Here is a 70540-nt window from a genome sequence, read left to right as displayed (position 1 = left end):
TTAAGCTTCAGCCTCCGGTGGCTTTCCAAGCGCAGAGGCAAAGGGGGGTACAAGGGCGGGGGGCACGAGGAGGGGGTGAGCAGGGGTGCCCCCACTGCCCAGGCCATTGTGGGGACGGGGGCTCCAGCAGGCGGCCCCCGCCTCCCAGGCTGCACCCCACCCAACGAGGACTTGCAAGGCAAGCAGTTCCCACACCCATTCCTGGCGGCTGCCAGGCAAGTTCCTTACAAGGCCAGGCGCTGAGCTGGCGCGGTCGCCGCCCGGGCGGGGCCCATACACCTGGCCGGGCCCAGCCCAGACTCACCCAGTGGGTGAGGAATGTGGGCCCCGCCTGCCGCCTGCCCGGGCTGGCCTGGGAAAGCTGCCACCCCGCTGGCTCCCGCCCGCCTGACTCAGCCTGGGTGGGCCGCGAAGCTGCAGCCTCAGCAAGACCAGCCTCCCCGGGCCCCGCCCGCCCACTGGGGAGGGAAGCAGGGGACAGGCCTGACCGAGGGGCCTCAGGACTGGGGGGAACAGCAGGGAAGCCGGGGAACTTGACCTTCTCCTGCACTGCAGGGTCTGCTCACAGCGGATCGCCTCAAATATCAGGAGAACTGGGTGCTCTGAACACGGTGACCTGGCCCGCAGGACCCGACCAGGGGTCCTCAGACTTTTTAAACAGGGGGCCAATTCACTGTCCCTCAGACCGTCGGAGGGCCGGACTATAGTTTTAAAAAAAAACTATGAACAAATTCCTATGCACACGGCACATATCTTATTTTGAAGTAAAAAAACAAAACAGGAACAAATACAATATTTGTATTTGCAGGTGGCCCGCGGGCCGTAGTTTGAGGACCCCTGGCCTGAGCCTCCAGCACAGACCACCTCTCCACTCTGGCCTCAGTGTCCTCGTCTGTAAAAGGGACCGGTGGCAGGTCCATCTCGCAGTGCAGGGCTGAGTGGTGGGCAGTTACTGCTTAACTGGGAAGCACTGGGCAAGCAGTGACCAGGCCTGGGCACTTGGGGGAGGGTCTGCCAGCTCTGGGAAGGTAGCTCCATGCAGGGAGGAGGCAGAAAGACCCAGGGTCCCACCTTTCCCAGGGCCACAGAGGCACTGCCCCCCCTAGTGCTCCCCACAGAGCTCAGTGCCCCCGTGGGCTCTGTCGCCCAGCACGGATGTATGTCTCCAAGTCCCAGGACAGGGGCTGTGTCTTGCCACTCAGACTAGGAGCTCTCAGAAAGCTGGGGCCACCATTCTCCCTCAGCCTGGGGGCTCCCCAGGGGCTGAGCCCCCACCTGCCTTTCTCTATTTCCCATAATCCTGAGCCCAGGATCACGGAAACCAAAGGCTGGTGAAGACCAGGAAAACCGTCCTCCTCCTCCCCAGTGCCACCTCACCCCCCAGGCCCGGCCAGCCCCCTGCTCACCCACCTGGCCAGCCCCCACACCCGATCCTGGGGCCGCCCCGTGGTGCCCCGACCCTGACCCTGGGAGCGAGGAGTCCTGCTGTCCCAGCCGGAGCAGGCGTGTCCTCTGACACCCACCCTCCCTGGGCCCAGGGTCTGGGGCTGGGGATCACTCAGGGCAAGGTGGCTGGACAGCAGGCTGGCTGGCCTGAGCTTGGGAGCGGGGGGGCCCTGCTGCCCCCTGCCTGCCTCCCCCCACCCGCAGCCAGGCTTCCCCACGGCGGGCAGGCAGGCAGGCAGGGCGTCGTGCAGGCCCAGGTTGGGGTGCGGCGTTGGCAGGACACCCCGTCTCTAGTGTTGGGTGTTGTGACTCGGTTACCCAGGAGGGAGGCTGGGGACTGGCTTCCTGCCCTGTTTGGGCCCCAGGCGGAGTGAGTGGGTGGGGAGGGAAAGCAGGGGATTTGGGGCGTGGACACTCACTTCCCGCTCCCAGGCCCTGTGGGCAGGGAGGGCCCGCTGGGGCTTGAAGCTCCCAGGCCCATCCAGACTTGCCCCGTTCCCCACCCCACACCCTCCCGCCCGCCTTTCTGCTGGCTCCGCAACACACCAGGTGCAGGGAGTGTGCTGGGGGCAGGGCGGACTCCTAGCTGCTCTGATGGGGGGCTGGAGAGCTGGGACCCCGACCAGACAGCCACTGCAAAGTCCTAGCCCCCAGGACCGACTCTGCACCACAGCCTGGCTCAGACCATGCGGGAGAGGGTCCCAGGAGACAGGCCACGTCACCGCCCCGCTCTGGGCCTCAGTTTCCCCAGCTGCACCGTGTCGGGAGCTGGCCTGGGTGGTCCCAGAGGGGCATCCCCAGGTCTCCTGTCCCATCATGAGCTGGGGGGCGGAGGAGGCGGGCCGTCGCAGGGAATCTCAGCTGGGAGCCCCTGGACATGGGCTCCTCACACATCTCCGCAGGCCTGGCCCGGGCCTGGCACCACGAGTGCCAATGAGCAGCTGAGTACAGGAGCCGGGGCTGCGGCCAGGGATGGTGAGGGAGGGGAGGGAGGTCTCCCTGCCAGCCCAGCAATGGCCAGGCCACAGCCCAAAGAACACGCCTGACCCCTGGTGACCTCCCAGCTCCCTTCCTCAGCCCCTGCCTCTCAGCCCCAAGTCAGCTTTCACTCATTAGATCATTTATTGAGCACCTACTGTATGCCTGGCTCAGTGCTGGAGGCAGAACCAAGGCCCTTTCGGGCATCAGGGACACACAGCGGGCACAGGAGGCCACCGGCAGCACTGAGAGGGCCCTGTGCTTGTGGCGGGGAGGGGAGAAGCTGAGTCTTAGGGGGGGATGGCAGGGGAAGACAGGAAGGGGACAGGCCACATCACAAAGGACACAAGGAGTGTGGGCATTTGGCACGGGGGGAGGCAAGGAGCTGGTCATTAAGGGCCTTGTCGCAGGTGTGACGGCGGGAATGGGGGTCATCGCAGCGGGAGGGGAGGGAGGTCATGGCAGGGAGGGACCCATCTCCCCACCAGCAAACACTCTCTCTCGTTCCCAACAGAGGCTCCGGACACTCTCAGAAATCCCAGATCCAGGCCACTGCTCTGGCTAAACACATGAGCTCATGCCAGTCGGATCCAGACCTGCCCTCCCAAGTCTTACGTTGGCAAAACAAGAGGCAAGATTCCTGCCCGCGCAAAGGTGCCAGCTGCTGGGCCCCGGGGCCGCCGGGCCGCTGGGGTGGGGGGTAGGCAGGGGCTGGCCTGCCCGGAGGCCCCTTCCCCGAGCCGCTGCCCCAGTTTGCTGCCTGGAAGCGTGGGATCCACATGGCCAGATCTCGCTCGTCCTCAGGAAACTGGACTCTGCCTTTAGCTGGGGAGACTCCCATCTCTGAGATGTAGAAACTGAGTCCAAAGCAACACCCCCTGCAGGTCAAACAGCGCAAGGACGTGAGAAGCTTCGGAGCCTGAGGCCTGAGGGGCAATGGAACCCAATGACCCCTGGACAGAAGGGGAAAGGGAGCCCTGGCCGGGCAGCTCAGCGGTTAGAGCATCATCCCGATACACCAAGGTGGTGGGTTCCGTCCCCAGTCAGGGCACATGCAAGAAGCAACCGGTGAATTCATAAATAAGTGAAACAACAGATCAATGTCTCTCTCTCTCTCTCTCTCTCTCTCTCTCTCTCTCTCTCTCTCCCTCTCCCTTCTTCCCCCCCCCCCCCCAATCAATAAATGTCTTAAAAATGGGGGAAAAAGATAAATTGACGGGTGGGGGTAGTAAAGGGCAAAGGGGGTCAGCTATATGGTGGTGGCAGATGATCTAAGTCGGGGAGGTGGGCACACAATGAATTTACAGCTCGTGTTTCACAGAAACGGACACTTGACACCTGTATAATCTTATTAACCAATTCACAAAAACAAACTTAATTTTTAAAAATCAGTAAACTGAGGCCCAGAGGGGGAACAGCCTGCAGGCAGCATCAAGGCGAGCCTAAACCCAGCCCTGGCTCCCCCGTGCTCCCAGTACCCCTCCTTCCTCCCTGGGAAACACCTCCCCTCACCTGCCCCCAGTGCAGGCCCCCGCCCCGCTGAAGGGGACGGGCTGGGTGGCCCCTCTCTAGCTGCCCACCCCCCCAAGCAGGCCTTTGCCCCCCACACTCCTGGGTCCCAAGGTCTCCCACACCCTCCCACTGTCTGACCTCACAACAGCCAAAATTATCCTCCCTCTCTACAGAGCATGGACACTGAGGCCAGAGCGATAAGTCAAGTCCCCGTCAGTGGGGGAGTGGGGGTGGGGGGTCTGGGCCTGCAGGTCCCTGTCACTCGGATGGGCGTCAGGGAGCACTGGGTGAGGGAGGCTCAGGGCGGGGAGGCCCAGAGTAGCCGGGCACAGGGCCGAGTCCCGAGAGCCAGGCTGCGGCCTCCCGTCCCTGCGTCTGCAGTGAGGATTCGGCAGAAACCCGGCAGCCTCAGGGTGGGGTGAATGCACAAGCCAAGAGGAGGTGCCCACCCGGGGAAGAGGCCAGGGTGCTGAGGTCCCGGGCTGTCCGCAGCCCCCCACACCCACCCAGGCACCCCTGAGTCCCACCTCTCTCTCTGGCACCTTCTGCCGCCCCCTCCCTTCGCCCACTTCTAGCCGTGGGCACAGCCGGTGTTTCAGCGCCAGCCTTCCGCGGGTGGGGGCACAGCTAACAGGCAGACACACTCCCATCTAGACTGCTCGGTGCCCTGGGCCTCGGGGCCACCCCAAGGTGTGCAGGAGCCACGCGTGTGTTCAGCTCTGGGCCCGGTCACGTGCCAGGGGACCCGGGATGACCAGGATGTGGGCCTGCCCCGCGGTAGGTAGCTCAGGGCCCAGTGGGAGAAGGGACTCGGAGCAGCCAGGACCTTTCCAGCCTCGAGGGCAGGAGAGACCCTGGGAGGGTCTCCTAGCCCTGGGATTCGCCTACGATTCTCTCCAAATTCTGGTCTGGTCTTTTTCAACTTTCTACTTGTAAACAGAAAAATACACAAATCATCCCCATACAACTGGATGGATTTCACAGCGAACCCACCAGTATCACCAGTACCCAGATCACAAAACGCTTTGGGCACCTCCCAAACCACCACCACCCCCCCCCCCCCCGCCCCACTCCCCCAGGCACCCCTCCCAGGGACTGAACTTCCTCCCTCCCTCCCCTTCCGCCGCCCCCCCCCCCCCGCCCCCACCCGCAGGAGTCACCACTACTCTGGCAACATGGATCCCTTTGGCACACTTTTGTGCTTTACAAAACTAGACTCATAACATAGCTTTTTTTCCCCCTTAATTGGAAGAAGTAGGGGTGTGTGTGTGTGTGTGTGTGTGTGTTTTAATCTTCACCCGAGAATATTTTTCCCTTGACTTTTAGAGTGGAAGGGAGAAGGAAAGACAGAAACACTGATGTGAGAGAAACACATTGATTGGTTGCCTCCTGCACGCCCCTGACCAGGGCCCAATCCAGGGAGGAGCCTGCAACCGAGGTACGTGCCCTTGACCAGAATCAAACCCAGGACCCTTCGGTTCACAGGCTGACACACTATCCACTGAGCCAAACCAGCCAGGGCTTCTTTGATGTCTTTTTGTTCAACGTCAAGATTCTCTCGCTGCCTGGAGAACCCTGCTCTGTGGAGAGGGGAGCCCAGCCCCAGCCTTGCCCACAGCAAGTGTCCAGAGCCTGGAGGATCTAACAGGCCCCTCCTCACCCAGGGGGCTCAGTGCTTCTCCCCAGGCCTGCTCCCAGGATGGACGTCAGGGAGGAGCCGGGCCTGGGTCTGCCGCCCAAGGCCTCCCCCAACACTCCTGCCCTCTGCCCTGTCCACCGGCTCCCCAAATCCGGGAAAGGCACCAGAGAGATATGCTGATGGCATGCAAATACAAAGTAATACAAAGGGGGAAACACAGTCCATAGTATTGTAATAACTACATATGGTGCCTGGCGGGTCCTGGAAATATTGAGGGAAACACTGTAAAATACAGATTGTCTCACCACTATGGTGGGCACCTAACACAAAATGATATTGAATGTGAAAAAATAATAATGATAAATTAAAAACAATTTTTAAAAATAATCCAAAATAATAAAAGTATAATATGCTAATTAGACCAGACAGCTGAACAACCTTCCAGATGAAGCCGCCGCAGCTGCAAGAGCCAGGCCCCTTGCACAAATGTCATGCTTCGGGCCTCTAGTCCTATATAATAAAACCCTAATATGCAAATCGACCAAACAGCAAAACAACCAGTCGCTATGACGCACACTGACCACCAGGGGGCAGGGGCTCAATACAGGAGCTGCCCCCTGGTGGTCAGTGTGCTCCCACAGGGGGAACACTGCTCAACCAGAAGCCGGGCTCATGGCAGCACTAAAGACCCCTCAGGGGATGTCCACCTGCCAGCTTAGGCCCGCTCCCCGAGAGGGCACAGGCTGGGCCGAGGGGACCCCCCCTGCAGTGCACGAATGTCATGCACTGGGCCTCTAGTAAATTAATAAATAAACGCAAATGGGCCCAGACTCCCTGAGTCAGCTTGGACAATGGCTACAGTGAGTGGAGCGTGAGACCTCCAAACTGCAAGTGGATAGACCCCTGCTGCCCGCTGGTCTCCGCCCTCCCCCCTCCCAAACCCTCCCCCTGACGCTGTGGCCTCCACTTCCCTCCACCTACTCTTCAGCTTTGATCCACTGGGGCTGCAGGTGGAGGCCCTGAGGCGGGTGCAGCCCCCGCCCTCCAGGAGCTCACAGTCTGCAGGGGAGGACACACAAACACACCGGACTTGGGGACTCCCTTGTCCTGGGTGTGGCCTGAGACTCTGCATTTTGGGCCAGCCCCGAGGGACGTCGACGCTGCCGACCCGGGTCCGCTGTGTGAGTAGCCAGGAGGTGTGTGCACAGCGCCTCCGGGGGCACAGAGGGCACTGGGGAAAGGCAGGCAGGAGGGTGGTTAGGGGGGCACCTGGGAGCCAGCAGGCCACGAGGTCAAGGGTAATGACCTTCTGACAAGTGATGCCCTTGCTGAAGCAAAAGCAACTTGGATCACCCAGTGGATGCCGCAGTAACACCAGCCAGTGAGCTCTGACCTCATGCAGGAAGCTGGCAGCTCTGAAGGGAATCCCTTCCCCTCTGCCCCCAGTGCAGCCGGAACAGTTCACAGTGGTTTGCCATTAGGGTATTCGTTTAGGTAATGTCTTCCTAGCAGGAAGGATAAACTTCACTTTAAGCCTTAAACACGTTTAAAAACAAATTAAAAGAGTGTGTTAACCCTGCATTTTTTGTTACTTAAAAAAAAAAAAAAGACCTTGCTGCCCTAGCTGGTTTGGCTCAGTGGATAGAGCAACAACCTGCGGACTGAAGGGTCCCGGGTTCGATTCATATGAGAAAGAACGAGGGTGTCACACAGCCTTCCATGCCCGCAGCGGCTGGGACCATCCTCACTCCCAGCGGGGGCTGACCCGCCTCCCCAGTCCAGCTGGCCAACCTGACCCACCTCCGGGCCGCCTGGCGGAGCAGCAGCGACCCCTGCCGGCCGTCGGGGACTGGCAGGCGCGTGCAGAGCCCTGATTCTGAGCTCCTGCCGCCACCTGGTGGCCTTCTCCAGAGGCGCAGCCGGAGTCCCAAACAGGGGGAGTCTGTGAGCGCTCAGGGCCCGCATAGCCCGGTTTCAAAGGCCTAGACCAGTGGTTCTCAACCTTCCCAATGCCGCGACCCTTTAATGCAGTTCCTCATGTTGTGGTGACCCCCAGTTTCATTGTTACAAGTTGAACATAATGAAAACATAGTGATTAATCACAAAAACAATATGTAATTATGTATGTGTTTTCTGATGGTCTCAGGCGACCCCTGTGAAAGGGTCCTTCGACCCCCCAAAGGGGTCGCGACCCACAGGTTGAGAACCGCTGGCCTAGACAAACCTGCAAAGTATTCTGGGCAGGGATAGAAGCCTCCAAGCTGTTGTTCACGGAAAATATTCCATCTCGTCCCTGTTTGTTATTTGACGGGTGGGAATCCATGAGACATGCCCAGCTGGGTGCCTGGCACGTGTTAGATGCTCTGAATGCCCAGTTCCCGGGTCGTTGAGCAAAGATCATGAGCTGTGGCCAGAGGGTGCTAACAGGGGACCTGAAGGGCTGCTGACCCACCTCCTCCCACCCCTGCATTGGGCTTTGCAGGATTCCTTCCTCTTTTCGTACCTTCATTCACTGCGCACTCATCCTTTCCACAAATGCCAGCCCCAAGCACGCGCGGGGCCGCTGGAGAAATGCTGAGAGCACAGTGCGGTCCTGCCACGCGGGGCTGACGTCTGGTGGGGTAGACTGCTGCCCAGGAATCGCAGGAAGGTGTGCCAAGGCACCTACAGGGGGAACAGACCAGCACACGGGCGGCCTGACCTGCTTGGGCATCGGGAGGTTTCTAGCAGCCTGAAGAATGGGTGGTTTTAAAAAAAAAAGCCCTAGCCGGTATGGCTCAGTGGATAGCGTGTTGGCCCACAGTCTGGAGGGGTTTGATTCTGGTCAAGGGCACCTACCTCAGTTGCAGTCTCAATCTCTGGCCTCGGTCAGGGTGCATGTGGGAGGCAACCAATTGATGTGTCTCTCTCACATCGATGTCTCTCTCTCTCTCTGTCTCTCCCCCCTTCTGCTCTCTCTAAAAATAAACAGAAAATGGGAGACATCTGTAATACTGTCAACAATAAATATATATATATATATTTTATAAAAAAGAATGGGTGAGTTAGCCAGACCAAGAAGGGGCATGCAGATGCCAAGGCCTGGAGGTGGGGAGTGTGCCCAGCAAATTGCCAAAAGAAGGACTGGGAGGCAGGAGCACAGAGGGTACCAGGGAGGGGGCAGGACAAGGCTGGAGGGAGAGGCGCTGTGCCAGGCAGAGCCCCAGCGCCAGTGCGTGCGCCAGGTTCAGCATGGAGCCACCGCAGGTCTGGGAAGAGGCAGGCATGCCTGCTGCTTAGGGTCCCCCACCCTAGGACGGGGCAGCTCTTCCTCCTTCTGGGATGAAGTCAGCCTCTCCCCCCCCGCCCCACCCCCCTCAAACCGCAGGCTCCTGTTCCCCTGGGGCATTCACAGAGGGAGTCACCTCGCGTCCCCACTGGCTGTTCCCTGGCAGAGGCGTCTCGGGGCAGATGGCAGGTTGGTCTGGAACGAACCCCAGCGCATCCCCTTAATGGCTGTGTGGCCTTGGGCCCAGTACTCAACCTCTCGGAACCTCACTTCTCTCCACTGTAACAGGCATAACGTTGCTCACCTCGGACATGGTGCTCGTGAGCGGGCTGGTGAGAAGAGGGGCTCTACCCGTCTTCCTCCGTGCTCCCCAGAGCCCCGGGCTGACCCGGCATGCGGATCGTGGGTATTGGTTAGCAGGGGGAGCTCCTCCCAGCACAGTGCCTCCCGCTTGGCGGGTGTTGGTGGTATTAGTTGAATGAATGAATGATCACTGTGGTGGGTACAGGCAAATCCACCATGGCCACTAGGGACACAGGCCAACAATTGCAAGCGGTGACGACGCCCTCAGCCCCTCAACTTAGCCAGCAGCACCCAACCCCCACCCCATCTGTTCCCAGGGGAACGTGCAGACACCCACAGCTCAGTAAGAGAGGAAACCCAAGACGGGGCCCTGCGTGCTGCGGGCGCCCTCTGCTGGCCAGGCCCGGCGCAGCCCCCGCACGCCCCAACCCCCCAGAACCCAGAGAAGTCCTGCCGGGGAGAAAGGCTCAACTTCAGGGAGCAATCCCACCCCTCCCCCACACAACCCCTCTGCCTCGGGGACCCCAGGCCGCCCCTGACCCCCACACACATCTTTGTCCGTCCTCTCCCCTCTCGCCTGCTCCACTGGCAAACACAGTTCAGGCATCCCTGAGTCCCTGCTCTCTGTCTCAGGTTAGAATCGTCAAATGTAGGAGCAGGAAGGGACGTAGCAGTAGGGGTACAGCTGGCTGGGCACCTGTCTGCCAGGTCCTGTCACCTACAGCCTTTTACCACCTCCCGGAAGTGCAGCCAGACCGTGCAGGATCCTCAAGGTCACAGGGCAGGGATTTCAAGAAACCTAGCGTGGGTTTTGTTTGTTTGTTTTTAAATGTATTTTTATTGATTTCAGAGAGGAAGGGAGAGGGAGAGAGAGATAGAAACATCAACGATGAGAGAGAACCATTGATCGGCTGCCTCCTGCACGCCCCCTACTGGGGATTGAGCCCACAACCTGGGCATGTGCCCTTGACCAGAATCAAACCCAGGACCCTTCAGTCCCCAGGCTGATGCTCTATCCACTGAGCCAAACCAGCCAGGGCCTTAGTGTTTTTCATCTGCCTGGATGGGGCTCCTCCTGCCTCCATTAGGGCAGTAAGTGGGCCTTGAGATGAGGGCAGGGCCCTCTGTGGCCCCAGAAACCTCACTTCGACCCTCTTCTGGGCCACACAGAATCCCAGGAAGGTGGAGAGAGTGGTGCATGGCAGGTCCTTAGTGCGGCCATCGTTTCCCCTTCGGGAAAACTGCATGAGAGAGAACAGGAAGACGAATATTCACAGGCCTTGGGCACGAGCTGGACTCTGTGATGGTCCGTTCCTGGTACACCTAGGACACGAGCCCCAGCCCGCAGTGCAGAACCAGGACCCAAACCTGCCCAGTCCCCTGCCCAGCGCTCCCTCCACCCACCTGGGTCTCTCTTGGAAAGGGGACCGCAGAGACCTCGCGAGGGGGCAGCTCAGCAGGCACGCACACTCGCAGGACAGGCCTCCCGCTGGTGCCCGGACCCTAGAGAGAGGACCCTCCTCAGCCCACCTCTTCGGTTCAGGGTTTGGTCCCCGGGAAAGTGAACGGAACCAGCACCACCTGTCAGGAAGCTCAGTCTATGCTGCCATCTTGTGGTCATAGCGGGAAGTGCGTCTGTTCTGCATCTGCGTTGTAATATGTCAGAATTGCATTCCTTTTTTAATATATATGTATATATATATATATATATTGATGATTGATTGATTTCAGAGTGGGAGGGACAGGGAGAGAGAGAGAGAGAAATGATGAGCGAGAATCATGGGTCGGCAGCCTTCTGCATGCCCCACACTGGAGATAGAGCCTGCAACCCGGGCATGTGTCCTTGACCAGAATCGAACCAGGGACCCTTCAGTCCACAGGCCCACGCTCTATCCACCGAGTCTAACCAGCTAGGGCAGAACTTCATTCCTTTTTAAGGCTGAATGATATTCCATTACATGTGTGTGGATCACATGGTAACTTTATGATTAGTGTTTTGTGTGTTTTTTGGAGAAATGGCTGTACTGTTTCCCAACACTATAGCCAGGGGGAGACTGAGAATCAGACAGGTGAAGGTTCGTACAGGAGGTAGCAGAGCCCCGAGCCAAGCACCTGTGCCCCAGAGATGTTTCTAGTTCCCTGAGCCACCAGGATTCCGACTCCCACTCCAGAAGCACACGCGGAAATGGAAACCCGTGATTTGAACTGAACTGAGGTGTCAATGTAGGTGTCATCCTCACAGATGGGGAATGATTTTGCCACAGAAGAAGGAATATGAGGCCCAAGAGAGCAGGAGTCAGAAGTTTGGGACCTTGTCATGGTACCCTCGTTGGGGTTCTTCGTTTCTCCAAAATATAAATAGAGAGGAAACCCCAGAGGAATTTCCAGACAGATTTTATTAAGCTTGTGCTCAAGCACAAGGGAGACAGCACAGAGGAAGGAAGGTCCTCTGAGCCGGCTCGGGGGCTGGCTCTGCATGGCTGCTTTTGTAAGTGGGGACAGCCCGGCCAGCATGGCTTGAGCATCGACCTATGAAGCAGGAGGTCTCGGTTTGGGTCCCAGTCGGGGCACACGCCCAGGTTGCAGGCTCGATCCCCAGTGTGGGGTGTGCAGGAGGCAGCCGATCGATGATTCTCTCTCATCATTGATGTTTCTAGCTCTCTCTCCCTCCCCCTTCCTCTCTGAAATCAATAAAAATAGATTTTAATAAAATAGAACACCCAAGTGAAATTGGACGTCATTGCAATTGTTCCGGCAAGAATGATAAAGAGCCGTTCTAAGGCTTTAGAAAACAAAAGCAAAAGCAGACCGATGTGGGCGGGGAGGCTGGGGAGAGCCACGTGAGCGTGCGTTTGGCTCTGGAAGGGCCTAGAGCAGCGCTGTCCAATAGGAATTTAGTGTGTGCCACCTGCGTAACCTTACATTTCCCAGCAGCCACGCGTCCAAAACGTAAAAAGAAACAGGTCAGATTCATCTCAACACTCTGTTTTCCTTTACCCACTACGTCCCAAACATGATCACGTCAGCGTCTGCAGCCTCGCTGGGCCGTGAGCGTGAGGGCAGGTGACAGGCCTGGCCCGTCCCTGCTTCCTCCGTGAGCTGGGCTCACTTCACCCTCCGGACAGTGGCAACTGCCCAGGGGAGGGCAGACAGGCAAGGTGGCCTTTTCCTCCCACCTAAGCGAGGCGGCCTCCCCTCGTCCCATGGACAGGGGCTCCTGGTAGGACTTCCTGGAGGAGGAAGGAGAGGAGGGAAGGAGGGATGGAGGAGGCAGACGCTCTGGGCGGGAGTTCCCCCCTCGGCTGGCCTGGCGGGGTGAGTCCCTGGCACAGGAAGAAACGCAGAACAAGAAGAAAGCCTGGCTGGGGTGGGGAGGGAGGGGGAGGGGCAGAGTGTCACTGACACGCACAGGAAAGCGCTCCGGCATACAGGCTCCAGATCGGTGAATTTTCATCACCTGGACCCAGATCCAGATCATTTCCAGCACCACCACCCCCGCCCCCCAGGTCCCCTCCCGATGAAGGGGTCCGTGTTGCCAGTAGAACCCCACGGGGTCAGAACCAGCTGACAACTAACAGGCACATCTCTCGTTGAAGTGAGCTGAGCACCCAGGTGGCAAGAATAACGCCTTCAATCACTGGAAATGTGTGTGTTGGGGGGGGGGGGGGGGGAGGCAGACGTGTAGGCGGGGGAGGAGCATGCACTATTCCAGTCATTTACACCGTTTACACCAGCGGTTCTCAACCTGTGGGTCGCGACCCCTTTGGTGGTCGAACGACCCTTTCACAGGGGTCGCCTAAGACCATCCTGCATATCAGATATTTACATGACGATTCATAACAGTAGCGACATTACAGTTATGAAGTAGCATCGAAAATAATGTTATGGTTGGGTCACCACATGAGGAACTGTATTTAAGGGGCCAGAAGATTGAGAACCACTGGTTTACACACATGGGTGATAGCTCCCAAATAAAGAATGCAAGAAATAGTCCATTTATTTGACTTTAAAAAAAAAAAATCAAGTTAAATCCTGAGCCAGTTACCATCCCACCTGCCATCCCACCGGCTGCCCGGAGGTTGATCTGGGCTGTGACGGAGGCTCCGGGGCTCCCCAGGACTCCCTCTAGGTCACGGGGTTTCTGCAGCACCAGAGCTTTGGGGAGGCCCCTTGGACCACATCATCCGGCTGCCCTGGTTACCATGGAGACGCCTATTTCCACACAGGATGCAACCCTTTCCTGGCGGGAGAACCTGCTGCTTCTGGGCCAGGTTTGGGGCCCTGGGAAGTTTATCGAGGCTGAGGGTCCCTGGGTGTCCCACACAGCCATGCCCAGGAGACCCAGGGAGCTCCCACCCCTGTCCCATCCCCATTCTGAGGGGCTCGCCCCTGTTCCCTGCTCAGATTCTCTCTCTCTCTCTGTCTTTCTCTCTCTCTCTCTCCAACCCCCTCTTCTCCATCCCTCCCTTCCACCCTCCCTCCCTTCCCCTCTGGGAATTGATTTAGTGACTTGATCAAGTTACATTTTTATCCTGTCACATATAATCTCCTCTTCAAATCCTCTTTAAAAGCCTAAGGGGAAGGTATCATTATCCTTTTGTGCAGGTGAGAGAAATGGAGGCGGGAGAGACTGAGTCACGCAGGCAGGGAGAGGGGGCGGTGACCCTCAGGTTCAGGTGCCCCTGGCTGCTGGGGCCGGGACCTGGGAACCAGCAGCACATGCGGAAGACAGCGTTAACAGAGGGCACAGAGTCGCTTCCCGAGGAACCCACCCTCGTCCACGACCCCTCCCCAAGCTCCCAGGGCCAGAGCAGCCTCTGCACTCACTGGCGGTGAGTCCTGCAGACCCTCCTCCAACACGCTCCCAGCCGGGGAGCCCAGAGCGTTGGGCTTTCAACCTGGGACAGGTCTTAGAAATGACCCCGTCCTCCTTGTATGGGAAATCAAACCGAGCCCCGAGAGGTCAGCGGATCCCTGCAGGAGGGGCTGGGCAATGGGGGTCACCGAGGGCCACCTCCCTGTCCGGCGCCAAGAGGCCAGGTCCAGCAGCTCCTTTGGGAGCCGAGTCCGACCTTTTTAAAAAGGAGGGTGGCTGGGGTCAGAGCCCAGAGCCAGCCCTAGTAACTGAGCACCTGTAACGCATGTCCACATGGTCATTCACCCACCGTGTGCCGGTCCCCACCTCACACACACAGCAGAGCTGACAGCCTAGCAGGGAGACACGCAGAGAAAGAGGCAGGGCCAGGTTCGTGGGTGTTGAGGTGAGAACGTCCAAACCTGTAGAAAACTTTTTATAGGAGTTTGTTTGAGCCCTAGCTGGTTTGGCTCAGTAGATAGAGCATCCGCCTACGGACTCAAGGGTCCCAGGTTCCATTCTGGTCAAGGACTTGATCCCCAGTAGGGGACGTGCAGGAGGCAGCTGATCAATGATTTTCTCTCATCATTGATGTTTCTATCTCTTTCTCCCTCTCTCTTCATCTCTGAAATCAATACAAATACATATATATACATATATATTCTGTATATATTTAACAAAGAGTTTATTTGAGCCAAAGCAAATGCATTGTCAGGAAGCAAGACCTCAAATGCTCCAAAAAAAGACAGTCTGCCATTCTTTTATACATTTGGAGTGAAGGAGGGAACCTAAGTTGGGCCCAGCAAGTTAAGGAGGGAACAGAAGGACTGGCCCAGCCGGTCCAAGGAACAGGCAAGCAAAACGCAGCGTGATAAATGCCAAAACAGTGAGGGCCCCGAGAAGGGCTCCACACGGCCTTCTCAGAGCAGGTCACCCCAGCTGAGTCCGGAAGGTGAGTGGGAGACACCAAATGAAGATGTTAGCAAACATGTCACAGTAAATGCAAAGGGAGTAGTATTCATGCATGACTTGCCAATCGGGGACATGCCCTCCGTATGGACCAGGGACTGTTGGGGTCCAACCCCAGCAGGTCCAGGGGTTCCCAAAGGTATGGACGGAGTCGGCGGAGAAGGAATGACACGGAGATAGCGTTCAGTTGATCAGCATAGCGAGGTTCTCCCTTTATTCTCCTGTTACATCTGTATTTATACCATTTGATTTTAATCCTATCCATTCTATTCCAAAAGTTAGGGCATTTGTTATCTCCATTCCAAGGTCACTACTCCATTGTTCTGTTAAGCTACAAGGAAGTAACTGAAGGAGATTATCCTAAGTAAAGATTATGTAGTTTAAGCGTGATTGTTCATAGTTAAAGTGATTAACTACCTGCCTGCCATTTAGTTAAGGCGTTTTACTGATTCCCTTCCTTAGTCCTGTTAATCCCTAACTCCAGGGAAAAATCCTCACCTGGGGAAACAACCTAATAACAACATAATGCTAAGAAGGGGAGCAAACATATTAAGAACAGTATGCCTTGTACCCCAGGTCCCTTGAAACCTATGTGCCGATGTTTCTTCCCTGCAGCGACTGTGTCAAGCAGCAAGGATGGACCGGCTTCCAGCAAGGGACGTGTTCCCAAATGGAGAGGCCAGAGCCAGGTTTTTAGAGGCAACAGTTGCAAGGAGCTGATGATCAGAGAGCTGGGTTGCTAGGGGAAAGAAGACCACAAACTCACACCATGTGTTTTCTGAGTGCTCGGCTGACCCGGTGGCCAGCAAGAGGGGCTGGGAGACAGGGACACTGGTTAGCGTACGATTAGGCACTTGTCACAGCCCTGGTCCTGGTTCAGGCTTACAGAACAAAAGCTGTTGGGTTACGTATCAACAGAAATCAAACAGCTCAGAGGGGCTGGTGGTTCTGCGGGCAGTTTCCGGAGTCTTCCTCTGTAAGCAGTCTCAGGGCTCACACTGCAAAAGTCCGAATGCTGGGCTGCAAGTCATCATATTGAAAGTTCTTACATATCCTCAAAGCGGGGGAAAGCATGTGCCAGGGGAAGGGAGAGCATGAGAAAACTCGGGGTGTTTCCTAGAACTGCTGTGGTGTAGAATGTGCGTGGGGGCGGGGGGGGGAGGGATTGGGGGTAGAGGGGTGATATGCCATAAGCCTGACCGGAGAGCTAGGGCCAACAAGAGCCAAGATAATTCGGAAGAACAACATGGAGGGGCCCGTCCTGCTAACATTAAGACAGTGTGTAGAGCTCCTCTAAGTAAGGGCGTGTGGCCGAGAGATAAACGAACCAGGGGAACAGAGCCAAGACTCTAAAAGTGAACCCGCACACGTGCAGAAACACGATTGTGACAGAGAAGGCAGGATGAGTCAGTGGGGCCAAGGTGTATTACTAAGTAAATGATGCTGGAACGATTGGCTCCCCATACAGGGGAAAAAATTAGAACCCTTCTCACACCACACGTGTGAGAGAAACACATCGATGGGTTGCCTCCTGCACGAGCCCCGACCAGGGCCTGGGCCGGGGAGGACCCTGCAACCACAGGTCCCAACCGGCTGGGCCTGAGCACATTTTAATTAATAAATGGAAAGAGCAAGGAAAGTCGACCACTTTGAAGGAAGTAACGCATCCGCATCTGGGAAGGCTCTACCCCACACAACGGACAACACAAAGAACACCCTTGCAGATGCCTGGATTCTCCTCCGGCCGGAGTCAGGTCCTCTCCCGTGAACCCCGGGTGGGCAGTCTTTTCTTAGATTAGCTAAACGAGGAATTTAGAGATTAGCCCACATGTAGGTTAAGACATTTTTTTTTTTATTTAGAATATATATATATATATATATTTTATTGATTTCAGAGAGGAAAGATGAGAGATAGAAACATCCATGATGAGAGAGCATCGTGGATCGGATGCCTCTTGCAAGTCCCCACTGGGGATCGAGCCCACAACCCGGGCATGTGCCCTTGACCGGAATCGAACCTGGGACCTTTCAGTCCGCAGGCCGACGCTCTATCCACTGAGCCAAACCGGCGAGGGCAAACAAAGACATTTTAAAATCGAGCCATTTTAAAACCTGGCCGGTTTTTCTCTGTGGTTACAGCGTTGGCCCGCCTACCCAGGGTCTTGGGTCCCATTCCCCGTCAATTCCGGGTACCTCCCTGGTCTGGGCGGTGCAGGGGGGGGGGGGGGGGGCAGTTGATGTGTGTCTCTCACATGCATGTTTCTCTCTCTCCTCTCCTCTCGCTCCTCCTCCTCCCTCTTTCCCTAACGATCAATGGAAAAAAATGTCGTCGGGTGAGGATTAAATAATAACAATAAAATAATAAATAAATAAATAAATAAATAAATAAATAAATAAATAAATAAAACGGAGCCAGAGCTGCCACGCCAGAGGCACTGCCTTGCACGCTTCTACCTCAAACCTTGGTCTGTTAAAACGGGACCAAATAATCGTTGGACCGGGCCTCGGACAACACTGTCCCAAAGCACTGCTGACAGAGACACCAAGAAGCCGCCATTGGGGCTCCGAGACGGAAAACTAAACACAATGTGTGAAGCGATCACCGGCGCCCGGCCATCGGCACCAATGGGAACGCCTCCCCATCAGCACCCGTTGCCGTTGTCCCCGATGGGCAGCACCTGGGCTCCTGTCTGAATGGATGGTTCCCAAGCAGCTCTTCTGACGCCGCTCAAATCAGTCCCGCTGTCCCTCCCTCTGAAGGGCCTTGTTATCTTTAGGTTAATGAAGTCTGGGTCATGTTACTGGGTGTTGATTCAAGGGCCACCCTAATCCACGTCCTCTGGCTCCCCCGACAGAGGACGTGGGCAACGAGGTGGGTAGGAGACCGTGGCCATCTGTCCGGTTCCGGAGCCTCGGCATCCAGGTCCCCTCTGAAGACGGCCGGCCACTCCGCCCCACGAAAAACCCCTGGCGCAGGGAGGGCTGCACCAGGGACAAAAACACGGAACCGGAAGAGGGAACCGAGTGCGTGGGCGCGCCCGAAACCTCCGCCAGTTTGCCGCGCCGCCGCCGCCTTCCTGCCGCACTGCGCAGGCGCGCAGACCGACCCCCGCCTGCCCCCCTCCTCCCACCTCTCCCCGGAGCCAAGGACGCCCGCCCGTAGCACTGAGCTTCTGCGCACGCGCCGTCCCGCCCCCCGGCCCCGGACCAATTGGAAGCGGCAGCGCCTGGGCGCCGGGGGCACGACGCCGTGGGCGGGGCCAAGACGTGAGGGCAGCGTGCTGGCGACACAGGGCGGTATATAAGTGAATACAGGCACCGCCCCTCGCCCCAGTGACTGAGCCGCCGCCGAGGACTCAGCAACCTCCCCCTTGAGCCCCCCTCGCTTCCCGACGCTCCGTCCCCCCTGCCCGCCTTCTCCCGCCGCAGCCTTCCGCAGGCCGTTTCCACCGAGGAAAAGGAATCGTATCGTATGTCCGCTATCCAGAACCTCCACTCTTTCGGTGAGCGACGCGGAGGGCCCGCGGGGAAGGCCCGGGTGGGGCGGCGGGGCTGTCTAGGCCCAGAGACGGCCCCGGGAAGGCCGCTAGCGCTCGGGCCTTTGTAAGTGGGTGCGAAGGGAACCTGTCTGTCCTCGAGGGCAGTGGGGATCGGGCCTGGGCCCTGGGTCGGCCCCTGAGCGTGACCGGAAGCCTAGGACGAGGTCAGCCCTTGGGCGGGCCCAGCGTCTCGGGTGGCGCATTTACTAATGGCTCCGGCCCCACCGCGGGCCACACCCGCCCCTCCCGCCACCGCGGCGTCACATCCTTTACGTCACCGCCGTTGTCCCGGGCCCCGGAGAGGGAGGCGGCCCCAGCCCTAGAGTGACAAACGCGCGCGCCAATGGGGCGGCAAGTCGGCCCCGCCTCGGAGCTCGGGTTCCGGTCGGTTGCATCAGCCGACTGGGGCGGTGCCCGCCCGCCCTGGCTCCCCCGACACGTGATCGGGGGCGGGCCCGGAGGCCCAGGCTTTTGGCGGGGCTTGGGCAGGAAGCCGCCCGTCCCCGACTGACCTGTTCCGGGGAGAGCCCACACGAGACATCATCTGATCTGACCCAGTTCTTGGCGATTTCAGGATTCGTTTTCTGCGCTCACCAGCGACCCAGTAGGGAGGGTGACGGTGGCCCCTGAGCCACCAGGGCTCTAAACTTCAGCCTTTCTTCCCAGACCCCTTTGCTGATGCAAGTAAGGGTGATGACCTGCTTCCCGCTGGCACTGAGGATTATATCCATATAAGAATTCAACAGAGAAACGGCAGGAAGACCCTTACTACTGTCCAAGGGATCGCTGATGATTACGATAAAAAGAAACTAGTGAAGGCCTTTAAGAAGGTAGGTCTTCATTGGCGGGATGGACCTTGAGTGTGCTCACATGGGGGCGCTGTGCTATTTTTCTCCCCCGGAAAGGGATGATGAGGATGGCCTGGCCTGATCTGCCTTGCTTTCCCTTGCAGAAATTTGCCTGCAATGGTACTGTAATTGAGCATCCAGAATATGGAGAAGTAATTCAGCTGCAGGGTGACCAGCGCAAGAACATATGCCAGTTCCTTGTCGAGGTGAGTTGGGTCACTTGCTGCATTGGTGTCTCTGCCCTGGCTAATCGCAGATCCTGCCTCATCTATTAATTTCTGCTGGGAAAATTAGCCGTTTCATTTTGTAAGGCTGGACGAAATGGTTGAGTTTCGAAGTACATAGACATGTATTTCCAAAAACAGGAGGAACTTGTCTGCCTTGGTTTACTTTTTTATGGCTCTACTTTCCCTTTTTAAAAAATACTTTATTGACTTAAAACCTTTATTGTTGAAAGTATTATATATGTCCCCTTTTTTATGGTTCTACCTTTAAAGGTTGCAAATTTAAATTGTGTGCAGACAGGTACTAAACTAAGGAAGTCTGGTTGGCTGTTCCTCCTAAGTGCTAAAATCTGTTACATTGTTAGTATTTAGCTAGGTACCCTGAGTTGAGAACCACTGTGCTCCCAGTGGTTGGGGTATGCATCTTGGCTCTTGGACTTCCCTTGCCCAGTGTAGAAGCAGGAAGATAGGACTATTTTGCTCCAGAATTGGAGACTTGAACTCTCTCAGTCTACTCTGTAAAACTCTGCCCTTTTATTTTTTTGCAGATTGGACTGGCTAAGGACGACCAGCTGAAGGTTCATGGGTTTTAAGTGCTTTTGGCTCACAGAAGCTTAAGTGAGGATTTCTTTGCAATGAGTAGAATTTCCCTCCTGTCCCTTGTCACAAGTTTAAAAACCTCACAGCTTGTATAATGTAACCATTTGGGGTCTGCTTTTAACTTGGACTAGTGTAACTCCTTCATGCAATAAACTGAAAAGAGCCATGCTGTCTAGTCTTGAAGTTCCTCATTTAAACAGAGGTCAAGCAGTAGGCGCCTGGCAGTGTCCAGCCTGAAACGGAGCAATACCGTGATGTTTCAGCCAAGCCCATGTCTGGCCAAAGCTCCTCACAGAGTTCCCTGCCCTCAGAGAATGTCACCGCCTGAACAGCCTTCCGTGAAGCTGGGAGGAGAGGGGTAAGGCAGCAGCGGCATGTGCACTACTAGAGGGAGCCTTCCGCAACCACAGATCTACACCTGACCCGGTGATGGAGCTTAGAGCAAGCAGCCTGCCACCTTCCCCCCCGTGAGGTGTAAGGACTTGTGGCTTGCCACCAAGGTCTTTTTGACCAGACAGATCCTAGCTCATTGTTGTCCAAACACCATAATTTGAGGCCAACCTTCTTATCAGAGTTAAACTTTTGACAAGGGAACAAATTTCAAACTGAAGTGTCAGTCATGTAGCTAGCTGTAGAGCTTGCAACTTCCTAGCAACAGCTGCCCAATGCCATGTGAAGTAAAGAAACAAATGATTTTTGGGGTGTTCTTTTTTCCCTCCTTCAGTTTTAATGTTATGTTATGTATTTAAACCCTTATTTAAATAAAACTTGTTTTCAGAAACACCTGACTTGCAGATTCTATTTTATGTATAGTCAATATCGTGTGTGTGAAAGAACCACAGAAGTGGGCAGGGAGTCCGTCTGACCCAGAGCTTCTCAACTGGGGCCTGAGCAAATAGGGCAAGAAAACGGTTAGTGAGCTTCTATAAGTTTCCCAAAAGGACAGACATAGTGTGGGGTTCACCTAATCTCCAAACCCCTAGAAAAGGCATGCAGAAGTGTGCTTAAAAAATTAGGTTTGTAGAATTAAAAAATATAGTGACAGATGTGTTTGTAAACAAATTAATATCAGGAGGCTATCCCTGACAAAGGACAATGAATAGTAAAGTATCGTGTACTCCAGGGTCCATTCTGTTAAACACAAAATACAATCCCGCATGTGGATCATAAACCAGTCCTAACCAGATACTGAAATATAGGCTTCCAACTTCTAAGAAAAGTTATAAGGAATCAACACTTCCTGTTTGTCGCCAGCCCCCATTTTGTAGATCAAGGTCAAACTAGAATGTGGAGGTTGTCTAATGAAAGGCTGAGCCAATGACAAATGCCCTGAAAATAGAAGAGGATTCTAATCACAGTGGTAGAGGCTTAGAACACAAGATCTTACAAAATCTGTTGTAACAACTCACCACTTAGTTCCCAACTGGTGGCATTGTTCAAAACATTTGGGTGATATTTTTAAATCAAGATTTAACTACAACAAAAGATTTAACTTTACCCAGAGCGACTTCTAGAAGCAACACTGAGGGCCAGACCCACGGAGAAGCACAGAAGGGGGGATGAAATAGGGAGTCCTGCCATAGGTGGCTGTGCAGGTCCCGAGTGAGGCTGTTAACTGGTGCCTTTTAAGGACCTGCAGGGATTATTCTGAGATACGCTAGCAACACCAGTATTAAGCTGTCTACAACCAATCAAAACAATTATCTGAACAAACAGGAGGTTTGTAAATGCCCTAATTCGATTGATGTGACATGGGTGTATCTCGGGCTTGACGTAATAAAGCAATGTCTCCATTTGATGGTTGAGAACTGAGGTGTGGAAATGACAAGGTTAATAAGTGATAGAGTCTTATCTAGAACCCAGGTAAACTAGAACCCTGTCTGTTCTTCCCATCATGACCTGTACCTTCACAATTTAAATAACTCAATGTACAGACATTGTGTCTTGATTCATGCAGTGTACCTGGGGATCACAGGGCAAGCAAAGGTGAGTCAGCAGACACCCTGATGGGCTGTAAGACCAGGGTAGCCTTGCTGTGAGGCAGAAAGGGGCCAGTGCCATTACTTGGCTTAGCTAAAGAGCATAGAATCTGAGGATTGGGAAGTCCCCACTCTCATCCACGCCCAGGGGGGCATGTGAAGGGGCATTCTAGGCAAGGAGGCCCAGCAGTGAAAGCGCCCGGTGGGTATGAGGGCTGGAACAAAGGCCCTGCAAACACTGCCTCAGTATGTATCAGGCCTGTGCCACGCACTTAAGTATACATCAACCCTGATTTAACAGTCGGGACTCAGCCCCAGGTTAAAATAGGTTCAGAGAAGTGACTATATCAGAAAGTAGGTGGAGAGAAGGGAGTGGAGGAAAAAGAGGGGTGGGAAGTTGGTGTGAGATCCTCGTGGGCTCAGTCACAAGCCGAGATCCACCCCTTCCCCCACGTCCTCCCCTCTCCCCTGCCCCACCCCAGGCAGCAGCCCTCCTTTGCCCACCCTCTGCAACAGAGACAAACATTTCTAAAAATGGTGTTTCGTAAAAGAGTGGGTTTAAGAAATTAAAGTTGGTCAGCTAGAACTACACAAGAATTTACAGCTACTTAAAGCCTCTTCAAATTGCTGTCAACTCTTTAAATAAATAGGTAAAAGGAAGTATATTTGATACCCAAGCCAGTTTGGTTCAGTGGATAGAGTCAGCCCATGGACAGAAGGGTCCCAAGTTCAATTGCGGTTGCAGGCTCTATCCCTGGCCCTGATTGAGGCACGTGCAGGAAGCAACCAATTGATGTTTTTTTCTCTCTGTCTCTCCCCCTCCCTTCCACTCTCTAAAAATCAATGGAAAAATAGCCTTGGGTGAGGATTAACAAAAAAAAGAAACAGTGTATTTGGGAACTGAATATTCTACCAAGTAGCTCTAGCATTAACCCCCTTCCTCATTTGCCATCCTTGGTGTCAGGGTTAGAAGGCTTTGAAATTAAGAGCTTGACTAATTTTTTTTCCCCAGGAGATAATTCTTTCAAAATGAGCACATAGCCTAAGGTCTCGATAATTTCTTTTTTTCTCTTTTGAGTTTTTTCTTTGTTTTTGTAAATTTCTTATACTCTTTAATCGTAACTCAAATATTTATAAAATATATGTCCACATGATAAAGGCCGTACATGACAAAGCTACAGCCAACATCATGCTCAATGGGCAAAATGTTCATAAAAGGCACTGTTCCTGGGGAGCTTGCTAAACACTGAGATTGTGGACCCACCCAGAACAGCTAGGCTCTCCTGTATCAGGGGACAGTGGGCAGGGCCCACCTGTTTTCCAAGGCCTACAAAGGTGTCTGAGCTGAAAAGAACTGTGTCATCTCTCAAATCTGACCCAACAACTGCAAACTCAGAAGGAATAATTGTTTAACACAACAAAAGGTAACATTGGCAAGAAATGCAAACGATTCTTACATAACTCCATGTAAACATAAAGTTCTAGAGAAAGAACATTGTTATTTTGGAATCCTCGCCTGAGGTTATGTTTTTATTGATTTTAGAGAGAGAGGAAGGGAGAGAGAAACATCCATGTGAGAGAGAAACCGGAGATTGAACCCCCAACCCAGGTATATACCCTGACCAGGAATTGAACCCGCAACCCTCTGGCACACAGGACATTGCTCCAACCAACTGAGCCACCAGCCAGGGCAAGATAGGTTTGTAAAGTTGATAAACATCTTTTCAAAAACATTACGAAAACCATGTCTGTTTGGCCTGTGGGTCCCTGTTATTCGTTTGGTATGAGGTATGACAGAGCCTCATGCTAGAATCCCCCGCCTACAAACTCCAACAAATGGCCCTGCCTTTAGGGCCAGAATATCTGGTCCCGAAGCTCTGAAGCTCTGACGTGGGGCCCAGGAACTGGCCTTTTTAACTATCAGCCAATTCCTCAGGAGGGCCACAAACCACCCTGGGGGAGCTATTGAGGAAACGAGCAGGGAAGCACGATTAGAGCTAAACTTCAGGGAAAGGAATCAGAAGTATTGTATTGAAGATCGTTTGAAAGGGGGTGGTAGAGGGTCAGAACTTGGTTACCAGCATTTGAGAAACTAGCCCGAGACTGGTGAGACTGTCCATGGCTTTGATCAGATTCTTAACAGAGCCACTACCCAAAACAGTTAAGAATCAGTGGTCCCTGGTTTCCTCCCGAGGCTAACACAGGCCCCAGGGGTTAACAGGTTTTCCAGGCCTATCACAACAGGCAGCAACAGTGCGTATTTCCATGTCAACTTGTAACATTAATAACTATTTAAAAATATTGGTAAATATCTCTAAAACCAACTGTGTGTCGGGTGGAAGGCGCACACACAGCAGCCTGGCTCCACGGTGCTCAGAAGCGGGTGTGACTCACTCGCTCCCTGGCCACTATTGCCAGCCACAGCCCAGCCACAGCAGTCTGAGCGTTGCACAGGTTAAATCATCTTTAATCATAGTCCTTTACGGTTAATTTATACCCAGCATGGACGATTGGTTAAAAACAGGAAACATAGGGAACACAAGATATGCTAACGTGGAGCACAAACATGTCAGTATTCGGTGTGTGCGGCAAGTCATTGATTCTCACTCTATTTCTGTGAAACAACAGGAAACGAGCACAAGGACAACGTCAGGGGCAGAGAGATGTGACATAGCTGGTTCCGTGATCCACCGTGGAGACAGAACTAAAGACCGCCGCTCAGCATCACCTGGGAACTGGTTAGGTGTGCAGAATATCAACCGCCTCCACACACCTGCTGAACCAATCTTCATTTTACCAAGTTTGAGAAGCACCGATGTGAACCATAAAAGCAGCAGACTTCAAATTGTGTTCTGCGAGCTGGTTAAAAACACACACACACACAACAGTATTATTATTAGTTTTCATTTTTTATAAGTGAATTTTTATGACAGTGTTAGATCTGCATTGAAATGCACAAAAACAGTTGAATACAGAAATCAATAATGTTGGGACAATTGGATGTCCACGTGCCAAAGAATGAAGTTGGACCCATACTTACCACCATATACAAAAATTAACTCAAAATGGATCACAGTCCTAAACATAAGAGTTAAAAAAAATAGAACTCTTAGAAGAAAATATGAGTTAATCTTCATAACGTTAGGTTAGGCAAAGAGTTCTTAGATATGACAATAAAACTGCAAGTGACAAAGAAAAAAAATAGATGAATTAGAGCTTATCAAATTCTAAAAACTTGTGCTTCAAAGGGTACTATCAAGAAAGTAAAAAGACGCCCAGCCTGTGTGTGGCTCAGTGGTTGAGCATCACCCTATGAACCAGGAGGTCATGGTTTGATTCCTGGTCAGGGCACATGCCTGGGTTGTGGGCTTGGTCCCCAGTGGTGGGCATGCAGGAGGCAGAGAATCAATGATTCTCTCTCTTCATTGATGTTTCTATCTCTCCTCCCTTCCTCTCTGAAATCAATAAAAATCCCTTTTTTAAAAAAAGTAAAAAGACAACCCACCAATTAGGAAAAAATATTTGCAAGTCATGTATCTGATAAGGGACTCAAATTTAGAATATATAAAGAACACTTACCATTCTTTATTAGACAACCTAATTGAAAAATGGGCAGAGGATTTGAATAGACATTTTTCCAAAGAAGATATTCAAATGGCCATTAAGTGCATGAAAAGACATTCACCATCACTAGCCATCAGGGAAAGGCAAATCAAAAGCACAGAGAGATACTGCTGGGACGACTCTAGTAAAAGAGATGGACCACAACAATTTTGGGTGGGGGATGTGGAGAAATGGGAACCCTCAGACGTTGCTGGTAGAAATGTAAAAATGGTGCAGCTGCTGAGGAAAATAGTCCGAAAGTTCCTCAAAAAATTAAACATAGTGTTACCATGTGATTCAGCAATTCCACTCCTAAGTATATCCTCAAGTGAGTTAAGAACATATATTCACACAAAACCTTGTACACAGTATTCATAGCAGCATTGTTCACAATAGCCAAAAGGCAGGTACAACCGAACCTAACATCAACCGATGAATGAATTTAAAAACTGTGGTGTATCCATACAATGGAATGTTATTCAGGAAAAAAAAAAAAAAGGAATAAAATACGGATACATGCTGCAACATGAATGAATCTTGAAAACATTATGCCAAATGAAAGAAGAAAATATATATATATATATTAGAGGCCCGATGCACGAAATTTGTGCATCTGCCTCGGCCCCTGCCACTGCAGCTTCATCCAGAAGGTCGCCCTTCATCCTCTGCCAGGGATAGTTTGGAGTCAGATGGGTTTATAAATACTGGAGAACTTCAGTAAGCCTGAAGAAACACACGGTGCCTTTCCCTTCCCTCAAATAGCCTTTCACAGTAGCCAGTGACGTCATGGCAAAAGCAGCCATCAATATCTCCAACCTACCCCATTCTCTGGCTCAGTAGCGACAAAGTGAAGGGAAGAGAAAGATACACCATAGAGGGAACAGGAAAGCAGCAAGAAGATTTTTTTTAATGCTTATTGGAATCAAACTGCCCAGGTTCAAGTCTCAGTTGTGCATCTGATGAGCTGTGTCCTGGGCAAATCACCATGTTGAGTCTGGGATTTGATTTTACTTACTTAGAGCAAGTTATCCTACTAGTGATTCCGCAGTGCTGGCAGAAGATACAAGACTCCAGGGTCAGAGACAACTCACTTTGTTACTCACACCCCCAGCTAGCAGCATGATTTGCATCAATTCCTCTTACCCCACAAGCTCCTTGGTGATGACATAATATGGACCCACAGTGGTGGTATCTCTGCTGAGGACCACTGAGCTTGGGAAATCTATTGGTTTTGGTTTGTTTCTAATTTTTTAAAATATATTTTTATTGATTTCAGAGAGGAAAGGAGAGGAAGAGAGAGAGAGAATCATCAATGATGAGAGAGAAATCATCAGTCGGCTGCCTCCTGCATGCCCCGCACTGGGGATCAAGCCCACAACCCGGGCACGTGCCCTGACCAGGAATCGAACCAGTGACCTCCTGGTTCATAGGTCGATGCTCAACCACTGAGCCACGCCGGCTGGGCTGTTTGTTTGTTTTTTAATCTATTGTTTTTCCAGTCAGCAGCAGCAAGCTTGCTCTTTGACCCATAGGGAGACATTACCTCATGCCTTGAGGTTACTCACTTCAAACACAGCCCTGAGACACGGTGCAGGTAGAGACAGGTCATGCCCTGCATTCTTGGCGCACAGGAACGCTCAAGGCCCGTGGTGGATTGCTTCTACCAACAATCACCAATCTCGGTATCTCAGTTTCTTTGGCTATAAACTAGGGGCCATCGTATCACCCTTCTTGTGGGGCTGTGATGAGGATTATAAGACAAGTGCTCCCTAAATGTCAATCGCCATTATTAGGGGAAGAGGGAGGTGAAAACGCGTTGTAGATGTCAGCAGGCTTACAGGGAGGAGAAGTTCAAGTAAGGGGTAAGGAGAGGCCTCTCTGCTCACTTCCCCCACCACAACATTCAGGACACTGCTTCCCCTCCAAGAGACAAGGAACAAAGACCTGCTTGATCACCATTGGGTCCCCAGGGTCAGCACCGTGCCTGGCACAGAAAAGCATTTAAAGAAAAAAAATATTTTTAATCCTCAACCAAGGATATCGTTTTTAAAAATATATTTTTATTGATCTCAGAGAGGAAGGAGAGGGAAAGAGAGAAACATCAATGATGAGAGAGAATCATTGATTGGCTGCCTTCTGGGGATGGAGCCCACAACCTGGGTATGTGCCCTGACCGGGAATTGAACCGTGACCTCCTGGTTCATAGGTGGACACTCAACTTCTGAGCCACGCCAGCCAGGCCTCACCCAAGGATATTTTTCCACTGATGCTTAGAGAGTGGGAGAGAGAGGGAAAGACAGAGAAAAACATCGATGTGAGAGAAACACATCGGTTGGTTGCTTCTTGCACACGTCCTGACCAAGGCCCGGGCCGGGGGAGTGGGGGCCTGCAACCAAGGTACGTGCCCTTGACTGGGATTGAACCCAGGACCTTTCAGTCCACAGGCTGACGCTCTATCCACTGAGTTAAACTGGCTAAAATTTTTTTTAAAAATAAATAGATGAATGAATGAATGGATGAATGAACAAATGAAAAAGTGAAGGCACAGGGCTCTGAGCAAGCAGGAGGGTTTTGGATGAAGGGCCCTGGGGGAGGGACTGCACCCTCCAGTGATGGAGGAAAGGAGAAAAGGACAGACGGGGCTCATATAACTATGGTCATGGCCGGGAGAAGGGGACTGACAGTCAGATAACCTTGGAAGTAAAGGGAGAGATGATACACCAGGTTGCCAGGCAACAACCCAGCTGCAGAATATTAATCTGCAATGGAATCAACTGGCCACTTTCAGGTACTTTCCTGTTTGCACGGGGAGGGGTACAGGAAGCGGGGGTGTCCTCTGTCAAGAACTGGGGAACAGCCTGGCAGGTTCTGAAGCGGAAGAGGAGCCGCCAGCCGGGTGCATCCCACATCACTGAAATGACAAACCGTGGGAGCAGGCTGGGAGGGAGGAGAGTGAGGCCAGGTGGGGCAGAGGGAGACCCAGGCAGGTGGGGGAACTGGAGGTCGCAGGGAAGGTCGATTGGGCTTCTGGAGGGCGGGCCAGGAGGCTATGGGTGAGGAGAGGCAGCAGTACTCGGAGTCCAAGAAGACTGCCCGGTTCCCAGCTCGGCTCCCTCATCCCACCTGTGGGGCCTGCGGCGAGCGCCTTCACCTGGCTGACTGACCCTCACCCCCTCGCCTCTGAAATGCACCGAGGAGCTGCTTCTCTCTCACACTAGCAGGTGCTTTTAGCATTATTTCCCCATTTAAAACCACGGTCTGACTTTGCTCAACAAAACACTTCCCAATACTTCATTATGAAAATGCTCAAAACACACAGAAAAGTTGAATTGTAATGTGGGCCCTCAGATGCCACCACCTGGATTCTATAATTTATAATTTCATTATCTCGATCTCCTATCTGTTCAGCCATCTTATTTTGCATACATTTCAAAATAAATGCACAGGAGACTTCACCCTGTTTGTTACAGTTCTTTCTTTTTTAAATAAAATTTACTTAGAGTGAAACGCACAAATCCTAAGAGGGCATTCGCTGGGTTTGGGAGCCTGCACAGTGTTCTGGGCTTGAGTTTGAGTGTTCAGTGCGGTCATATGCCTGTGAGCGCTCATTCAACAGTGGGAGGTGTTACTGTTAAGATATGGGAACCCCCCCCTCTACGACCCCACCCCCCGCCGGCATGGCTCAGTGGTTGAACTTTGACCTATGGACCAGGAGGTCAAGGTTCAATTCCTGATTGGGGCAAAAAAATAAAATAAAATAAAAAAGATATGGGAGGCAAGACGGTTCCCAGGGTGGAGGCCAGGGTGACCCAGTGCTGTGGGAGGCAGAAGGTGGGGAGACCTGAGGAGCTAGTGTGAGGCCTACATGGAGGAGGGGGCCTTAACCTGCTCAGGAGGGGGCTGCCAGGGACTATTGCGGGGAAGAGTGGAGAAGAAAGTAACCAAGGAAAGGGGGAGGTTGTCCTGTTAGTCAGCACAATGCGGCAGCCTGAGGCGGGTGAGGCTGTGGAGATGGAAATCCCCAGAATGATAGCAGAGCCGTACTTAGAACTTAACGTGGCCAACCCTCACCACGGGCCACGAGTACCTGAGTACCTGGATCCTTCTCAGGTCTGTGACTCGCCTTCGATTGGAGAGTCAGGAGGTGCTGCTGAGCTGGGGTTCCAGCCCAGAATTGCCAACCCCTGTCCCGCAGACTCCAGCCAGGCGTCTAGGCCTCGCCCTCAGCTTCTGATCTGGGAGGACTGGGCTCTGTGGGGTCTGAGCGGCCTGTGAGGGTGGGGCTTAGGGCTCCCAGGTGATCTCAATGTGAAGTGGGGATTGAGAGCCACAGTCTCCAAGGCACAGGTGGGCATCAGGGGAGAATGTTCCAGGGGAGGCCAGAGAGGGAAGGCAGAGGCTAAATTGGGGGCACCTCCTGCTCTCTCTCCCGGGCAGCCAGGCCTGTCCCTGGCCCCTGAGCTTGGTGGGTGGCCTCCCCAGCTCAGCTGAGAGCAGCAGCTGGCTGTCCTCTTGGTCCCGGACAGCAGGCAAGGCCATGCGTCGTTCTCCTACTTCCCGAGCCCCAGTCCCTGCCCTGGGAGGTATCACGGATGCCCATGTTGACATGAACCCCTCCCAGGTGTCACTATTTGTCCCAGCACCTTCACTTCCTCCGAGGCCCTGTTGCCTGGGACAGGGTGACTGCGTCATTATCAGCCTCCAACTTTTCCTCCATCGATAACCAATCAGGAAGCCGGCAGGTGATCATCAGTCACACTGACGTTTCCCGAGGCCACCTGTGGCCAGGTGGGCAGAGGTGCCCTTGGAGAGCCTCCCTCCCCAGGAAATGCTCTCCCCTTGCCTGGGTACCATTGTTGTGTGTGTGTGTGTGTGTGTGTGTGTGTGTGTGTGTGTGTGTGACCCCTCCCCTAGAACCTAGACTCCACCAAAGCGAGGAGGAAAGAAAGGGCCACCACACTCCTCTCCTATCCCCGGGGCCTCATCCAAACCCTGGCTTCCTGCCGGTGCGTACTCCCTGCAGTGAGAATGGAATAGACGAGCAGCCCAAAACCTTAACGCGCATCTCCCTGAACTGTGTTTGGAAAATCACCTGCACACTCACCCGGAGCCGGTTCTTGCTGACAGGAAGAAGCCTTCCGGAGGCTGGGGCCCCTCGCGTTCATTCTCTGTTGCTGCCCTAAAATCACCACCCACTTAGGCGCTTCAGACAACACAAGTCCATCCTCTCGCAGCCTGTGGGTGAGAAGCCAGGCTCAGCGCGCTCCCTGGGCCAAAATCGAGCGGTGGCCAGGGCTGCGTTCCTTCCTGAGGGCTCTGGGACAGGGGTGGGCAAACTTTTTGACTCGAGGGCCACAATGGGTTCTTAAACCGGACCGGAGGCCGGAACAAAAGCATGGATGGAGTGTCTGTGTGAACTAATATAAATTCAAAGTAAACATCATTGCATAAAAGGGTACGGTCTTTTATTTCAATAGTTCTATTCATTTCAAACGGGCCGGATCCGGCCCGCGGGCCATAGTTTGCCCACGGCTGCTCTGGGATGAACCTGCCTCCAAACTCATCCAGGTCGTTGGCCAAAGTCAGTTCTTTGTGGAGGTGGGGCCTGAGCGGGGGCCCCTCTCTGCTTCTGACGGCCACCCGCACACCTCATCCTGCCCGCCTGCTGCCCTCACCCGCCCTTCTTCAATCCGAAAGGGCAGGCCAAGTCTTTCATTCTTCAGATCTCAGACTCATCCTTCAGCCACGTCACTTCTGCCTCCAGCCAAAGAACCTTCTCTGTTCTTATGGGCTCATCCGATTGAACGGGACCCACTCAGATACCCCAGATAGAGCGCTCTACTTGAAATTCTGTGACCTTAATTACAGCTGCCAAGTCCCTCTTGCCATGTAACGTCACATAGTCACATGTCCCGGGGGTTGGGGGGGATGGACATCTTTGGGGGAACATTATTCTCTGCCCACCACCCCCACCCCACCCCCCGGGAGAAGAAAGATCCCAGAATTAGGTGGACAGAGACCTGAATTGTTGTTTTTTTTTTTAAATATATTTTTATTGATGTCAGAGAGGAAGGGAGAGGGAGAGAGAGAGACAAACATCAAGGATGAGAGAGTATCATTGATCGGCTGCTTCCTGCACGCCCCACACCAAAGATTGAACTGTGACCTCTGAGATCCAGCCTCCATAGGCTCCATCCCTGCTGCCTCTTCTAGTGGCAGCTCCAGGCGGTGGTCCCTCTGGGTCACGCAGCCAGCGGAGGGAAAACCTTGGATTCACAGACGATGCTGTTTAGGGAATTGCCCTCCTCAAGACTCGAAGGAGGTAAAGGGCCCTGCTGTGTGCAAAGTGAGCGCGCAGACCTTGTCACATGGCGGCCCTGTGAGGTAGGAATGAACGACCCCCATTTCACAGATGAGGCTGTGACGCCCAGAGCCGATAGGGAAGGAGGTGCAAACAAACCAGACACCCGTGCCACCCTGGGCACCGAGCTGGTGCTTGATGCACATCAGCTTGCGGGACACTCTCTCCCAAGTTACTGTCCTCACTTCCTGGAGGAAAAACACAGCTCAGAAAGGGAAGGAGCTGCCCAAAGCTCAGCAGGCTCCCTTGTGAGGAGACCGTGCAGTCTCCATGATGGCGAGCTCCTCGGGGTGAGCTCTGTGAACGTGAGCCCCGGCTGCACGCCCACCAGTGCCCTAAAAGAGCGGCCCTCCACCCCGCTGACCAATGGGAGGAAGGGCACACCTCTATTTGGTGGAATTGCCACCCCCGTGCAACCAGCCTGCCCAAGACAAGCCAAGGAACACAGCTCCCCTATGCCCCGCCCCCCCCCCCCCCCCCCCCCCCCCCCCCCGCCCAGTAGAAATCAAGACTTGGGTTGTGGTACAACCAGGACTCTGCTGAAAGCGTATCATTTCCCGTTGCCACAGCAACATGAGCCTCTCCTTTCCCCAGGATGTGAGCAGAGCTGCTCCCTCAAGCCCCCTCAAAGTCTCTTCTGCCTCTGAGAGTCTGTGCCTCAATTATTGTCACCAATGCCCGCACTGCTTTTGCCATTTTCATTTATTCCATCTGCTGAGTCACCGAGACCTGCGCTGCTTCAGGATGGTCAGTCACCAGAACATTTGGCCACTGGTTGCCATGGACACCTCACAGCCTGCTTCCTTCATCACCTGTTAATTCTCGGCAAAGCTGGCTGTGAATGTGGGTACCACGGCCTCTTATCCAGATCGGGAGGGGCCCTGATGATGCACGAACAAAAGCAAAATCTCTAGGCCCAGCTTTGGAAAAATAAATAACAGCCTAGAGCTAGTTACATCCGTCCAAACGAGGTCAAGACAGCGATTTATCAAGCAGGCTAACCAGCCCAACTGGCTCAGTGGTTGAGCATCAACCCAGGAACCAAGAGGTCACGGGTTTGATTCCCGGTCAGGGCACATGTGGGCTGTAGGCTCGGTCCCCAGTAGAGGACTTGTAGGAGGCAGCCTATCAATGATGCTTTTTTCCCATTGGTGTTTCTCTCTCTCCCTTCTTCTCTCTCTAAAAATCAATAAAAACATATATTTAAAAAAACAAAACAAAACAACCCAGGTCAACAAGCGTTCCATTAGTTTTCTGGAACATCTTGGGCAAGCCCTTTAGTCTCTTTGCTAACCATCTGAAGAAGTATTTTTTAAAAAAATATATATTTTATTGATTTTTTTACAGAGAGGAAGGGAGAGGGATAGTTAGAAACATCGATGAGAGAGATAAACATCAATCAGCTGCCTCCTGCACATCCCCCACTGGGGATGTGCCCGCAACCAAGGTACATGCCCTTGACTGGAATCGAACCCAGGACCTTTCAGTCCGCAGGCCGATGCTCTATCCACTGAGCCAAACCAGTTAGGGCTGAAGATGTATTTTTATATTGAAAAGTGATGAATGCGTTATGTGATTACTGCCTTCCCTTGAGGCACAGGAGCCTCAAGGAATTGGCCCTGGGTAGGGTTTGCAAGAGGCGGGGATGAGGGGCAGACCTGGTGAGATGTGGGGTAGCTGCAAGCTAAATCCAGCCCAGCACAGAGGGCACCAGGAGAGGGGGTGACACTCCGGGGCTTCCAGGTAAGGGAAGGTGAAGGGGTTCACAGCCAACCAGGATGTGGCCACGGGGCAGGGAGAGCGAGGCCATCAGCCCACGGCCCATTGCTCCTGATAACCGTGACACGTCCTGTGTGCAGATGGGACAGGAGATCAATACGTCACCCTCTGATCACACCCGCCCTGATCTTCAAATATCAGTATGGGCGAGACATGCTTTCTGAGTCTGAGGTCATTCGGTCCACCTGCCTCACCTGCCCCCCAACGGGAAGTAGCCTAAAGGATGCGCACCAGACGCCTGACCCCGAGGACATGGTGGGGACATTGTTCCTGACCCCAGGAAGCCTGCCTCCTGCCTGCCCCCATGCCCAGCTGAAGAACAGCCCCTACCCTGCTTCTGCCCCTCGCCATGAAGTTCAACGCCCCTTCCTCCCCCCCGCATCCGGGTGACTGACGAAATGGCAGGGTGGGGCAGGGCCCTTCGTGCTGAGGGAGCCTGGCCTCATGGGAACAGAGGGTTTGGGAGGGGCCTAAGGGCTTTATAAGGCAGGGCTAGAGCAACCGGCCCAGCAGAGAACCGAGAGGCACCAGGCAGACCTCAGCATCACCCAACTCCCGGCTCGGCAGGTGAGAGCATCTGGAGGGGAGGGAGAGGCTGGGAAGAGCATCGATGGGGCCCCACACCCTGCCAGGCTCACACATCAGTGTCACCAGGGCTGGGACCCTCCCCTTCACCCAGGGTGGGACTGGGTCTCAGCACGAGGACCACCCTGGCTTCCCGACCCTTGCCTTCGAGCTGACCTGCTGCTTCACCAGGACCCAGCCGGGACCCTCTCACTCCATATCCCCCCCTCTCACCAGCCCTGGGAGGTGAGAAAGACAAACGCTATTCTCCCATCTCTCAGATGAGAAAACTGAGGCCCAGAGGGAGATGTGACCCAAATGACTGGGTAAGGCTGGGCCTGGAACCCGGGTTCCTGGACCCCATCTCAAGCTCTTTCCCAGACCAGCTCTGTCTGAAAGAACTTCCCGTGGCGATGGTAGTGTTCTATGCCTGCACTGTCCGATACGGTACCCACCGGCCACACGTGCACGGAAATACGGCTAGTGCAAGGGAGGACCTTTTTATCTAATTAATTAAATGTAAAGAGCCACCTGGGGCCAGTGGCTACCATATTGGACAACCCACCTGGCTAGTGTTGGGCACGGTGAGTGTGCGGGAGGTCTCCAAAGCGATCCCTGTGGTCCTTTAACACTGCTGGGTGTCCTTTTTAAAAAAGACATTTTTATTGATTTCAGAGAGGAGGGGAGAGGGAGAGAGAGAGAAGCATCAAGGATGAGAGAGATCACCCTTTCTTTTTTGTCTTTTAAATATATTTTTATTGATTTCAGAGAGGAAGGGAGAGGGATGAGAGAGAATCATTGCTCGGCTGCCTCCTGCACGCTCCATACTGGGGATCTAGCTAGTCACCTGGGCATGTGCCCTGACCCGGTATCGAACCATGACCTCCTGGTTCATGGTTCGACACTCAACCACTGAGCCACGCCGGCTGGACCCTTGGTTATTACTTTTAAAGTTTGCCTAAATGACAAGACCGAAACACCCACAGAGCTGCTCACGTGGCTTCGAATTGTGCATAACAGTTGAGAAATCGTTCCTCTAAGAAAAGCAGCCGCTGGAATTAGGGTAGGGAAGGAGGAGAGGGGCAAGGCGTGGAGGTAGGGGGAGGGGGGCACTGGCAGGAACAGTCCACAAGCCCTCACAGACTTGCACACCTGCCAGCAGGGGGGGGACCTGGAGCCCACCTGGCCCAGGCCCCTGCCCCTGGTGTCTGGACTGCCCTCCCCTAAGCTGGGCCCTGCTCCCTCTGCAGACAAGATGCAGCGGCTCTGCGTGCAAGCGCTGATCCTGGCTCTGGCTCTGGCCGCCTTCTCAGAAGCCTCCTGGAAGCCCCGCTCGCAGCTGCAGGACGCACCCTCGGGCCCAGAGGCCAAGAGGGCCCTGGAGGCACGTTGGCTGGACCAGCTGGGCCCAGCCGCTCACCACCAAAGGCAGCTGAGGTTCCCGGATCCCCCACACCCGGTGGCAGGTAGGAGCTGCGGACAGCCCTCCCTGCTTGCCTCCCCCAGCCTGTTTGGGCCCTGGCCTCGTTCCCGGGGCTCGGCGTCCTTCCCCATCCTCACCGCCTCTCCCGCCTCTGCCCCGCAGACCTGTCCAAGAAGCAGGGGCCGTGGCTGGAGGAAGAGGAAGAAGCGTATGGATGGATGGACTTCGGCCGCCGCAGTGCTGAGGAAGGGGACCAACAGCCCTAGCACCGATTTCAGAGCTCAGCCACCTCCCAGCCCAGCCCAGCCCCATGGAAAACCAACCCAAATAAACCCGCTTCCAATGGAACACATTGTGTCAAGTGTCCTGGGGTGTCCTGGGGAGGGGAGCTGGGGTAGGGTTGAGGCAGGGAGGGGAGCTGGGGCAGGGTTGAGGCAGGGAGGGGAGCTGGGGCAGGGTTGAGGCAGGGAGGGGAGCTGGGGCAGGGTTGAGGCAGGGAGGGGAGCTGGGGCAGGGTTGAGGCAGGGAGGGGAGTTGAGTACCATCTCGGGCAGCAGTTCTCAACGTGTGGGTCGCGACCCCTTTGGCGGTTGAGCGACCCTTTCACAGGGGTCGCCTAAGACCATCCTGCATATCAGATATTTACATGACGATTCATAACAGTAGCAACATGACAGTTATGAAGTAGCAACGAAAATAATTTTGTGGTTGGGTCACAACATGAGGAACGGTATTGAAAGGGCCAGAAGGTTGAGAACCACTGATCTAGGGGCAGGCACCATGGCTCATGCTTCTTGGTGTCCCCAGAGCCCAACACTGAACAAGAATCTCCTCGTGTGGTGGGAGAATAGGGGGTGGGGGTGGGGGTTGAAATCAGAGACAGCCTTTTATTTTATTTCATTTTAAAAATATATTTATATTGATGTCAGAGAGGAAGGGAGAGGGAGAGAGAGAGAGAGAAGCATCAATGATGAGAGAGAATCATTGATTGGCTGCCTCCTGCACGCCTCCCACTGGGCACAATCCTGGCACGTGCCCTGACGGGGACTCGAACTGTGACCTCCTGGTTCATAGGTCGATGCTTAACCGCTGAGCCCCGCCGGCTGGGGCAGAGAAAGCTTTTGACAAGATAAATGCAATCGTGTCACGTCAACCTCGAGTGCTCCCCATTGAGCGTAGAATGAAATCTATGCTCCGTGTCAGAGCTCCGAGAGCCCGTCTTCATGGTGGATGCTGCCATGGGGGCCACATGTCTTCCTCCCCTCTCTTCCGTTCCCCGACACAGACACTGGCTCCTTCCTGCTCAGAACCTTTGTCCTTGCTTCCGCCCACCCCACGCCAGCACGAACGTCGCTGGTTGACATGCCTCTTCCTGAGAGACCCATCCTCTGCTCCTCGCCCCATCAGTCCCTGATTGCAGCGTGCTGTGTTCTGCCGAGCACATGGCACATGTGGTGGCTTTGCTGGACGGCTTCTTGTCTCCCTCCCCAGTTAGAAGGAAACTCTGTAAGGGCGAGGACCGCGTGTCCCTCTGCCCTGCTGTATTCCCGTCGCCCCGAACAGGAGGTGCCCACTAAATATCTGTCAGATGGGCGAGTGGCTGGCGCGGGCACTTGCTGGTGTCTCACCTGCAGCCCCTCACGGTTCTGTCTGTGGGCAGCACCCTCCCACGGGCACAGCCACTCTCCGCGGGGGGCGCTCCGAGCACAGGCCGGCTGGACATGCCCGGGAGTTAGTGCCTCAGTCCACGGCGGATGAGAGCTGGAGGAGAATGGCAGTGCAGGCCCCCAGGGCTGGCAACCTTTCTCTAAAAGGGTCAGATAGAAAACATTTTAGGCTTCGCAGGCCAAGGGGCCACGTCAAGAACATTGTCTAAGTATTCAAAGAAGCATGAGGCCTAGTTTGCTGACTCCCCTTCCAGAGCAAGTCATGCCATCTGCAGAAGAGAATTACTTACATTTAAAAAGCCATCCCCGGCCCCACCAGTGTGGCTCAGTGGTTGAGTGTGGACCTAGGAACCAGGAGGTCGCTGGTTGGATTCCCGGTCAGGCACATGCCCTAGTTGCGGGCTCGATCCCCAATGTGAGGCGTGCAGGAGGCAGCTGATCAATGACTCTCTCTCATCTTTGATGTTTCTATCTCTCCCTCTCCCTCTCCCTCTCTGAAATCAATAAAAATATATTCAAAAAATAAAAATTAAAAGCCACCCCTCCAGCCTTTGAAAGTCTGGGGTCCGCATCCCGGGCTGCTGCTCCATCATCCCCCCCCCCCCCCCATGACTCCCCATCCTCCACAAGAAAATCACTGGTCAGCCTCTCCTCTTCCGTAGCACATCGTTTTACTGTCACCATGCCAATAAGGGGCCAACAGTCATACTCTTCCTGTTTGGGGGGGTCCCATCTCACCCCCCTGCCCCTCTGCCATCCCCTCCACTCCAGCCACACAGGACTCCCCACTATTGGGAAGTGTCATACTTTCATTCATTCATGAAACGGAAGCTCTGCCCAGTGGCTCCCCCACTAGCCTCCAGCTTCCAGCTTCCCGGACTGTCTCGCTGTGTTTTAAACAGCTCTGTAGCTCCAACACCCAGCATAGAACGGGTCATACAGTAGAGGGTCATTCAACTCCTGCTGAGTAGATGTTTGTTGAACTGGATTTGACCTGCTCATGAAAAAGCAGCCCTGAGGTCCCTGGGAGTTTGGGGTAAAGAAGGAGGGCAGGGAATGGAGCAGACAAAGAGAGAGGAGAGGGACCCTCCAGGTCCCCAGGTGGTGGCACCATCTAGATCAAGCATATCAAACTCCCAGCCTGCGGGCTGCATGTGGCCCACAACGAATATTTTTGCGGCCCAGCCGATATAACGGTATGTAAGAAACGTTTTAACAAAAATGTTGTAACTTAATTTTTACAATATCCTGTTACAGATAATTATCAATAACGAACTACAACGTTCGCTAATGACTGATGACTATAGTCGTGTTGCATTCATTTTCCTTACGCATCTTATGCGCAGGCGCACCATTTCTCTCCACTAATACTAGCAGCGAATATTTTAGCAGCCGATGGCTACGTCATTAGTCTTGTACTGACTTGTTTGGTGTGCACAACAGGAAATATTTTGCTTTCGGAGAACAAGAAAAATAGGTTTATTTGTGTTATGCTTATTAATGTGTGCAGCTATTCAGTGTCTGGTAAGTTAATGTTCAAGAAAAAATATTAATTTTTATTAAAATGTTTTATTATTTTAAGTTAATGATGACTCATTTATTTCAGCCTTTTGTATTCAGCATGTCTCTATTGAAATAAACTTACGTTTCTATGAAAATTGAAGCTTTTGGCTTTTTGTAGTCCACCTAAATGTAAACCTTGTTTATTTGGCCCCTGTTAGCCTTTGAGTTTGACATGCTTGCTCTAGGTTCAGACACTGTAGCCCAGCAACTCCAGCTCCAGCCACCAGAGGGCAGTGTCAGCCCACATCTCACCGCTCTCCAACTCCCTCCTAGGCAGGGCCGGTCACCCCACAAAAGAGGCGGAGTCTGCAAAGTGACCCATTTTACAGACAGAGAAACCAAGGCTCAGACCCTGGGTCACCCTTCAGGTAAACATGTGGGCCCAGCAGGTAGGCGTCTGCCACAGCCCAGGAGACCTGGCAGGCTCCCCTGGAGCGGTGCCTTTCAGCCTTGCTCCCCTTCCCACCCTGCTGCTGCTGCTCTGACCCCAGAGGTCAGCAGAGCAGATCCCCTAGGCCTCCTGCTCTCCCTCCCTTCCAGTATGTCCCCTCGAACTTCTGCTGGGCCAGAGAGAGGGCAGAAGGAGGCACCCCTTCCCCCCCCCCCCCCCCCCCCCGCCCTCCCACCATAGCCTTGAACTGGAGATACCATCACCCTGATGCCCAGCCCTGGGCAGCCTCTCCTGGCCTGACCTTGGAAAAAGTCACCTGGTACAGGGTATCCCATGGCAAGAGTCCCTGAGGGTCAGTGCCCAGGGTCTGGGCAGGGCCAGGCACCAGAACTACCTTCTGCATCCAACTGGGGAGCAGGACAGAGAGGGTGCCCTGGACAGGGGACAGGGGAAATCCGCCCCCGCCCCCCCCCCCCCCCCCACTCCTGCTTGTCTCCTGCAGGCCTCAGGGGAGCCCTCCTCTCTCTCCTGGTTCCTCTTCCACCACCCACCCCAGCACCTGGGCATCTCCACCCCTGAGGGCCCCCTCTTTCTTTTACTCTCCCTCTCAGGACCTTGGCCAGACTCCTGGGGCGCTAACCCCCTCTGAGCCTTTCCCCTGGCCTGGGACAAGGGTATGGAATGGGTTGGGGACCTGAGACTCTCAGCCTGCTGTCCTCTGTTTTCTAGGGCCCAGCTCCGAACTTCTAGAAAAGGTCTTAAAAGGGGGAGAAAATGGGAGAGATCTGTAATACCATCAACAATAAAAAAATATAGTAAAAAAGAAAAAAAGAAAAGGTCCTAATTTGAGTCCTTTCCCCAGAGGGTGAAGCTTCTCAGTGATTAATGAGTAACTGCTCTTTGGTAGAAATATGTGCTTCCAAAATAAATAAACACTGCATTTTGGAAGCTGCCCCATAGTTGAATTTGAATGCATGTCAAGCTATCAGCTCCCAGGAGGCCAGGATTAAATTCTGGGGAGCAAGACGTTTCCTGTCCAGCTTCCCTGGTGGCCGGGGCTTGTGAGGCAGGAAAAACAAACAAGGAATCTGAATCTGCCGGGTCGGTTCCCGCCTGTGACCAGGAGAGGGTGCAATCTGAAAACCTATGTCCGCATCCACATCCCCCCACACAAGGCCTTTCTGTTTTGCACACTGAGGTCAAAGGTCCCAAGCAGGACTGGAAGACGACCAGATATTGTCAAAGACCGTAATTCAAAACCTGAACATGTGTACACTTCTGGGGTGTATTTCTTTGGGAGGGCTCGGTGTATGTCGGGGTGGGGGGTAAGGGTGGGGTGGGGAGGGGGCGAAGAGGGGGGAAGAAATCTCATGTGTAGGCCCTGGGAATCTCAGGGGCAGCTTCCCGTGTTGCCTTAGAGAAGGGCAGGCAAACAAAGCCCCGTTATGTGGCGGTAAACAACAAGCCGGGAAGGATTGGGAGGAGGATTTTAATCCCTTTTCTAGAGGGACCGGCTTCATGCTCACTGTTCCTTGACCTTTCTCGCTGCCCTGGAGGAAAGGCGCTTCCTGACAGGCACAATGGGACCGTTGGAGCATTCTTGTTCTCTTGGAATTTATGAATTGGAAAGGGTTGTTGAGGACATTTGGTCCCGGCTCTCCCCAGCGCAGGAATGGACCTCATTAGCAGAGACGCCATCTATTTTGCAAACCTCACAGGGGGTCCACAGTACATTCCCTCCCTCAGCTGTCAGGTCCTTCTCAGACCTGCAGGCGAGGGGTGGTTCCAGGGGGCTACTGCCCGGGCTGCACCCCTCACACTGTGTACTCCCAGTGCACGCATTCAGTGGCGACTCAGTTATGGAATTGGTTGGCTTCAATGAATGAGACGGGTCACCTGCCTCACCTTACTGCCTGGGAAACCCTGTAACGGATCCCCGTCCCAGGCACTGCCACCCTCTGCCATGGCCGGTAAGGAAGTGGACACTCAGAAAGAGGAAGTCACTTTTCCAAGGAAACACAGCTCATAAGTGGTGGTGGCTGTAGCTGGGGCCTGACTCGGAGTCCATGCCCTGAACTACAATCTGCTCCCATCCTGCCCAGTGTGTGTGGACAGCCCCGTGGGGTCCGCGTTTTCTCACGCTGCCACCTGAGTGCTCCCCTTTGAACCCTGATAGACACGTCCGCCTCACAGGGCACCTGGATGATGGGTCTTGAGCTCTTCACTCCTCTGTCTCAAAGCTGCTCCTGCCCTGGCTGGTGTGCTCAGTGGTTAGAGCGTTGGTCTGCACATGGAAGGGGTTTGGGTTCTATTCCTGGTCAAGGGCATGGTACCTGGGTGGCAGATTTGCTCCCCACCCCCTGTCAGGGCATGTGGGGGAGGCAACCAGTTCATGTGTCTCTCTCACATCAATGTTTCTCTCTCTCTCTCTTCTCCTTGCCCCCCTTCCTCCCTCTTCCTCTTCTGAAAAGCAATGGGAGAAATACCCCCAGGTGAGGATTAACCAAAAACAAACAAACAAACAAACAAAACTAATAAAAAAATTTAAAGCTGCTTCTTCCACATGATAACCCTTCAAATAGTTGAATGCCGTGAGCCTGTCCGGACACTCATTCTGTTTTATTTTCTCAGGCTAAAGAGACCCAGTTTTCCACCCGCCCCTGAAAGACATGGCTTGCGACCCCTTCCTCCTCAGCTCCCCATCTGTCAATGTCCCTCTTTCAACATCGTGCCCAGAGTGGCAGGACCTGGCTAGAGATCGTGGCTGTGACCTTTGCTTGCCCTGCTCTGCATGTTTTCTGTCCAGAGCGAGAGCATGTAGGTTCGGCTCTATTTCTGCAGCCCAACCAGCTACCGTTTGACCCCGTGCAAACCACTTCATCCCCTGGGATTCTGTTTCCTTATGGGTCGGCCTCTTTGTCCTGGTGGTGACCTTTTGAGACTTGCTGTTCCTCCTTGGTTGGATGTCAGCCGCCCCCCTCTGACTGTGCTCTGCTCACCTGAGCTCTGCGCCATTCCTGGTACCAGGACGCTGGCAAATTGGGCAAAGAATGAATCTCCCACATGGAGATAATTACACCCTCTCTTCCGCCTTCACAGAATGGCTGTGCAAAGCCAATGAGGAACTACAATAAAAAACTATTCTCTCACACTAAAAATAATGCTGCTACCATTACCAACAGCCACCACTGCATATTCTTTTAAAAAAGTCAAACAGTTGCTTTGCATGAGAGACAATACTCCCAGGACTTTTAGTCATGAATGTGTTCAGTTGTTCATTCATTCTTTGTTTATGAAGCGTCTACTCTGTGGTCCGTTAATGTACTTTCGCTTGCAGTACTATTTACTAGTATAAGCTCAGCAAATTCTTCTCGTCTACTTGAGTTGCACTATTTTTCTTATTTCTAATCCTGGCACTTTTTCTATTGTTCCACCTCCTTCTGTCACTTACATGTGTACCGTGTAAACCTACTTCTTTTAGTACCGCATGCAATGAATTCGTTGGGTTTGGATTTGCATTGGTGAGACACGTAAAGGGTGTGTGTATTTTTTGCCTGCTGGGAAAATCGTGTGGGGAGATCATTGTGAATTAAAAAAAACAACACACAAAAAAACTACAAACTTATACCATAGGTTAATATATAGACTAGGGTGATTATGAAGATTAAATTAAATACCACACTTGAAGGGTTTATTTAGCACAGTGCCTAGAACAAAACAAGTCCTCAATAAGTAATAATAGAAGAAAGCAGAGGGGAGAACCAAGATGGCGGCATAGGTTAACGCCGGAGTTTGCTGCTTTGAACAACTACTTCAAAAGTGAAACCAAAAAACGGAAGGGACATCACCCAGAACCACAGGAACGCTGGCTGAGTGGAAGTCCTACAACTAGGAGGAAAGAGAAACGCATACAGACACTCAGAGGATGCGCAGTACTGAAGTCAAATTCTGAGGTGCGGAGTGCGCGGAGCGGGCTGGCAGCAGAGGGCGCGGTTGGCGTTTTCAATCGGGAGGGAGTCGCAGACTCTGAGGTCCAGAACCGGGCGAGTCTTTAGTGACCCAGACTCAAACGGGAGAAGCGGGACTGTCTGGCTTCGGTCAGAGCGAGTGCAGCTTTCTCTCTGAGCTTTGCAGCGGGTGCTGGGACTCAGAGAGGCAGAGCCCCTGGGGACAGGACTGAGAGCCGCCATAACTGCTCTCTCCGGCCCACCCTGTTGATCCTGTGCGACCCGCCCCGCCCAAGCCCTGCACACAGGCATTTGCCGGATAGCCTCAGGCAAAGGCTAGATTAGCACCTCCCTAGAGGACAGAAGTTCTCTCACTGCAGACACAGCTGATTCTCATAGCCACTTGGCCTGGAGGTCAAACCCTCCCTGGTATTAGCTACAACAATCAAGGTTTAACTATAAAACTGCGAACAAAGACCACTAGGGGGTGCACCAAGGAAGCATAACAAAATGCGGAGACAAAGAAACAGGACAAAATTGTCAATGGAAGATATAGAGTTCAGAACCACACTTTTAAGGTCTCTCAAGAACTGTTTAGAAGCCGCCGATAAACTTAATGAGATCTACAAGAAAACTAATGAGACCCTCGATCTTATATTGGGGAACCAACTAGAAATTAAGCATACACGGACTGAAATAACGAATATTATACAGACTCCCGACAGCAGACCAGAGGAGCGCAAGAATCAAGTCAATGATTTGAAATGAGAGGAAGCAAAAAACACCCAACCGGAAAAGCAAAATGAAAAAAGAATCCAAAAATGCGAGCATAGTGTAAGGAGCCTCTGGGACAGCTTCAAGCGTACCAACATCAGAATTATAGGGGTGCCAGAAGATGAGAGAGAGCAAGATATTGAAAACCTATTTGAAGAAATAATGACAGAAAACTTCCCCCACCTGGTGAAAGAAATGGACTTACAGGTCCAAGAAGCGCGGAGAACCCCAAACAAAAGGAATCCAAAGAGGACCACACCAAGACACATCATAATTAAAATGCCAAGAGCAAAAGATAAAGAGAGAATCTTAAAAACAGCAAGAGAAAGAAACTCAGTTACCTACAAGGGAATACCCATACGACTGTCAGCTGATTTCTCAACAGAAACTTTGCAGGCCAGAAGGGAGTGGCAAGAAATATTCAAAGTGATGAATACCAAGAACCTACAACCAAGATTACTTTATCCAGCAAAGCTATCATTCAGAATTGAAGGTCAGATAAAGAGCTTCACAGATAAGGAAAAGCTAAAGGAGTTCATCACCACCAAACCAGGATTATATGAAATGCTGAAAGGTATCCTTTAAGAAGAGGAAGAGGAAGAAAAAGGTGAAGATACAAATTATGAACAACAAATATGCATCTATCAACAAGTGAATCTAAGAATCAAGTGAATAAATAATCTGATGAACAGAATGAACTGGTGATTATAATAGAATCAGGGACATAGAAAGGGAATGGACTGACTATTCCTGGGGGGGAAAGGGGTGTGGGAGATGCGGGAAGAGACTGGACAAAAATCGTGCACCTATGGATGAGGACAGTGGGTGGGGAGTGAGGGCGGAGGGTGGGGCGGGAACTGGGAGGAGGGGAGTTATGGGGGAAAAAAAAGAGGAACAAATGTAATAATCTGAACAATAAAGATTTAAATAAAAAATAAATAAATAAATAAATAAATAAATAAATAAAAAGAAGAAGAAAAAAAAAAAAAAAAAAAAAGAAGAAAGCAGGCATCAAAGAAAGAGCTTTTGTCATCTCAACCTCCAATGCCTGGGGTCTGAGCTCATGACTACTATTGTCAATAACATAGAATGTCATCCTTCCGTTAGGCCAGGGGTTTCTCAATGGCGACAATATTGCTGTTCTGAGGGCGAGAATTCTTCGGTGTGGGGCAGTGTCCTATTCAGGGGTGTCGCTGGCCCCTGTACGTTAGATGCTGCAGCACCGCCATCCCCCAAGTTGCAACAATTACAAATATTTCCAGACAGTGTCACATGCTCCCCAGGGGACAGACTCTGTCCTGGTGGGGACCAGGCCAGTAGACCAGGGACAGCTTGCTGAAACCCAGACAGCTTGAACACATGGCCACTTGCTTCTCGAGCGACGCGGTGGTATTTCGCCCACTTTTTGTTTGTCTTCTTCACTGCCACAATACCGAAAAGCATGCCAGCTCATATCCACACAAGAACCGGTGTTACTGAGAAATCGAAATGTTTTAAATGGTGAGCATTTTTATGTACTGATTGAGCATTTGTAGATCTTGGTCAGAGAAATGTCTACTCACGTCTTGGTCACTTTTTAAATTAGGTTGTTTATCTTTTTATGTTGAGTTGCAAGATTTTTAAAGTACGTATTTTGGATACTAGACCTTTGTCATATTTGACTTGCAAAAACGTTCTTCCGTCCTGGCGGCTACCTTTTTACTTCTTTGATAGTGTCCTTTGAGACATAAAAGTTTTTTTGTTGTTGTTTTGTTTTGTTTTATATTTTATTGATTTTTTACAGAGAGGAAGGGAGAGGGATAAGGAATTAGAAACATTGATGAGAGAGAAACATTGATCAGCTGCCTCCTGCACACTCCCCACTGGGGATATGCCTGCAACCAAGGTACATGCCCTTGACTGGAATCGAACCTGGGACCCTTGAGTCCGCAGGCTGACGCTCTATCCACTGAGCCAAACCGGTCAGGGCTAGACATAAAAGTTTTTAATTTTGAAGTCCATCTTATGCATTTTCCCCTGTGCTTCTGGTGTAATAGCTAAGAAACCATTGCTTAATCCCGGGTCACTAAGATTTACACCTGTGCTCCTTTTCAAGAGATTTATAGCTTTCACTCTTACACTTAGATTTTTGATCCATTGTGAGTTAATTTTTGTGTGTGGTGTGAGGAAGGGGTCCAATTTCATTCTTTCGCATGTGAACACCCGAGCATGTACTCTGGCCTTGCACTTTTGTGTTGAGAGAAGACCTAGAGAAGTCTTGGCACGTACGCAAATTCCAAATCAGGAAACTGACATTCAATTCCAGTTGCAAGTATGGGTAGCTGGAGCTGTGGCTTGGATGCCAACAAGGGACAGAATCTCATTCTTAAAAACCCCAAGGGACCCTTACGTTATCACGATGGTTTTTCTGTAGAGAATTCTGCGGCTTCCAGTATGAGCCAGTGAAAAGCATTCTTGTCCAGGATGGAGACATCTTTTTGGCAGGCGGGGACTTGAGGCGCAATGGCCCTTGGCTGGCAAGGATCCCTCAGCATTGAGTTCCGGGGCCCGGGCTGGATAATGTGATGACAGGGTCAGTTCACCGCCCAGTTTCAGGGAGGACTGCAGGCTGCCCTCTAAGGATCGTCTGTCTTCCTGTGTGCTATATGTTCTTGAAAATATGTGACATACCAGACCCAGAAAAATGCTAAAATTTCCACCCTTTTCACAAGGGGGGTTCAGAGATTAAAATGAGTGGCACCCAGAGTTTATTCCCACTTAGCCAAGGCTAAGCTGTTGTTTTTTCACCCATAACGAAAAGTCGCACTTCAGAAAGCTTTAGTGGGGGGTCCCCTCATTTTTTGAACCAACTCTCCACTCTTACTTTTGATTGAAAGTAAATGTCCAAAGATTTCCTTAGGATCAATATTTGTGACCAGCTCCCTCCACTTCTCTGGACCAAAAACTATCTCTGGGGAGCAGTTGAAAAGGGAGGCTCCCTTTACCTGGGGTCCAGGCCGCAAGGTCTCACACAGATGAATCCTTTGAATTGGTTAAGCAGTGACTTGCTGCTCTGAGCTGCTGTGTTTTGCATGAAACAAGGGTGAACTGTCCTGGCCCCTGGGAGAGTGTGGGATGGGATGCTGTGTCGCTCACAGGGTGACAGGAGTTGGGTTTCCATGGAGTGAAGGTTGTCCATAGGTGACCGAATGACAGTCCTGAGGATGTAACCTTCCTAGAGAAGGGGCCACTATTCCCTTGGCATCAGTAAAGCCCACATGTGTGCCAGTTTCCAGCAGCGCCGAAGGGCCTCGAGCAGGCCATGCAGGACAGCACCCAGGACACCAGGGCCAGGGCTATGGGACATTCTGTGAGCACAGCGGCTGTAAACAGCTGGCTGGAAGGGAACAACAGAAAGAGGATCCAAGGATTTTTTTTTTTTTTCACATGAAGCAAAGCAAGCCCTGGGCACTCTGTGAATTTGTCCCTTTGACACGGAACCTTCCTTCCACTCTATTTATCCTGTCCACTCATTTGTTCATTGCAAGTGGCTTAAGGACAACGAACATCTGAGTGGAATTTATTGTGCTGATGGTTGTGAATTCCTGGTAGAAAACACAGGATTCCAGCTTCAGGAACCCCCGCTGGGGAAGAAGTGTTCATTGTCTTTACTATATTCAAGGTGCTGTCAGACAACCGTCTGGCCTGTGAACTTGAATGCAGGGGGTCGCCCCTGCCATTTGATGTTTAAAGCAGCAGGAAAAACTGTTCTGTTCTTCTCCCACAGAGAATAAACACAGCAACAACCTGGGCTAAGATGTACATTCACTCCCTCAGCCCCCACAAGTGAGGTTCCTAAGGAAACATGCTCTGAGCAGGGAGCACATTATTATATAGAAAGGACACTCATAGATAACCGTGTGGACACAGACCCAGATGAGAGCTGAGCGAAGCAAGTCTTTGCTGTTCCCATCGGCAGCTTTCCCCAAGGAGAACGGTAGAGGGTCATCCTGAGAATCGTTAGCAACGATGAAGGGATGGCCAGGCCGGCGTGGCTCAGTGGTTGAGCATGGACCTATGAACTAGAAGGTCACAGTTCGATTCTTGATCAGGGCACATGCCCGGGTTGCAGGCTCCATCCCCAGGAGGGGGCATGCAGGAGGCAGCCGATCAATGATTCTCTCTCATTATTGATGCCTCTCTTCTCTCCCTCTCCCTTCCTCTCTGCAATCAATAAAAACATATTAAAAAATAAATAAAAAGATGAGGGTATGCCTGGAAGAAGGGAACGCTGCCTTCCATTCCCTAGTTGCACTTCTGCTTAGACCCTGCACTTGTTGACCTGTTCCTAGGGTTGGCCTTGGAGTGCGAAGGTCACTAGCAGCCTGAGGCTGAGGGATGCAGTGCTCAAGGCAGAACATGGATTGGAAGTTGTGTCTCCTGCATTAGGGACCTGGGCAGCGGGGCGGGTCCTGTATGGAACTCACAGAAGAGAGCCAGCTTGGGAAGGCCTGCCTCTCAGACAGCAGTGAGGCCCATGTTGGCAAGAGATGCATCCACAATGAATCAGATGAGGTCTACAGAGCAGACCTTATTGGTTAAGTACCCCATGCACCTTACTCCTTCCCTTCCCAAGGAGTTAGACTCATAGAGAGAGCACAGGGGAGGCATTTTGGAACAGACCACACTTTGAGCAGCCCAGATCTAGCTCAATCCTGTGTTTGGGTTTAAGTTTTTATTTATTTTTTAAAAATATATTTTAATTGATTGATGTCAGAGAGGAAGGGAGAGGGAGTGAGAGATAGAAATATCAATGATGAGAAAGAATCATTGATCGGCTGCCTCCTGCATGCCCCCTACTGGAGATTGAGCCTGAACCTGGGCATGTGCCCTGATTGGGAATCAAACCATGACCTCCTGGTTCATAGGTCGATACTCAAGCATTGAGCTGCACCAATGAGGCTGGGTTTAAGGGTTTTAAAGCTTATGAAGGGAAAGGCTACATGGCGAGAGGAGTTTATATTCAAAGATGGGAATAAGCTTGAGGAGAATGACACATCAGGCCCAGTGAACCGCCTTTATGTGCGGACTGGGACGCTCATGGAGTGAGTCAGGACAGATTCGTCCTAGTGTACCTGGCCCACCCTCCGCCCCAGTCTTGGTCACCCAATCTGTTAGTCATGCTAGAGTGACCCCTGCCAGAGACAGCTTCACCACTTGGAGCCTGACATCTTCTAGGGCTCAAATGGGCCAGACACATCAACTTATGGAACAGTAGCACCTGGGTCCCAGCACTCCACACTACAACATGGACAATGAAGAGACGAGAGGAAGTCCTTTTTGGTTATTTATCTCTAAAGTCTAAACACGTATCAACACCTGTAGGAAATCAGCAACTAATACCATGCGTCACTTCTACCTGAAATGTCCAGGCTAGAAGAAGTATCCAAGATATGACATTCTAAGCTCAACATGGAGATCCCAGGGACCAGATACAAAGACAGCGAACTCATCTGCAGCTGCTGGCCAGTTTCTGGAACCAGCCCTCATGTGATAAGCAAGGCATTTTGTTTGTTATTTGTGAGTAGTATTTTTGAGACTCTAACAAGACATTGCGCAACACTAAATGTTCTATGAAGCAAGAGGGAAGTCAATGGCTTCCAACTTTTTTTTTTCTGTCTTTTTCTCTCATTTCAAAACAAATATGTTCAGATCACTCCAAGATTCATAGCAGATGACTGAGTTATGTGATACTGCGGAAGACAATAACTCCAGGGAAAAAGGGCGCTTGTCATGCATGAGAGGCAAAGGGAGCAAGGGGACAAATAACAAAGCCCGACTATGCAATGTTTAGGATTTACACGCATTGTTCATATTTTTATCACACAGAGTTAGGAGGACAAAGGGCAGAAATGTGGGTGGAGAAGAGAAAAAAAGTGGGTACGGGGGGGAACTGTCTCCATAAAACATTCAGAGCCTCATCTCTCTGGAACTTAAATCTATGTACATATGTGCAGGCAGTTAGACAGACATGAGCAGAGCAAGGACAATGGGCCAGGTACAGAAGGTCACCAGGGTGGAAGCCCCAGGTGCCTAACAATGGGCAATTAATTGTAGGGTGGGACCTCGCCCCCAGGGTGACCTTTCCTCCCCTAGCATATCGCTGGTCATGAGGTTTAGACCCCCTGACCTTTCCTCCCTACAGATGACATCTAGGCCTCTGTTGTATTTCAGCTCCAGGCCCAGATAAGCAATAGAACCAGCCATGACTGACCTCAGGACCCCCTGCCCTGGTGCCGGCCAGTCAATCTATGGAGAACGCAACCCTGAATGGACACATCTGGAAAACTACTGATTATTTCATTAAGATCTTCCCCTGGGACATCCCCTAAAATCTCTGCCCTTAAAACCCTTAGGATGCAGGACCCAGTGTGCTCTCCCTCCAGGGAGCACCCTCCTGCCTTTCCCTTTCCTCTCCATTTTTCTTTCCCTTCCCCCCACCATCTCCATTAGTTTCCTCACTCCTAAGCTCCAAGGGCCCTTCCTTTACCTCTAGAACGTGTTTGCTAAGCCCGCTTCTTCTAGAAATTATGTTACTACCTCTGTAATTTACCCAATAAAGGTTCTCTTACAGTTTGGTCTGGACTTTGAATTCTTTCCTAGCCAGGACCCAAGTGCTAAGGTTGCTGACCCCAGGTTTTGTCTGACCCCCACCAGTCAGACACCTGGTGCAGTCCCCACCACCTACAACATATTCAAGGCAGTTGGAACAATCAGAATGCAAATAAGAAGCAAGCAAACATGCTTTCCCCATACACTAAATAGCAGCAAGAGGTTAATTCTGTATCACTATTTCTATACACATTGTAAACAGAATGCTTCCTTTGTAGATAGAAAATTTCAAGCATTGTTATTTCCCTCGTTTGTTTTGTGGTTCATAGACTGCTGGACAAATTTATTCCCATGATAAATCTTGAAGGAAATCCAGAATTTTAGCCATAATCTTTGCCATCTTCTTTCCTCTTATAAACCAGAATTGATAAAAAAAATTCTTTTGGTAATACACATGTTGTTATTTTTTCCACATACTGATTTTTGCTTTGGGGCACATTCTGCGGTAAAACTTTGAACTCTGCCTCCCCACACTTTACTTAGACCAGTCACACCAAGAAAAACATCACGAATCACAGTTACAAAGGGCAGATACTCCATTGCTGGTCAGGTCATGCTTTCTGGGCAAACCCCATTTCTATATCTATACTACTATTGGCGATCAACCAAAGGACTTGTATGCATGCATATAAGCATAAGTGATGGATGTGGACAATAGGGGGTGAGGGTGAGGGCAGGATTGGGGGGATGAGGGGACATTGGGGGGATAAGGACACATTTGTAATATCTTATTCAATAAAGGGGAAAAAATAAAAAAAAATAAAAAAATATACTACTATTGGCTAAAACGAAAAAATCAGATAACATCACCCATGGATCCCCAGGGCTGTGACCTTTTAACAGGTTCTACTGCAGGTAGTTTTAACCACATTCGGCCTTCCTACAACTGAGTATTCTATTGTCCTATGCGGCAGTAACTGACTAATATTAGATGCCAAGATGAATTAAAAGTCAACCTTCAAATTCTGTGCCACAGGAAGATACATTTCATTCCGGGGCTATGTCTGAAAATAAAACTTCCTTTTGGTAATCTTGGTTTATCCCAGGGCTTCTGACAGTGACCACTGCAGTAAAAAGGACATCAAAATAGTCTCACTAAATTTAAGACTAAGTAATTGGATTAAAAGTTTATTTTTCATCTACAATATTTTTGAAAAGGAAAGCAAATGAGTAACTTCTATGGTTGCCTTTCCACAGTAAGTATATGAAAATATTGAGTGCTTTTTAAACACTAAAACTTCTCCCTCCTTCGAGCATGAAACTTAAGCATATGCATGATTGATTTATTTTTAGAAGACAGCATATGCCCATGTCCCAGAGCTATTTCCTCCCTCAAATGGAAATCCTTCCTCCTAAGTAGTTCTTGAGTGCAGTGTGATGGCATTCTGGCTGCAAAAGGGTACAGAAGACTCCCAGAAGGTCATGCTTAAACCCGGACCAACCAATGCAATAGTTCCCTGTTCCAAGGGACTCAGGTTGACCAGAAGGCTGGAGCCTGGTCCTCCTCCTCTTGACAAATGACCTGACTCCTCGATAAGATCCTGCTGTTCAAAGTGTGCAGTGCTTAGCTCAAAATGAAGACCCCAACGAAAGTCTTGGAAGTAAAAATGTTCTTTGGCATGTAAAAAAAAACAAAACAAGTGAAAATGCAACAAAATACAGAAACATGAATAATCCCATTTTGAGCCACTTATCTCTGGGTTGCTTTGGGTCAGGGTCATGGAGCCTGTGGGCTGGCACTGGGTGGTTTGAATGAGAAGTTTCAGGGCTTTGCAAACTACCACCATTAAGCTGTGACTCAATGCACAGTGAACTATTTGATGCCTTTAGAATCAGAGACTAACCACCAGGAAATTGGGCCACGTTTGCAAGAACGTGGCCTGGCCGTCCAAACAGCACAGAATCACAGCGTTCCCCACCACCTTGGGGTGTTCCATTTAAAACAGCGGAGTCAATAAAAAAAAAAAAAGAAACAAACAAACAAACAAAAAACCCCAAAAAAACCCAGCGGAGTCACTTCCCCGGAATGGCCCCGATTTCTTTCCGAGGACCATAATTCAAGCTTCTGAGGCTGAAGAACTTTAATTCTGCATCGTGATTTTATTTAAATTGAGGACTTTTTCTTGGGTGTGCAGCATGGATCCCAAGACAGCACAAATGCTAAAAGTTGACAGAAGGGGGAGCACTTGGGACTTTGAAATAAAAAACAACAACTGTGGTCTCCCCTTTACATAACAGGGCTTGGTCTGTTTTTCAAAACCAGTGCTCTCTCCAGCTGCACGTAGCCCCAGATGTTCTCCGTGTGAGGCTGGGGTATAGAAAGCCCTTTGAGGCCCTGAGCTCACGTCAGAACGCCCACCTACTTGCTCCCTTTCCACACTGTTTACGAGAACAATCCATTATTCTCACCACCCTGCAACTTGAAAGTCTGCATGACCCTGTAAGGGTAGAAAAATAAATAAACAGGAGGGAGCTAGAAAGATGATGGTGGAAATAAGGTAAAGAGCCAGTAAATCCTAAAGCAGGAAAAAGAAACAGCTGGGAAGGAGCTGGGAAACAAGAGAGGGAGTGTGCTTGTTTTATGAACATAATTGGCTGAAAAGTTTCTAAAAGACAACAAACAGAACAAAATAAAATAAAACAAAATAAAACAAAAACCCACAGACAAAAACAGCCCCACAGACCTTTCCAAACCTTAACTAATCATGTATTGTGTTTCCATTTGTAAAATATTAGGTTTCATGGGCTTTGCTCTCCCAGCAGAACAACTTATTTTTATCTTACAGATGCAAACAGAATGAGCGAGTAGGACAATGGCAGATTCAGGTCTCATCTCTAAGTCTTCCCTGTTAGGTTGAGGCACACATAGTTGCCAATATTTGGTCGTTTTTGACCTAGGGAAATGGCAATTTCATAGGGTGCAACCTAAAATACTTGGGTATAGAGTGCAAAAAAATTTTTCCAGCACCATTTATTAACCACTCTATCTCCCCCCGCCCCGAAATGAAATATTCATGGTTGTGTAGGAATATGTGTGGAAGAGAATGTTCATTGCCGGGAGCCGGTCCATGCTTGCTGTTTCAAGGGACCTGGCATATATGGCATACTGTTCTTAATATGTTTGCTCACCTTCTTGGCACTATGTGTTTTAACCAAGGTCTCTGAGAAAGGTTGTTTCCCCAGGTAGGGATTTTCCCCTGAAGTCAGGGAGGGGATGAAACTCCTTAACTAAGTGCCAGGCGGGTAGTTAATCACTACAAACAATCATGCTTAAGCTACATAATCTTTACTCCCTGGAATGAAGATAAGAAATGCCCTAACCTTTGTAATAGAGATTGATAGGATTGAATCAACTGGTATAAATACAGATGTAATAAGACAGCAAGAGACAGAACTTAGAATACAGAGCTTAGAACACAGAACTAAGAAGACAGAACCTACACAGAACCGACAGACAGAAGAACTTCGCTGGAGAGAACATGGCAAAAGATCCTGGACTGAACCTGACTACAGAAATTGGCAAGAGAACCTGACTAGAACCTGATGACTGAACCTGGCTGGAGAACCTGGACAGAACCTGGCTGGAGAACCTAGTGAGGGAACATGGCTACAGAACCTGGCTGGAGAACCTGGAGAACCTAGCAAGAGAACATGGACACAGAACCTGGCTGGAGGTCCTAAGCAGAACCTCTCTGGAGATCCGAAGCAGAACTTCGCTGGAGATCCTGGCTAGAGATCCTGGCTAGAGATCCTGGCTAGGCTGCTGATGAACTGAATGCTGTCTCCGTGTCATTCCTTCTTCGCCGACTCCGTCCACACCTTTGGGAACCCCTGGACCCGCTGGGGTTGGACCCCAGCAGTTCATAATAGTGGCATTTGCAAGAATAAGATGTAAAACTAAACTTAAAAGTCTATGAATACTTAGATGTGTTTTTATTGTCTTTAGGCTGCTTTGGCTTCGTTAAGGACCTTGAATCTGTAGCGTGATATTTCAATCAGTTTGGGAGAATTCTCTGCTCGTCTTTCTCCACACACTGCTTCTGTCCTGTTCAGTCTCTCCTTGCCTCCTGGGAATTAACAGTTACAGGAAAGTTAAACCATTTGACTTCATCACATGTATTTCTTGCCCTCTGTGTCCTCTTTCCTTTCTTTTTACTTTTCGTGCTTTAGTTTGGGTATTTTCTGACAGCTTGTCCTTGAGTTCACTAATTCTGTTTCCTGCTATTTCTAATCTGTTGGTAAGACCATGCAATGAGTTATTAATTTTAGATATTAAATCATTACTTATAAAATATCTATTTGATTTTAATAAATCCCAATTATCTACATAATTCTCTATCTTGCTTATCTATTCTTTAAAAAAATATTTTTATTGATTTCAGAGAGGAAGGGAGAGGGAATGAGAGATAGAAACATCAGTGATGAGAAAGAATCACTGATTGGCTGCCTCCTGCACACCCTACACTGGGGATTGATCCAGCAACCCAGGCATGTGCCCTGACTGGGAATTGAACCGTGACCTCCTGGTTCATAAGTCTAAGCTCAACCACTGAGCTCTGCCAACCGGCTACGCTTTATTTTCTTTAACAAGTCAGGAGGATGTTAAGGTTTTGGTTTACTCACTTTAGTATCTGAATCTCCTGAGGTTCCATCTAGCTCTCTTGGCTCTTTCTTAGTTTATAGTTTACTAGAGGCCCAGTGCACAAAATTTGTGCACTGGTAGGGTCCCTAGCTGCTGCTGGCTCTCAGCCTGATACTCCCCCCCCCCCCCCCACCTACTGTGGCCTGGGCCTCCCTCCCTTCCCCCAGCCAGCCCCGCCCCCTGTCCAAATTCCCTGATGACCTCCTGGTGGAGGGGACAATTTGCATACTATGCTTTTATTATATAGGATGGTTATTCTCTACTCTAACATAAAGCTATTTGGTCAACTGATTCTCTTTTTATCATTGGCTGAATGATAAATTATAGGGATTCTGGAAGATGTTTTCCCTCAAAGAGGATCAAATTTTCTTTTGGCAATAGACTGAGAAACAGCCATTCACTTTGATCATGACTTTGTAAGGGCTTGCCTCCTTAAGTTTTGCCTCTCTGGTTTTCAACAGAAAATCCAAGGTGTTTACAGAGCCCTCCAACTTGGCAGCCTCTGCAAGTACAGGGTCGCTGCTGAAATCTCTGGCTGCAATTAGCCCCCCTCTGCTGCTTTTGACTAGATTTCTTGGAGTTAGTCTACACATTGGCACTTTACATATACACCAACTCTGTCAGGGGTACTTGTGTGCAGAATTTGAGGCTCACGCTCTGTGGGTCTCTTCTCTCCAGGATTACGTTCCAGCCACTACCGAAGCCCTGAACCCCAAGCTCTGTCTCCTAAATTCAGTCTGACGGCTGCTTTCTGCTGAGGCTTAGTTCCAGAATTAAGTATGGATAAGTATGGCGCTCACCTAGTGTGTGTCCCTTCTTTCAAGGTCATATCCTTTCTAGTTATTATATTCTTTGGTTATTCTCTACTGCCTTTGAATATGTTCCCCCAAATCTTACAATTGCTATTATCAGGAGGGTTACTCTAACACAAGCTTGCAAAGCTACTTGGTCATGTTGGGATGTGGCACACGTTTAAATGGATTTAAGTTGTGCATCGCACTCAGAAGAATAAGATGAGACTTTAAAATTTGACATGGTAAGTTATTTAGGGACTCAAATAAATAAGGGAAATTGCAACATTTTGTGTTGGGATAAGCTTCAGATTCCAGGGCTGATGCCACTTTGAATATGTAGGAGAAACAGGAAAGCCCATGGTTTGTGGACTTTGTGTTCCTTTGGCAAGAAAGAGCATTGAGGGGCAGTGTCCTGTCCCGAATGCACAGACTAAGTGTATTTGTAAGACACAATGTTGACACTTAAAAGCTGCCTTCGAATTGGCACGCACTACACTTTTGCAAGCCTCATTCTGTTGGAATGCATTTCCAGCCAGCGCTTGCCAAGACCCTTGGGTCAGATTTTCAGAAGACTGAAACATTTGATGCCACCCAGGTAGCTGGAAGTAGGGAGCCAATATCCCCCTATGTGTGCAGGGTCACTGTAGAGTGAGTTTCTAGAAGCATTGAAAGTCCATGGATATTTTAAAAATCAGACCAAAAGATGGCACCCTTTGAAAATTAGCTTGGCAAATTCAAAGAAACAATACTGAAAGTGTTCTTTTTAATTTCAAGTGCAGAAATGCAATGCATAGCTGGGAAAAGAACAGCATTTAGTAATGACCTTAAATGACATCTTAATGATGGTTTGAGGGATATTTGTTCAATTGTTTTCAGTTTTTAAAAATTGGCAGAGGAATCTCATGGACTTTCTGGGAAAATTGGAGACATTTTATAATGTTCTAAAGAAAGTTGCAAACAACGATTTTTTTGTTGATGTTAATAAAAGGATTGAGTCAGAGGTATTTTTTTCTCCCCATTCTTTCTTTACTAGGTAAGAATAGCTACTGGGTAAAAAGGCAGGAAGTAAAACAACGCTTTAAGCCCTGAGACTTCCTGCACCAAGGTTCCATGTAGGTGTAATTGACTTTCTAAAACCTAACAATAAGGTTAACTAACTTTCTAAAACCTAACAATAAGGTTAACTAGTTCTTCCCATCATAAACCAAAAGTGCTCAGGATAAGAATTTAATTAAAATCCTGCTATGTTTAGAAGCTATAACATGTGGGACTATCTTTTACTCAAACGCAGATGGTATTCATATTCTGCATCTATATCTGAGGATACGGGGCTCAAGATGAATTTAAAATTTTAATATGCTACTTCCAAATCTTGGGAACCCACCATCTTAGCTGATAGTCCTTAAAAATCCTTCCCTGTTCTAGGAATCTGCTTGGCTTTGCTTAGGGTATTAGCATATTGGGAAAGAGAATCTTTTAAAAAAATATATTTTATTGATTTTTACAGAGAGAAAGGGAGAGGGATAGAGTTAGAAACATCGATGAGAAACACCAATCAGCTGCCTCCTGCACACCCCCTCATTGGGGATAGAACTTGCAACCAAGGTACATGCCCTTGATCAGAATCGAACCCGGAACCTTTCTTCATTCTGCAGGCCGACACTCTAGCCACTGGGTCAAACCAGTTAGGGCAGGAAAGAGAATCTTAATTTTCCTATTATTCCTTCTCTAAATAATTCCTATTCCTTCACCCATATACCTACATTTGTTTGTTGCCAGGGATCAAACAGCTGTTTGCATGGCCTACAGGATATGTTGTTGAGACAGATGGGAGCAAGATCTTATGGTGAAACCTACATAGGAAGCTAGGCAGGTAGTCCAATTTGGTCATTGATCCCAAAGGACAAGGATGAGAAGGAAATGCAGTTTTGAGATAAAAGGCAGAGTTCAAAGTCAAGAGTAAAAGGCAGAGCTTGGAGGAATTCTCTGGGCTGTAGGGACACTTTTCTAGATTTTAGAAATCGACGGGAGCCTTCCATACAGGCAGGGAGTTGTTAAGAGCTCTTGCCTGGCTCAAGTTGGGAAGGTTAGAGTGTGATGACAAGGTCGGTTCATGTCCATGTTTTGCCTTCTCTGAGCTAAATGCACTCATCTCCAGCTTCTCTAAGTTCTGGTGGCTACTGGCTCACAGCTCCTCTCCTCTCCCAAGAATTGCTTTTGGCCAAATGGGAGCCATCTCAGCACCCCTGGGACAGCCAGTGCTCATTGACTAACGCACAGGGGGTGCAGGAGACCAGCACACTTGCCTCAAATGGCACCAACTCTGTGGAGCATGTCGTTGTCTAGAGCTCTTTGTGGGAGAGGTTGAATCTATTTTCTAGCCCAGAGCACTCCTGGACACCTGGATAAAAGTGGCCGGGAGCTCTGAGGAGGAGAGGGGGTCTCCTCTTCCCTGGCCGCTGTGGCACTGGGATTCAAGCCCTAATCAGTAGGGCAGGGGCACCCTCGCTGGGGAAGTCATGGTTCTTCACACAGGTCAGTGCATCTCAGCCGAGAGAGAGAGAGAAAGAGAGAGAGAGAGAGGAGAGAGAGAAACATTCATGATGAGAAAATCATTTATCTGCTGCCTTCTGCGTGCCCCCTACTGCTAAGCCAAGCCAGCTGGGTTCTTTTTTCTTTATTTTTGAATCAGATTGCCCTCATCCAGCACCCTGACTCTCCCACCTCCTTCTCCCTTGCATGTCCACTCCCTTAGTCATTAAGGCCCCAGGACAATGAGACCCAGGTCAGCATTAAGCAAAATCAGCAACAAGGCCTCAGGTCTGTTGACCACAGAGACAGAGTTTCAGTCAAACCAGAGAGAACATCTAGGCCTCAGTTGTGTTTCAGCTCCAGAACAGCCCCACCAACGACAACCTTGGGAAACCAGACGAAGTGACGCCATGGCTGACATCAGGACCAGAGGGAGGGATCAACCATCCCCTAGCCTGGCACCAACCAATCAGTAAGCCAACGACTCCAAACACAACCCTAACTCTCTTAGTTCCTCATATAACCCATCCCCTAGAAGCCATTGGGAGCTAGGTTTTGAGCATGAGGTCACCAGTGTCTCAATGAATAATAAACCCTTACTTTCTTGACTGCAAACTCCTGTTCATTGTCTTATTGGGCTCTGATGAGCTCAGGCAAATGGACCTCTTTAGTCTGGCATCAAGAAGCCATATGTAGCTGTGTGCCATGTTTGAAATGGACTAAAGGGCCTTTCTAATAGAACCTAAATGTCACTATCAAAAAATAGGTGACAGCTCCACAGACAATGGTGCTGTTGATTGCTGTGTGGGGGAGGGGCGTGTCAGGGGAGGTGGGGAGATGGAGGAGGGTATAGGGGGATAACTGGTGATGCATGGAGACTTTCTTTTTAAAAAAATTAAAATTTTTACTTATTTATTTAAAGGAAACTTGCCTATTTTCACATCTTGCTTATTTATGTTATGTTTTCAAAAGAAGACAGTATTCATCTATATATTTTTGCATAGATGATTTATATCAAGTATAGGAGTTTTATGTCATGTTAAACTCAATCAACTTTTCTTTTTTTTTAAATCCTCACCTGAGGATATATTTTTATTGATTTTAGAGAGAGAGACAGAGAGAGAAACATCAATGTGAGAGAGAAACATCAATCAGTTGCCTCCCGTACTCATCCTGACCATGGATGGAACCTGCAACCTAGGGATGGGCCCTGACCACGAATCAAACTCGCAAGCTTTTGGTGTATGAAACAACGCTCCAACCAACTGAGCCACACTGGCCAGGGCAGCACTTTTTAATTTTATTCTCACATTCCCTAACTGTACAACAGGATAGGCCATATTTTCTCCTTCTCAAAGCAAAACCTTCTTCAAGTTCATTTTGAAGCAACAGGGGAGGATCATTGTGCTCAATTGCCCTGTTTAATCAAAATGACATAAATTTGGATTTACAACCTTTCAACTGGCCAAACTGGCTGAAGATATCAACTTACTTATCACTTCCATGCAATACTGAGAAGCCAAATATGAACAGGAGGGCCAGACCTCTGATGGGTTTAGAGCAGCGGTTCTCAACCTGTGGGTCTCGACCCCTTTGGGGGGGTCAAATGACCCTTTCACAGGGGTCGCCTAAGACCATCGGAAAACACATATATAATTACATATTGTTTTTGTGATTAATCACTATGCTTTAATTATGTTCAATTTGTAACAATGAAAACACATCCTGCATATCAGATATTTACATTACAAATCATAACAATTGCAAAATTATAGTTATGAAGTAGCAACAAAAATAATTTTATGGTTGGGGGTCACCACAACCTGAGGAACTGTTTTAAAGGGTCGCGGCATGAGGAAGGTTGAGAACCACTGGTTTAGAGTGTGAATTTGAGATTTTTTCAACAGCTGTAGGAAGTCAACAACTTAATAAGAACACATCACAAATACTTAATCCATCCAGGGTGACCACAACACTACATTCCCACATCAACAGAGAGATGAACAAAACGTTTTCTGACCCAGGCAACGTGAATCAAAGCAGATGCTAGCCTCTTCCTTTCAAGCAGACCTTCAGGGCACAGTGCCAAGATGAGGCTACTCTTGGTGGTGTATCAATTTGGTCAGGTGCCCGGGCCTAAGTGGTTCATTAATTTCTTATGAGATGGAGACACTATTTAACCATAACTACTTTCTGAATCTGACAGGACAGCTACGGAATCTTGTGCTCTTCATATTTCATTCCCCTTAATCATACTCCAGATTGCAATGTAACTGGATTCAAATTTTAACAGTGACTATTAATTGTGGATCAGGTGAGTGGTAGGTGTTTTCTGTGCCAACAAACCATCAGGTGCTATTAGCTTAGAGACGCAAAAGGAAAAGAATAAGTGAGTAAGAAAGAAAAGTTAATAAGAATGAGTTAAAAATTGGGATTTTCCTACCCTATGATTATTGGAGTACTTATATTTTATGGGAGCTGGTAGGCAACTCATTAAGCAAAAAATAGGGATAACACTTAAGAAGGATCATATCTGGTAGTATAATTATTTTACCTATCTGCTCCAAATGCTTTGGTGATTTGTAAAAGTATAAAAACAACTTTCAAATTTACTTCTTTTAATTTAGGTTGAGAATTATAAAATTGTATTTAAATGAGATCACATGTAACAACATCCACAAATGGAGTACTACCCAGTGGTAAAAAGAAGGAACTCTTACCATTGGCAACAGTATGGATGGGCCTGGAGAGTATTATGCTAAGCAAAATAAGCCCGTCAGAGAAAGGTAAGTATTGCATGATCTCACTCATATGTGGAATGTAATGAACATAATAAACTGATGAACAAAAATAGATCCAGAGACATAGAAGCATGTAACTGATGAATTTCAGAGGGAAGTTAAGGGTGGGTGTGGGTAGGGGGAGAGTGAGTAACAGGGGAACTTATATGCATGTATGGATAGCCCATGGACACAGATAATAGTGTGGTGAAGGCTTGGGAGGGGCAGGTGTGGGGTGGAGGGGGTCAATGGGGAAAAAACCGCAAAGGGGACATGCCGGAAACCAGGCCATCATTGCTGCTTGACACAGTCACTGCAGGGAAGAAACATCTGCACAGCATATGTTTCAAGGGACCTGGCGTATATGGCATACTGTTCTTAATATGTTTGCTCCCCTTCTTAGCGCTATGTGTTTTAACAAAGGTCACCTCTCCGAGAAAGGTTGTTTCCCCATGTGGGGATTTTTCCCTGGAGTTAGGGATTAACAGGACTAAGGAAGGGAATAAATCAGTAAAACCTCTTAACTAAGTGCCAGGCGGGTAGTTAATCACTTTAACTAAGAACAATCACGCTTAAGCTACATAATCTTTACTTAGGATAATCTCCTTCAGTTACTTCCTTGTAGTTTAACAGAACAATAGAGTAGTAACCTTGGAATGGAGATAACAAATGCCCTAACCTTTGGAATAGAATGGATAGGATTAAAATCAACTGGTATAAATACAGATGTAACAGGAGAATAAACACAGAACCTGGCTGGAGAACCTGGCTATGCTGATCAACTGAACACTGCCTATGTGTCTTCATTCTTCGCCAACTCCATCCACACCTTTGGGAACCCCTGGACCTGCTGGGGCTGGACCCTAACAGGGACATATGTAATACTTTCAACAATAAAGTTAAATTAAAAAAATAAAAATAAATATACCAATAAAAAAAAAAACCCACCAGAGTTGAAAATTAAAATATACTCACAATTTGCCTCTTGCAGCTCTAATCTCAGAAATTAATTCCCCTTTGATCAGGATCCTTGGTCATGTCATCAGGAAAACCTGTTAAAATTATTAGGAAAAGCTATTAAAATTATACTTTGTCTAATTACGTGGTGGTATAAATTATGTTTATTATGAACTCCAGACTGCTTTCATTCTATTTTTTTCAATATCATAATTGAATACAACCAAAGTAACTGTATTGGATCAAAATACTATGTCACATATAAGGGGATTTTTTTTAGTGCAAACAGCTTTCAAGTCATATTCATTGCCAGAGTTGGTAGGAAATACCACACTACTGGGTCTTCCTAGCTCATTTCTTACCTATCTGTATAATCCCAATAGGTACGTACTATGCTGAAATCTGTGCCCTTGTACTTCTTGAGTCCTTTACACATGAAGAACTCCAGGAATGGGAATTCTAGTGATTGGACTTCTGGAGTAGAAAGCATTGGTTGTACCGGAGCAAGAGAGCCTGACAGGCAAAGATTGGTAACATGCCAAGTTGACATGTCCAGGTCAGGAAGTGATATGTCATGCGCTGCTTTTCAGAGAAATCAAGCCTATAACATCCCTGATGATTCCAACAGCCCTCAATAAATCAGACCCAACTTAGTAAAGGAAAGAGAATCATGAGAGAGAAGAATGAATCACAAAAGAGAATCACATCATGCAAGAGAAGAATAAATGACATAGCTTAATGACTTCAACGGAGGAGAATTTATACTCATGTAGCACAAACAACCTGCTACTATGGCGAACAGATGTGGCTTCATTTAATGAAATAACACATGCGGTAGAAAGTTTGCAGGACTCTTAGAAATACAGTTTTTGTCCTAATACATCCCTCCACCTCAGTCCTGTTGAATCACCATTGCCCTCTTTTCTCTATTATTCCCTAGCCATGTAGCATGAACATTACTGGCCCAAATGGAGGGTGCTTTACAGAGTCAACCTTTCCAAAACGCCACCTGTAATTTGGTCTTGGGCCTCATTGCTTCCAGTATCCACCCCTGCTCAGGGTGGAGTACTATATCACTCCCCCCTTTTCTTACAATCCTCTCTGATCCCCATTTTGGATAATGTTTCCTTTTTTTTTTTGATGTGTTCTTGGTAGCTTTCATTTCTTCAGGAATTCTTCACAGTCTATAGTCAACCAACTCTCTTTCTATTTTTTTTCCCCACACTCATTATACCTTTGTTTTTTCATCTTTTCAAACCTCTGAGGATTTGGAGTGAGGGGAAAGAGTGTATTTATTTATCTTGAACGAGAAGTCTTCCATTTAAGATCGAGATGGCAAGTAACAAGCAAGCTGAGCATCAGGCTCTTTCCACTCTCCCCTACCTATTTGCACAAGACGCACCAAAGAAAGAATGGCATGTTGTTTTACACAAGGCCTTTACTGAACAATTGGGGTAACCAAGTAGGCAGCATGGGGCTCCATTGTCCTTCTGTGTAAGCACAACCTGGAGTGAGCGTGGGAAGAGCTCTTCAAGTCATCTCGGGACGGGGTGGTGAAAACTGGATTCACTTTGTGCCAAAGTCTCAAGAACAAGCCAAAGACTAAGAGGCACTTTTTATTTTTTTAAAAAGCTAATTTATGTAAGAGCCCAGGTGGTGTGTTTTCCTTCCAGCATTCCTCAAAGATAAATAGGTTCAGATCGGAGTCTATTTTTCTGACTTTGTAGAAGGCACAAGTGAAGTTTATACTCCATCCTTAATGACACGACTATCGAGTTTCCCAGTTCGTAAGTTTAAAGCAAACAGTATAGTAAAGACATTCTTTTATTAGTCTCTATGACTTAATCCCAAATCTGTGAAAGTTTGGATTCTCCTGTTGATCTTGAATAGGTCCCTGTGACAAACTATCCAAGTTGTAGCACATCCCTCATTGAAGCAAGTGCTCAGTGTTTGGCTCAAAAATAAACAGACATTCCAAGTTTGAACTTGAGAGAAGAAGAGGGAAAAGCCCCAGAGGAAGTCTTTCATAGGAAGTTGGAATGCAATACAATTTTCGGTGATTCTGGACAGTGTTCACTGTTTTCACTGTGTCATTAAAGAGTGACTCAGGACTGGAACCAAGTGGCAATCAATCTTGTCAACAAACAAGAAATTATTTGAAATCTTTGGGATGCTTCTACAGCAACCAACAAAGTTGTTTACAACTGTAACAGAGTAGATGTAATCAACTCTTCACTGAGTCCTTTGGCCATCATGTTGGAAACTCTATCAATTAACCTAAGGCAGTGGTCAGCAAACTGTGGCTCGTGAGCCACATGCGGCTCTTTGGCCCCTTGAGTGTGGCTCTTCCACAAAATATCAAGTGCGGGCGCGCATGTACAGTGCGATTGAAACTTTGTGGCCCATGCGCAGAAGTCGGTATTTTGTGGAAGAGCCACACTCAAGGGGCCAAAGAGCTGCATGTGGCTCGCGAGCCGCAATTTGCCGACCACTGACCTAAGGAATCAACCACTGATATGATTTCATTATTCTTTTTTCCATCACAATAGATACAGATATATGTAGGCATAGCCATAGCCATGGATATTCATTCCATTAGAAAGTTTTTTGAGATTTAGAGTCTATGATTAGTAATTTTTTTTGGGGGGGGGGTGTGGGGAAGGTTCCAGAATATCTTATTTGGGTATGGAAGTAAATCTCCAATGAAGTCCAAATATTTAAAGTATTTAAATTTACAATAGATAATTGACAAGTATCAAGAAGAGTATGAGATCTTGGAGTAATGACAAAAATAATAATAATAAACACACACAACAAAGAATAGAACAAGAAAGTCCTGTGATAAATCTGATTTTTTTAGGGCTTCACTGAGTGATCTTTCTCCTCTCATACTTCCGCTGCTGCTGATCTTCCCAATGTTTCCTCCTGTCACTCTTTGTCTTTTAAGGGATTCCTTCTATGATGAGTCAGTCTTTTCTATTCCCTGAAGCTTTACTTGCTTGAAGCAAGCCATTTTTAAAAATCTGCATGCAACCTTTCTTAAATATAGTACAATTCTTTCAAACACTAAATCGAGCAGTTCATAAAGTTTAAGCCTTGGTGGAGGGCAGCATTTGGCTGTTCAAATGGACCAACCTTCCCTCTCAGCCCATCCAGGAGGATGCTCCTTCTGGAGTTGTTGAACCCAGGGGAAGTGAGGTAAAGGTGAAGGGATGGTAGAGACAGACTTCGTGATGGTAGTGCTGGAAGTTCAGCAGCAGTGACAGCATTGGGAAGTCAGTGGCTGTGACTGTTGCTGGTGGCATCAATGATCTTGCAGTAGTGGCGTTGGTGCTGTGGCCCAAGTCAGATTGTCCCTGAGATGTGACGTTGGCTGTATTTTTCCATTGCCTCACTTCTTCTGGTGCCTGACCACTTTCTGAAATGAGGTTTTGGCTTCTTCAGTGTTTCTGTGAGCTCCCCAATATCTTTAGGAAAAAGCCTTCTACAGCTGCCAGATTGGATTTCCATTATTTCAAGCAATTCTGTTACATTATCCACAAAACAATTATTTGAGGGTTCGGTTTGTGAGTGGGACCCTTCTTGAGAGTCTGGTGGTGGCACAAAGCTATGTATGTCCTTTTCCCTGGGTCATTTTAGAGATAAGCTGACTTACCTCTGCAGAACGAGGACTGAGAGGAAAGGTCAAATGTATCAGCGTCATTTGCTATCTTGACCCAGGCTCTTTTCCTATGGTTCAAGGAAAAGCAGAGGGGTATGTGTCCGCCGACACTTGCTGCTGCCTGGCTCCCACCAGGAATCTTCAGATTAAAAAACACCTGTGCCCTTCTCTCCCCAGTGAGCTCAGTTGCCCATCATATATTGTTACAAATTCCTCTCCATAGGGTGAGAACCATGTCTTGCCTTGCTCTGTGTATCTCTATTGACTATACTTTTTATGGTGCATGTCCATCACTACTCTACCCGCAGCTCCTGATGCTTAGGTAGCTGTGATTCACATAAATGATTCTGTCCCTTGTCCCCAAGTGTCCAATGTCATGCTAGAGCAGAGGGAGCAGTGAGTCACAGGACAGGGGAAAACAGATGTGCAGACTACAGCTGACTTCTTAGGGTTCTCCTTCCATCTTTGCACTCTGGAGGTCGGACAATGATTTGGGCAAAGATTATGCTCCAGACACTTTGGGCCTGTAAGGTCTCCTCCTTCCTCTGCCTGAGCTGTGTGTGAGTTAAGGGATGGATTCCATGTCCCAGGCAGGCTCTTAAGTTTCCCTCAGCTTTCATGGTTTTTTTTTTTTGCCAGACTATCGTGGCACTTGCAGATTTGTAGACAATTGTGCACATGCGTGAGTTTATTTTCTCGATCTTTCTATGGCTTGCTGACTTCTAGGATCTCTCCATTACATTTCTAGTTGCCCTGAGTTGAGTTCCCTGCTTTAAGCAGTAGAGATGTGGGTCTTTGCTGCAAGCTCTAAACTGAAACTCTCTAAACCATTTCCCCTCACAGGTTCTGCTCCTCACCGGATATGGAAGGGTGCCACAAACTCCCCACTGTCCCCCACCTATAGTAGCACTTCTTCAGGAGGAACCTTCACAATGTGTTGTCTTCTTTTGGCCTTTTTTAGTACCTTGACATGGTTGCTTTTGACAATTCTGTCCAGTTTTATACTTGTCTTCTGTGAAAGAGAATTATCTGATTACCCGGTACTACTTCTACTGGAAGTAGTCTTACCACTGCTCTGTGGTCTGTGAAAAATGAGTACATTTTTTTTTATGTCAGTTCTTCTCAAATACCAGTGTTTATGTTTTTTAAAGGAAAAAGTTTTTCTCAAGGGCATGTCATCATTACACCATTATTTTCTTACCGACCTTCAAGGACTATTTTTGATTTCCCCTTTCTTTTGTGCAATGTTCCAGACGGATACATCTCTCTCCCAGGTCTTTTGCAGCTACAGAGCTTTCCAGTGTTCATTTGTTGTGAAATCTGGCTGGCCAGATTATATGTATTCCTTTGAGATACAGCTGCCGTCATTGTTAATGATAATAAATTATTCAGTTTTCTTTTATGCCATTTTCAGAAATGAAGTATCATTTTACATGTGCCTATTAAAATTTTTTTTAAAAAATCCTCACACGAGGATATTTTTTCCATTGCTTTTTAGAAAGAGTGAAAGAGAGGAGGGGCACGGGAGAGAGAAAGGGAGAGAAAGAGAGAAGGAGAGAGAGAGAAACATTGATGTGAGAGAGACACATCATTGGTTGTCTCCTGTGATCTAATGGGCAACCCAGGTACATGCCCTTGACCGGGAATTGAACCCATAACTCTTTGGTGTGTGGGCCGATGCTCTAAGCACTGAACTACACTGGCCAGGGATACATGTGCCTAATTTTTTACCCTTCTTTTTCCTCCTTTCACTATGTATCTTCTTGTTGTTGTTGTTGTTTTAGTGTTTCTGTTCTTTTACCCTTGTCCTAATAGTCTGGTGGTATTTGGTTTTTATTGTTTGCTACCTGGACTCCATTAATCAATATGAGATGGCATCAACAATTAATAACCAATAAGAAATCATATTAAATAGTTCAATCTTTTTTTTAAAAAAAATCCTCATACATTTAAGCTAAAGGCACATTCATTATGTGGGGCAGCTAAAATCTATTGAATAACTGACATTATCCTTTCTGCATCTGATACTTAACTGAGAAGGAATAAATAAATCCTTCAACCCACATTTCTCAGCTTTTGAAAATCCAAGTTCCCTTTTAATGAGCAAAATACTCTCACCTTGTTTTTGATGTTAGTTGAAATGTAGAATAACACATTATAATGATCTTGCTTAACTTGAGAATATCTCAATCTATCAGTTTAATATCTTTGAACCCCAATGGAGGAGGAAGTTAGAATTCTAATATCCTCCATTAGAGCACTCCCCAACTTTATTTTAATTCATAAATGTAGTTAGGTGTCCTGAGAAAATTTTTTTAGCTAACTTGACTTGGTAGTGTCTAAGTCCTAAATGCAACGTGGATATATTGGGAAGGGCTGGGAACCCGTCCACTTAAGTAGCATTACTATTAACTTTATAGTTACCTATTGTTGAAGCCAAAAGGTAAGGAACCACTATTAGATGAAGCCTTTTCAAAATCCTTGCCCAGGAGTTTTTGGAGCTTACAGTTAAGCCTTATGACTTAATAAAAATGAAAACAAAAGCAGGGTTATTTTTGAAGTCCTGGTAAGCAGAAGTTACTTTCATGGTGGTTTTGAATCGATCTTGAATTGGGATATTTATCCCAATTGCTCTTTCTCACTAGTCTTAAAGGCTCCAGTAGCTTAACAGACCTTCCTTAATACTTTAAAATATACATATATATTTTTATTGATATCAGAGAGGAAGGAATGGGAGAGAGAGAAACATCAATGATGAGAGAGAATCATTGATTGGCTGCTTCTTGTACGCCTCCTACTGGGGATCCAGCCCGCAATCTGGGCATGTGCCCTTGACCAGAATCGAGCCCTGGACTCTTCAGTCTGCAGGCTGATGCTCTATCCACTGAGCCAGACAGGCTAGGGCATTATTCAAACATCTCAAACATTCATCCTTCTAGAGTTCTGGCAAGATTTTATTACTTCCCCAAGTGGCAGCAGAGCAGCTCCCTCACTCTGTAGCTCAGGGTCCTTTAGCACCAACCATCTCTTCCCAGAGCCCATTGCCTCCTGCTCTGCATTCTTTGCCAACATCTTTCTGCCCTGCTGGGATTTCTTAGCCCTTTTCGGTCCAACGTGGAGGCTGACTCGACAGACCAGGCGCTAGGAGCAGTTCCAACGTTGAGGCTAAGGTTGACACCGCAAACCAGTTCAACATTCAATCCTGTCAATTAATTTGGACCAGACTGTTTGAATTCCAAAAATAAAATTGGACCGCAAAGGGTTAAGGAATCCAGGCTCTTCAACTTTCTGAGCTGCAGGGTATAGTTTCTTCATAATCCTCCCCCCTCCCCCTTTTTGGAGTAGATATGCAGCATAGAATCTCAGAAATCTGTGTCCACATAGAAATAGAGAAACCCCTATATTTGTTCTGAAACTACTCACAATCCCTCTTCAGAGACAACAAAGGAAGTGGCTATTCGGAAAGGAACCCACAGGGTTCACGGCAAGCCTAAACTGAATGTGTTATTTCTTAGACAGCTGTAACGAAATGCCTGGAAGTTGTGGTTTGTATTTTGTAACAAGTCCATTAAAGTATATTGAATGGCCAAAACCATGGCCAGGGCCACTACATAAAAAATGGTCCAAGGGCACAGGTCTGAAAAAAGTGGCTCTGGGAATGTTTTCAGTCTCCTCCTTCAATTTCCTCCTTCAAAAACCCCTCAGTACTTCATTGACACTTCCAAAAGTATTGAATATTGAAAACTTCCTAAGCAAAAACTCTCATGGTTTTATTATTATTTACATAACGAATTCACTTCATTGTACTGATGGGGTGGTCATAATAATCTGGCCACTCAGTGTAAGTATCTTGTAGTTTATTGGTCTTGGTATTCTCCACATTGGAATGTGAACTGGAAAAGCCATTTCAAGACTCCCTACCCTTCACCTGCTTTTCATTCTTCCCCTTGGTGACTTGCTCATCCTTTAGGGAGAGGAAGAGAGAGATAGAAACATCAAAGAGAGAATCATTGATTGGCTGCCTCCTGCACACCCCACACTGGGGATCAAGCCCACAACCCAGGCATGTGCCCCAACCGGAATTCAAACTGTGACCTCCTTCTTCATAGGTTCACGCTCAAATGCTGAGCTATGCTGGCTGAGCTAGAGATTGTTTTTAAAGTGATGGCTTGGTCCCTTGGGGGAGTTTCTCAGTTTTCCTGGGTATCTCCCTTGTATACATGTTATCAAACTTCTGTTTGTGTTTCTTCTATTAATATTTTTATTATGGGATGGGGGGAATCTTAGCCAA

At 49.5% G+C, this 70540-nt stretch overlaps 2 protein-coding genes and 2 long non-coding RNA genes across 5 annotated transcripts in view; all 4 read left to right on the top strand.

Moving 5' to 3' along the window:
• The window catches only part of LOC118671196, a 4619-nt gene extending 1117 nt beyond the window's left edge, over positions 1 to 3502 (top strand). The window contains exons 2-3 of the long non-coding RNA XR_004972652.1: positions 2939 to 3078; positions 3309 to 3502. This is a non-coding gene — a long non-coding RNA (uncharacterized LOC118671196). The remainder of the gene's footprint in view (positions 1 to 2938; positions 3079 to 3308) is intronic.
• Positions 3503 to 18287: 14785 nt separating this feature from the next.
• EIF1 (eukaryotic translation initiation factor 1) lies at positions 18288 to 20964 on the top strand. Its single transcript, XM_036340338.1, has 4 exons — positions 18288 to 18473; positions 19176 to 19339; positions 19462 to 19563; positions 20130 to 20964. The coding sequence occupies exons 1-4, from the start codon at positions 18443 to 18445 to the stop codon at positions 20172 to 20174; spliced, it is 342 nt and encodes a 113-aa protein (XP_036196231.1). The 5' UTR covers positions 18288 to 18442; the 3' UTR covers positions 20175 to 20964.
• Positions 20965 to 21235: 271 nt separating this feature from the next.
• On the top strand, positions 21236 to 25353 carry LOC118671688. The gene is made up of 2 exons (XR_004972813.1): positions 21236 to 23584; positions 24789 to 25353. It is a non-coding gene; the product is annotated as an uncharacterized LOC118671688 (long non-coding RNA).
• Positions 25354 to 33615: 8262 nt separating this feature from the next.
• GAST (gastrin) lies at positions 33616 to 36238 on the top strand. 2 transcript variants are annotated; one of them, XM_036340546.1, is made up of 3 exons: positions 33616 to 34470; positions 35718 to 35933; positions 36053 to 36238. In XM_036340546.1, exons 2-3 carry the CDS (start codon positions 35723 to 35725, stop codon positions 36154 to 36156), a joined length of 315 nt encoding a protein of 104 aa, XP_036196439.1. In that variant the 5' UTR covers positions 33616 to 34470; positions 35718 to 35722; the 3' UTR covers positions 36157 to 36238. The 2 variants fall into 2 exon arrangements, with proteins under 2 accessions (XP_036196439.1, XP_036196438.1); XM_036340545.1 differs by lacking the exon at positions 33616 to 34470 and adding an exon at positions 35296 to 35530.
• The last annotated feature ends 34302 nt before the right edge of the window (positions 36239 to 70540 follow it).

Source organism: Myotis myotis, unplaced genomic scaffold (assembly GCF_014108235.1).
Source record: "Myotis myotis isolate mMyoMyo1 unplaced genomic scaffold, mMyoMyo1.p scaffold_m19_p_17, whole genome shotgun sequence".
Taxonomy (NCBI): Eukaryota; Metazoa; Chordata; class Mammalia; order Chiroptera; family Vespertilionidae; genus Myotis; species Myotis myotis.
This window is presented reverse-complemented; position numbering and strand designations above follow the sequence as displayed.

Coding starts and splice junctions, on each gene's coding strand:
- EIF1 (XM_036340338.1), top strand. CDS start 18,443: ATGTCCGCTATCCAGAACCTCCACTCTTTCG. Junction 18,474..19,175: donor CCAGAACCTCCACTCTTTCG/GTGAGCGACGCG, acceptor CTTTCTTCCCAG/ACCCCTTTGCTGATGCAAGT. Junction 19,564..20,129: donor TATGCCAGTTCCTTGTCGAG/GTGAGTTGGGTC, acceptor ATTTTTTTGCAG/ATTGGACTGGCTAAGGACGA.
- GAST (XM_036340546.1), top strand. CDS start 35,723: ATGCAGCGGCTCTGCGTGCAAGCGCTGATCCTGGCTCTGGCTCTGGCC. Junction 35,934..36,052: donor TCCCCCACACCCGGTGGCAG/GTAGGAGCTGCG, acceptor TCTGCCCCGCAG/ACCTGTCCAAGAAGCAGGGG.